Here is a 61,501-nt window from a genome sequence, read left to right as displayed (position 1 = left end):
CATTTCTTCTATCACCCAGTGGGTTCATTTGGTAACTTTAAAAAATGTGTTATGTATTATTTTGTAGGGAAAATTCAATGTTATTTATCAAACCATTAGCTCATTTATGAAAGCATTAGCCCTCCTCACCATTTGCAGAAGTGGTAAGAGTTTATGTAATTATTTCTGTGGAAGTATCAGTAATCTCCACAGCAGCGGGGGAGAGTCATATATATATATAATAATATATATTATATATATTTAGTTGTAGATGGACACGATATCTTAATTTTATTTATTTATCTTTATGTGGTGCTGAGAATTAAAACCACTGCCTCACATATGCTAGGCAAGCGCTCTGCCACTGAGCCACAACCCTAGCTCTGCAGTGTCATTTCTTGATGCATAGCCACTGCATCTGTTTAAGTGGGTTAGTAGTTGGAATAGGTGGAAAGGAAGCTCACTGCTATTTTTTTCTAAGTTCTATTTATTTTTTAAATATGTTAATGTGTAATAGGTAATGCACATAATTGAGAAATTAAAAACTCACAAAAAGACATTGTCCTGATCCCACCCATGCCTTAAGAACCCCCCCCCCCCCGGCCTGGCTTTTACAGGTAACACTTATATCAGTTTCTTATTTATTTTTCTAGGAATTCCTTTTATACAAAATGCAAAAATCAAATAGAAATTTGGATCCTTTAAAAATCTTTTTATTCATTTAATGTACATAGAGGGTAGTGTACTGATTTGGACATGGCTTTTTCTATTTACTTAATACATAATAAATTCCTCATTCTTGTGCTGGGGATGTGGCTCAGTGGCAGAGTGCTTGCCTAGCATGTGTGAGGCACTGGGTTCGATTCTCAGCACCACATAAAAATAAATAAAGGTACTGTGTCCATCTACAACTAAAAAAAAAAAAAAAGGTTTCTCTTTTGCAGCGCCATGGTTGGCATTTAATTGTGTGGTTTTCTTTTCTTTTTTCTTTTGGTACCAGGGATTGAAATCAGAGGCACTCAACCACTGAGCCACACCCCCAGCCCTATTTTGTATTTTGTTTAGAGACAGGGTCTCACTGAGTTGCTTAGTGCCTTGCTGTTGATGAAGCTGGCTTTGAACTCGTGATCCTCCTGCCTCAGCCTCCTGAGTGCTGGAGTGAAAAACCAGCCCCTACCACAGAGCAAAGCCTGTCCCAGAAAGGGACATGACCTTTGTCCTTGGAAAGACCCACAGAGCACTCCTAGGCAAATTCCCACCTTTCTAAGTTGTTTTTCTACAAATAACAGGAGAGATCTGCGCCAGGTGTCCCTAACTCAGTCAGGCTAGGTGGGGATCCATAGCAACCCCCTAGCAGCCACCAATCAGCATGAGACAGGGAAATATCTGGGATGCCAGATGATCCTCCCAGTAGTTTATGGTGGTTTGTAGTTCAGCACGTACACCCCTGTACACCCCTCTTGGCTTAAACCAATCAGTTCAAATGAATCCCCCTCTTTAGTAACCAATTACCCCTACCCAACTTGTTCCTGCCAGTGAATGTGCTAATCATGTTTTAGAGTTGTTATTTGATTTTCCAGCGGTGTCTGATGATTTGCTAAGAGATGCTATGATGTATGTGGGGGTCCCTGCCTTTTCCAAAGAATGTATAAAACTGCTGCAAACCCTGGGCTCTGGGCCTCTCAGCGTCACCAGTTGCTATGTGTGCGCGTGGAGGACCAAGCTAGCTCGCAATAAACCTCTTTGCTGTTTACATCGATCTTGTTCTCTGGTGGTCTTTTGGGGATCCTGAATTCGAGCATAACAGGAGCACCCCATTAATTATGTGGTTTTCATTGTGTGAGGACTCCACAGCTTATCTAACTGGTCTCCTGTTGATTGATAGACATTTGGGTTCATAACATTTGGCTTTTCTAAAAACTAGTGTAGTGAATCATTTTGTATATGTGTAGAAACTCAGACATATCTGGGTCAACTGGTAAATGTGTTTATATATGCTAAGAATTGCCCTTTCAGAGGGGATGTACTAGTTTTCATTTCTGCTAGTTTGTCCCCTGTGTCTTGCTAACAGTACATTTGCAAGCTAACATTTCTGTCCACCAAAGAAGTGGGAACTATAATTATATACTATTTAATTTTAAAAATTGTGAAATTTAGTTCTTCTTACAGGACTTTGAAAATAAAGTCAACTTTATTCTGGAGTGGATCTCCTGAATTACAGATAATCCTCTCTTTTTTTGCTTGATTTTTCCTTCTATACAGCATTATATATTGCTTCAGCATGAAACATCAATCAGTTTAAAGTTTTCATCGTATCACCTGATTGTTTTAACATTATTGTTTTGGATAAGAAGTCATTTATTTTTATCCCCTTAGAGAAGAAAATTTTTCTTTTTGATTTTTTTCCTACTTTTGATTATAAATGGCAGAATATCCTTATTTTATTTATTTATATTTATGTGGTGCCAAGGATCAAATCCAGTGCCTCACACATGGTAGGCAACTGCTCTATCACTGAGTTACAACCCCAGCCCTCCTTTTGATATTTTAACCTTGGAATTTAATATAGGAAGCTCTGGGACTATTATTTGAGGTCATTTATAGAGTCCTTTTTTGGCTTTGCAGTTTTAGGAACCTAGTGCATTGATTCATGCACTCAGGACTCACAAGGCTGACTCTAAGAAATAGAATGTCAGCCTATTTATAATGGTATGAAATATGTTAGCCAGATCACTTCCTTCCAGCTATAGAAGGAGATTGAACTTTGTTTCAGTCAGCTTTTTCACTGCTGTGACCCAAAGATCTGAGAAGAACTATTTTAGAGGAGGAAAAGTTTATGTGGCGCTCAGATTTTCAGAGGTCTCAGTTCACAGAGCTGACTCCATCCATAGCTATGGACCAGAGGTTAAGCAGAACACAATGGTGGAAGTGTATAGCAGAAGAAAGTGACTGAGACAAGGCCACCTGGAAGTAGAGAAAGAGCTCCCCTCAACAAGGACAAAAAGGTCATTAAGAGCGTGTGTGCGTGTCCTGACTAAAGGACAGGCATACTCTTAATGACCTACCTCCTTTAGTCACACCCTACCCGTGAATAGTCAGCACCAGGTTAATCCATTCAAGTGCAGCATCTCACTGATTAGGTTAAGACACACATTACCTGATTTTTTTCACCTCTTAACTTTCTTGCATTGTCTCACGCATGAGCTTTTATGGGGACTTTTTCACCTCTTAATTTTCTTGCACTGTCTCACGCATGAGCTTTGGCAGGGACACCGTGTATCTAAGCTATAACAAATTGGATCACCTTGTGGGATGTAATCCCAAATCACAGCGATTGAGGATAGTCCTGTGTAGAAGCTGCCACTGGCTGACTTACTAGGACTCCAATTAACTTGAGGAGCCAAGGCTTTTTCAGCTGTTCTTTGGTGTTGTAGCCCTTGTGATATTTGATTTCCTTAGCTATATTTTCTCCAAAGTTAAGTACTAAAATAGTACTTTGCATATAAGAGGGGCTTAGTTTTTCAATCCACTCAACAGATCTCTGATGTGTATGTACCAGATATTTTTTTCTTTGTTTCAGCTGGCCTTGAACTGTCCACCCTCCCACCTAAGCTTGGTATTATAGGTGTGTGCCACTGTGCCTGGCTGGTACCAGATATTTTTACTAGCTACTGGTCTAAAAAGGTTCACAGAGTATTAATAATAGGGCCAGACATATGTGTAGCAAATTGTAGGTATGCTTCATATGTGTAATAATTGAATCTTGCTGCATGGTAAGTACTGTTTTCATCACTTCCCCATCTTGTAGATAAGGCAACAGGACCAGAAAAGCAACTTCCCAAGGTCACTCAGAGAGCAGATCTATGACTTGAACACCTGCCAATCCCTGGCAGACTTCTGAGTCTGGCTTCTTAGCTGTCATCTTTTTGGTGTTTCCCACATTTTCAAAACAAAAGTGCCTACTTTTTTGAGATTACATACCCCAAAATCATTCATGAATCAAGTTTTATTTCCTAGTGTTGTTTTGTTTGTTTGTTTGGTAGTGGGGAGCAAACTCAGGGGAACTCTACCACTGAGCCATATCCCCAGCTGTTTTTATGTTTTGAGACAAGGTTTCACTTAATTGCTCAGGCTGAACTTGTACTTTGATCCTCCTCCCCCAGACTCCCCAAGTTGTTGGAATTACAGGCAGATGCAGAGAGTTGATTTTTAAGGATGAAGTTTTCTGATTAGACACGGGTATTTTCTCAATTTTACCAGCTACATTTACTTTGAGGCATGTCCTAGTTTAAAGGGCTTTGTCACAAGGTAATCGGTTCATTTCAATTTAATTTGAAAAGGAAACATTTTTTGTACCTGGCCCCTAAATTGATCCTGTGCCTTGCAGGGCAGTAATGTCATATTATCCATGGAGTGGCCTCAGAAAAGTCTTTCTTGGCCTGAAGGCCAGTAGTTTGTAATGTAAACTGACCTGGGCAGTAGCTCTTTTTCTGCCTAGAGCCAATGAGCTCTGCGAATTGAGCTTGCTACCTGATTTCTTTTGTTATGGCCTGTGGAATCAACTTTATGTCGTTTTCTGTGACAATTAAATGGGGACACATGGTGTTCAAAAGTGTTCTGAAAACATAAGACCTATACTATTGGCAGCTATAGTTTTATCATGAGAAACATCTTTCAGAAATCGGATGGTTTTCTATGGTTATTTTTGAGATTTATTTTTATTACAGGTTTTCTTCAGTGTGAGGACAGGAGCTGTTGCTAACGTGGTCTACAGTTGACTGTAGTATGAGACAGATTTAAGTTAAGATTTTCAAGAAAGTAGCTTAAGGAGGAGACAGAAGGTACAACTTTGCAAGTTCTAGGGAGGTAGAACTTGAAGATAGTGGATCCAAGCAAGGGGTTGGGCTTTCAGCAGGGTCCCTAGGCAGCCTTCATAGAGGGGAACATGCAAAATATGCAGCCAAAATACCCTGGCTTGAGGGTTTTTTTTTTTTTTTTTTTTGGTGTGTGTGTGTATGTGTGTGTTCTCTATATTGCTTGGGCCTACCTACCTCAACTCTGGAAGAGGAAAAAGATTCAGTCAACAAAACTGACCTTATTATGAGCCAGCTACCATGTGATGTAATCAAATGTTTCTTCTTAAGTCCCCATCACAACTCCTTGGTGAGAGTGTCATATGACAACTCACTATCCTCTTAATCACTCCCTTGGTCACTTGGCCAAGTCTGTGATTTGGATGTCCAGTCAAGTCTTGCTTCCCAAATTTTAGGATCCCTGGTTTAAAGGTCACATGGTTTGAAACTTAGATTTAAAATAAGCATTTAGAATCCCTAAAGTGTTGAATCTTTACCTGAAAATCATATTGTTAAGAGCTGAAATTTGCATGCATTTTCTTGTTCTCTTTCCCTCTTCCTTTTTCTTTTCTTTTGCAGTACTGGGGATTAAACCTAAGTCCTTGCATATGCTAGGTAAGCACTCTCACAGAGCCACATCTTCAGCACGCTTTTATGTTTTTATTTTGAGACTGGGTTTCCGTTGTCCAGGCTAGCCTGAACTTGAGATCCTCCTGCCTCAGACCACCCCCTACCCCCCAACCCCGCCCCTCAGTAGCTGGGCTACATAAGACTCCAGCTGCAACCTTCTTAACTATACGAAGTAGACAGAGGAGTATAGTGATTTAACCAGGAATCAATCCCGCCCCTCAAAGGTTTAAGTCATTTGCCGCCTTGCCCAGGACATATGGTGGGAGTTTAAGGGCAGGAGAGGACATTTAAATAGGTGTGGTAACAATAATTGGGTGGCGGTCCCATATCCCTCTCCTCCCTCTCCTTTTAAAAAAAAAAAAAAAATCATACTTCTGAGACAAGGGCAATATTACATAACTCATTATTTCCTGAAATTGCCAGGTCCTAAGAATTGCCAAAGAGGGCTGGGGCTGTAGCTCAGTGGCAGGGCACTTGTCTAGAATGTGTGAGGCACTTGGTTCCATCCTTAGCATCACATAAAAATAAACAAAGGCACTGGGGAAAAAAAAAAAAAGAATTGCCAAATAACACTTTTCGTGGTGCTGGGCATCGAACCCATGGCCTTGCACAAGAAGTCTACCACTGAGCCACATGCCCAACTTCAAAGAACACTTTTTAAACACATTTCCTGGTCCCTCCGTAAGAACAGGCTTAAAATGGGGTCATGGTATATGTTTTAGAAGCACCACCAGATTATAAGTTAGGGTGTTGCACTAAAGAGTAGAATTTGAGATATGGTTTTTGGCAGGTTGAAATAAAGTGTAGCATCCCACCCCCCACCATCAACTGACACTCAAGTTACAAGTCCTGCCTTTGATATGCGAAGTATTCCTTTAATACTGAAATGTAAGCAGATATCAGTAATCCCAGCTACTCCAGAGGCTGAGGCAGGAGGATTCCAAGTTCCAGGATAGCCTGGGCAATTTAGCAAGACCCTCTCTCAGGCAAAAGAAAAAAATTACAAAAGGCTGGGGAGGTGGCTCAATGATAGAGAACCCTTGGGTTCAATCTTTTGGACTGCAAGGATATGGGGAATACCCCCCAAAAACCCCCGAAGTCTTCCACTCCTTCCTCTTTTGCTTCACCACTTGTAACACAGACCTGGAGTGGCTTTCTCCATTTCCAGCTTGGACAAACGTACAGTCACTGAGTCTAGCTCTACCCTGGACCGAGCGGGTCACACGGCTACGTCTCCGTCCGGCATCCTACGGGCGCTCCCGTGCCGCGCTCCCATTGGCTAGAAGTTCCCTCGCCTGGAGCCCGAGCGACCCCGGCTCGCCACGCCAGCCAGCCGGACTGTGGACCGCCCAGGGGGCGGGGCTTGAGGATGGGGCGGGGCCGGATCTCGGGGCGGGGCTTACTAGTGGGGCGGGGCCTCACGACTGCGGACGACCTGGCGGCCTATGGCGCAGGAAGGAGCCCCGGGCCGCGCCCCGCGAGGCCGGGCCCGGGCCGGGCCAATCCCGGGCTACCGGGCGGGCGAACGCGAGGCCTGGTCGGCCAGGCCAGAGAAACTGAGGGTGGGGGACAATGGGCCAGTTCCTGGTGCGTCACGAGGGAGTTCCTTAAAGGGGAAGTGAGCGGGACTACAGGGCGGACGCAGGTTGCGGTGGTTGGCTGGGGAGGTCCCCAGCGCTTTAAAATAATGCCCGCGGCGGCCGCGCGACCATGCAATGGCGAGCGCTCGTCCTGGGGCTGGTGCTTCTCCGGCTCGGCCTCCATGGAGTGTTGTGGCTTGTCTTCGGGCTGGGGCCCAGCATGGGCTTCTACCAGCGCTTTCCGCTCAGCTTCGGCTTCCAGCGCTTGAGGGGCCCCGACGGCCTCTTGTCGCCCGCCTCTGGATCCGTGGGCCGGCCCGGGGTCCCCGGGGGTCCGCCGGGGCCGTCGTGGCTGCAGCCGCCTGCGGTCGGGGTGGCGGCCGGCCGGCCGGGGACCCCACGGCGGCCCGCGCGGGGCGTGTGCGACCCGGCTCACTGGGGCTACATGCTGGGCGGCCGGGGCTGCGGCCCGGACGAGTACGAGAAGCGCTACAGTGGCGCCTTCCCGCCGCAGCTGCGTGCCCAGATGCGCGACCTGGCGCGGGGCATGTTCGTCTTCGGCTACGACAATTACATGGCGCACGCCTTTCCTCAGGACGAGCTCAACCCCATCCACTGCCGCGGCCGGGGGCCCGACCGCGGGGACCCGTGAGTAGCCTGCGCCTGCCGGACGCCCGGGGCCGCGCGCTCCGCGGGCTTCCTTCGTCCTCGCGGCTGGGTGCAGCCCTCCGCGCTCCAGGCCCCCAGGGCTGCTATGGCCTTTAGGGTCCTGGGGGGACCCCTTCCAGGTTCCTGGGCTTGAGGGTGCGTGGGTGGACTGGCGGCTCTTCTCTTTCTTGGTTCTACGCGACTCTGCGAACTTAGGGACAGAGGTCCAACACTTTTACTGATGGTGATACTTAGGACCAGAGACCGGAAGGGACTGTGGCAGTGCCAAAAGCTGGTTTTGGGGGTGGGGGGGAGCTTTGGATCTTCCTTCTCAGATGGATACGTTGTCTAATGAAATCTGTATACTGCCCTTGTAAATGCAGCTTCAGAAGACCCTCCTCCCCACTTTTAATTAGATTGCCAGACTCAGGTCTTCTTTATATAAAAATGAAGCGTTGATTCCTGGAAAGGACTTCTTGAAAACCATCCGGTGAGCTGGAGGCAGTGGGATTCCAATGTTTCTCCCTCCAGGGGGACTTCTTAGTCTGAGTTAGGTGGGAGGAGAGAAATTCTGGCCAGATATGGGGTCTGGACACTCAAGACACTCAGACTCTGAATTGGCTGTCAACCCCACTGCCTTGTACCGCTCCACAGATGCCTATCTGGTGGCTGTCGTGGCTGCAGCTGCCAGTGGCCTTCAGGGAAGGTCGCCCAGCCCTCCCCATTCACTAGCCTTGTTTGCTAAGGCAGACCTTAAGAGTCCAAGAGGGCAGCACACCCAACTCCTCCTCCCTGGAGCGGAGAGGTGTGCAGTTCCTGGGGACCCTGTTAGGCAGGATAGGTGACTGCCTTCCTGTTTCCCTGGTCTTAGGTTGGAGCTGAGGAGTTGAATTGCCCAATGCCTGGACACCACATATGGGTTCCTTGGAACACGTGAGGCCTGTGTTTTCCTTGGAAAGCAGTGGAATCCAATTTTTAGGTTCTAAGAAGGAAGCCTATACACTGAAGAGTTTTACAGATGGTTTTTATCTACACATCCACGTCTGAATTTGCAGTTTGATAGCATGATATTTAGTGTGGCAAGGAGGGCACATCCTGGGCCTTTCAAAAACTGTAGAAAACTGATGAGTAATTTTTCTCACTTAATCATATCAGTCTTTTTTACATATGATTGTATTTACTATATCAGTTTGAGAAAAAACTATTAAATTTTGAAAAAATACTGGTAGAAGTTAATACTTGTAGGAATTAATGAGTTATTTGTCTTAACCAGAGGGGACTTTATTATTATAAATGTATTTTCTTTCAAGCTCAACTTTTTTTTCTTCATTTATTTTTGAGAGAATAGCTTCATTAAACTTTTGCAAAAAATAAAATAAAATAATAATGCCTAAAGTCCCTCCAGACAGTTATATTTAATTTATCTTTTCTGCCAGTTGCTGCCCATATGCCTACACATTTTTTATATGGTTGCAGTTAAAATGTGTGTACATATTTTGGATCTTAATGGCATTTTCTCACCAGTGCTCATGGTATGGCAAGAAGAGGAGAGCATTTTCAGGAAGTGCCTTATTCTCTCTCTCAGACTGTTTCTCAGTCCTTTTTTTTTTTTTTTTTTTAGAGAGAGAGAGAGGGAATTTTATTATTTATTTTTTAGTTTTCGGCGGACACAACATCTTTGTATGTGGTGCTGAGGCTCGAACCTGGGCCGTACGCATGCCAGGCAAGCACGCTACCACTTGAGCCACATCCCCAGCCCCTCTCAGTCCATTTTTAACACTTTATTTGGGAAACAGTTTAAAGGGGAATTGTGACAATATGTTCCACTGGGAATATGATGGTCTGGATAGTGAGTTGATGTCATTTTAATATTTTTCTTAATGAACCTTCAGAACCTTCTGGAGCATTGGGAGCCCCTCTTCAGCATAGCATGGTGGTGGTTGATTTGATGCTCTGGTCCCTGTGGCATGATGTGTGATGTAGGCTTTAATTTCAGGCAAAAGTCTTGGATGAGTCTTTGGTTGGACCATTCAGTGGTGACTTGTGTGAGTTGAGGTCAGGTTGCTTTTAGACAGGTATGTTGTTGGAAAGATGTGTTGGCTGATGGTATTTGACCTTTTGATTGGTACACATTTGAGGAGGTGGAAGAATTCTGGGGTCATGTGGCCTCGAGTAGAGCCTCACACCACTGCAGTAGAATGAAAAGGCTTATTTTCTATGTTCCCCTTACTTTTAGCTCCTCTTGGGCATTGGTGCTTTGCAGGAAAGTTTAGAACCCCAGCTTTATCATTCTGGCTTGAAACAATAGGGCACATTCACATCCTCCACACAAATCTATCATAAATCTTTCAGGTTTTTTATTTATAATTTATTTATCTGCTTTTGGTGATACTTAGGACACTACCACTGAGCAACATCCCCAGCACTTTTTATTTTTTCTTTTGAAACAGGGTATCACTATAGTTGCTGAGGCTGGCCTGGAACTTGTGATGCTCCTCCTCAGCCTCCTGAGATGCTGGGATTTACAGGTGTACGCCAACATGCCCAGCTTGCACACCTTTTTTTTTTTTTTTTTTAAATCAAATGTATTTTCATGATTTTTTCAAAAAAGTAGGATGAACTCGCCATTAGGATATTTTATAAAAAATACAGAAACAAAATGTGGATGCCTAACGTGTATCTTTTTTGTCATTCTTCCAGGCTTGTCTTGCCTGTCTTGCTTGACAGGGCAGGGTCCCATGGGGATTTAACACAATGTAAATAAAACCTCAGTGCCTTACAGAGCAAATTTTTCTATTCAGTTATAGATCACTATGCAGAATTAGTTCTCACAGTCCTGATTTGTATTAGAGGGTCCAAATTCAAGAGTTTCTTTGAATATGTTGGATGTTATTCTTGTAATCCTGTGAATGCTCACTGTAAATTCAGGCCTTGAGCACATGACTTTTCTTTCTCCTCGGTTATATTGCTATGAAAACAAAAAGCAAATAGCAAATGAACAAACCAAATTTTGGCCCCCAAATGACTAATTATTAGGTATCCCTAATTTAAGATGTTCTCTTCCTCTCTTTAAAAATCTATTCTCTTTCACAGGCAGTCTAGTCTTCTTTGTGTATTGCCATTGAGCTGTGTGAAGGTGACAGATTAACGCAGTTCTCAGAGGCTACAGTTTTCTCCATCTTTTCTGTTTCAAGAGGATGTGTTTCAAAAGTTTCCATGTGGGGTGAATGCTGTGGCCATTCACTCATGGAGAGTCTGGTTGTGGTTCAGCCAGCTGTACTGGGAAGATGTATGCTTTCACCTTGTGCTTTGAGTCCTTGGTTTGAGGCCCTTAAGAGCTGTCAGGTGAGACTAGACTTTAACAAGAGTGTCTAAAGAACAAGTCCACAGTGTAAGCTGCTGGCAGATGGAATGATGAGAATTTCATGTTCTCACACTTTTTAAAGAGAATGTATATAGAAATTATTTGTTGGAAAAGAATTTTATTTTTATTTTTATTTTTTTTATTGGTTGTTCAAAACATTACAAAGCTCATGATATATCATCTTTCATACATTTGACTCAGTTGGGTTATGAACTCCCATTTTTACCCCAAATACATATTGCAGAATTACATCGGTTACACACTCACCTTTTTTACATAATGGCATATTAGTGACTGTTGTATTCTGCTACCTTTCCTATCCCCTACCATCCCCCCTCTCTGGAAAAGAATTTTAAAAGTATTCTATTGAACATGGCAGATCTTTTTTTGTTTAGTTTAGTATTGGGGATTGAACCCAGGGTTGCTTTACCACTGTGCTACCTCCTCACCTCTTTTAATTTTTTATTTTGAGACAGTATCGCTGAGTTGCTGAGGCTGGGCTTGAACTTGTGATCCTCTTGTTTCAGCCTCCTGAGTTGCTGGGATTATGAGTGTGCTCCACCACATTTGGCCTAACATGCCAGATCTTTAAGTAGATTTGTCTAACTAGAGTGGAGAGAAGGAACCACTAGGGTTATTGCAAATACATTTTTCCCCACTGTGGCTACTCTTTTATTCCTCTCAGTACTGGAGTTGGAATCCAGCCAGCCTGGCATATATGCTGGGAAAGTGCTCTACTGCTGAGATACACCCTCAGCCCCTTTTTTAATCTTGAGACTCTTAAGTTCCCTATGCTATCCTTAAACTTGCAATCATCGTGCCTCAGCCTCCCAAGTAGCTGGGATTACAGGTGTACACCCTCTTATCAATTATTAGTGGCTGGCATTATAGCAAGAAGCTTTTATTTTATTTTTTAGATGTTGGGGTTTGAATTTGAACACAGGGCCTGGTGCATAGTAGGTAAATGCTGTACCACTGAGTTATACCCACAGCCCTGTAGTTGGTTTCTTATTGTTGCAGAATGGAAAATTTGTATTGATTATGAAGGTGGGAAGTTTAGCAGAAACCCCATCATATGACCTACTTATGATACTTAATTCAGAAATTACACATTCCAGTCCATTACAAACAAAAAGAATAAAATACCTTCAGCTACAGTATCAGTATTACTCGTCTATCCTTTGGTCATGTGAAAAAACTGACTTCTTCATACTCTTTTTACCACTAACATCTCATCTACAGACTCCCCATTATTTCTGTTAATTTCGAGGGGATATCTTTTAGCATGAACCAAAGCAGGGTTTGGGGCTCTTCTCTGTTTTATTAATTCCTGATGATTGTGAATTTAGAGGATTTTGAAGTTGGACAGGATCAAAGAAATTTTGTGTGGTGAGCAAATTAACTCAGAGAGGGCAAAGGACCCTTGTTCAGTTTCCTTACTTCCTGTTGAGTTCTCTCTGCCCGAGGACTGTCCAAGAGAGTCTTCTAGTTCTGTGATTCCACTCTACTTACAGGCATTATAGAAACTCTTGCTCTTGAGATAGAAAATCTTTGTCCTACCAATCTATTCACAACTAGTGTCTGAATAAATAAGAATTGCTTGCAATTTTCATTTCTGATGGGTGTTTAGTTTTATGGTCTTTTTTCAAATACCTTTGCTTAATTTTAATTTTACTTACTTTTCAGTTCAAATCTGAACATCAATGATGTCCTGGGGAACTATTCTTTGACTCTTGTCGATGCGTTGGATACACTTGCAGTAAGTATTCAGCCTCTTTTTTACTTGAGATAATTAAGATGTTTTGGAGTTAACCCCATGTTCCCCCTAGGATTGAGAATTTCAGGGAACTTGATACTTAAAAGCTTTGATGGCTTTTATTTATTTTAGTGACCTGTATGGAAATAGCAAAGGGTTGAAGGGTTGAAGGTTAAATGACCGGGGAAGCATTGCTCATCTTAAACAATGAAGAACTATATGATTGTTTTATAGAGAACCGGTTTCCCCCATTTCCCTGCTTTTTCTCTAAAGGAATTCATAGACAATGTCATTGATATATATACAGTTTCTGGAATCAGTAATTCAGGAGTAAAAGATCTCAGGGTGGACATGTTCCTGAAGTGTGTTTGTGCCCTGCTGCCAGCCCACATGTGAGGCCCTGTCTGTCCTCACTCCTCTTGTTGGCTGGAGATTACCCATTCCAGTCCTGGACTGCTCTCGGGTGTTTGTTTCACCCTTTCCGTTGGTTTCCCTCATTGACTCTGGAACTGGAAACCTGAACAGTTTTGTGACACAGGCGGCAGGCCACAAGCACTATGGGCATGTTGTCAGGTTATCTGTGTGCCTCAGCTGCCTCATGAGTACAGTTTCCCAGGGACTAGTGCAGCCTAGCATTGTTATAAAATCTCCTTAGTGATGTTTTTAAAACATCTTTTTTCAGCCCAGTGTGGTGACTCATTCCTGTAATCCCAGAGGCTCTGGAGGCTGAGGCAGGAGGATTGTAAGTTCAAGGCCAGCCTCAGCAATTTAGTGAGGTCCTAAGCAACTTAGCGAGACCCTGTCTCAAAACAAAAAATATAAAAAGGGCTGGGGTTGTGGCTTAGAGGTTAAGTGTTCCTGGGTTCAATCCCTGGTACCAAAAACAAACAAACAAAAAGCCCAACTCTTTTCTGTCATCCATCAAAACTTTACCATTAAAAAATTCTCATTACAATGTAGCTCAAATTCTATATTTAATAATTTATTTCTGGTTTCTTTTAACATACTTTAGAAAAGTTTAAAGCTTTCTATTAGGAGTTAGAATTGGGTAATGCTACCTATGTTTGCATTACAACTCTTCTGTATTTTGCTAGTAATAGAATTTCTAGAATTTGGAAAGAACTGAGAGATCACTCTACATTTTCATTTTATTAGTGGCAGAAATAGGATTAGATCCTTGGTCTAATAGGAAGTCTGGGCTCCTGGATTTCCTTCTGCTAGGCTGTAGTTGCAAAGCAGTTTAGTTTCCCAGTATCTCCTGAAGTCATTGCTGCTCCCTTTGAGTCATCCACCTTCACTGATCAAAATGTGCCCAAACAAGTAAGTGTGGCCTAATTAGAGCAAATTGTTGAAGATACTGGAGGCTAACTCAGCCTAAGAGTGTTGGTTTAAAAATGAATGCTCACTAAAAACTTTTTTTTTAATCCCTAATGAATCTTTTATCCCCATGATCAATACATACCTTATCTCTATCATTTGCAGAATTCTCCCTGACACTTGATAGTATCTGGTACACTGTAGAAGTGCAAAGTTTTGTTCAAAAATGAATTTCAACTAACCCAATATTTCCCAGCAAACATTCCAAGGATATATTCCCCAAAAGAAGAATTTTGTTCCTAAATGAACCAAAGAAATTCCGCGTCTGATTATTGAAGACCCATGTTGCACATCAGTATTTCAAAAGGCTCTGAGAAGTCTTGCAGTAAAGAAACCTATTTAACTCTCATCCAGTCCACCTTTCCTAAGTCATGAGTGAATGATTTTGTACACTGGTAGCTATCTGACTAAAGTGGCAAACTACAATATGGAATTCAGAGGCACTGGATTTCTTCACCATCCTCTGCTTGGGCTGAGATCATATCAGTACCACAGCTGCTCAAACATTGTTGCTGGGGAAAATCTGTAAGGAAACAGACCCATTTCTGTGGTTTTCATTCTAGAACATCCGGCCTTTAATGTGTTAGTGTTGTAGGCTGATTTTTTCAGGTGTTATAGGTTGAGGTTTTTTTTCTTTTGCTAGCATTTTAAATAGGCTGTAACCGATGTATTTCGGCCATACTCAGGTTTGCAGGGGGTAGGGGGAAGCAGTCCCTGACTGTTGAATGCAACTCACCACATTGATTGCATAATCTTTTAAAACGAAAGAACTGAAAGCCAGAAAAGAAACCTCTGTACTTGCTTTGACATTACAGCAAATACAATGAGGAGAAAAAAATGTGTAACAAATCATTAGGGCTAAAAAGAAGACATACTCAAAGGCAGTCGTATCTGAAAGAATTATTTTTTTTTTCTTGATTTTTCATTGTGATATATGTGTGTGCCCTTATGATGTCATTATAGTCTTAATATTGTCATAAAATTTTCAGCAGAATTCAGTTCAATTTTATTTCCATTTAGGTTAATGTATGAAGTTTTATGCCCAATTTGCACTAAATATAGGAGAGCGTAGCTGGGTCTGACATAACTATACACCCCAAATAGGAGTCATACTTGTAGATAACTTTGTAAAATGGATATAGAAGGCTTTGGGTTTAGCTCAGTGGTTGAGTGCTTACCTAGCATGGATTCTGTCCTGGGTTCTGTCTCCAACACCCCTCCCCCTAAACAACAACAACAACAACAACAACAAACCCAACAACCAAAAACCAAAATCATGAACATACAGCTGATTATTTGTATGTTTTGTTTATTTCAAATGTCATTTGTTTTATGCTGTGCTTCAAAAAATATTCCCACTGGTTCTTAAAAGTGTTCAGACATCTGGACAGAAGCAACAGGTTCAATCAGTTTTCCAGATGCTTGGTCTCCTGGAAACCAAGCACCCAAGCTGTGGATTTATTTGAGGAGCAAAGAGAAAGTCATATTTTTGTTTCTTTAATTTTCTGATTTATTTTTACTAATCCCGGAAGCTTTAGAAACGACATCTCTTGCATGTTAAATAGAATCAGACTGAAGCTGGAGAGAGAGAGGAGTGGGAAGAGGAGGAGTGCCAGAGATCCCAGGAGGAAGTGTTTTCACAGTTTTGCCATTTGGAGCTAGGACTTTTGAGTTGCAGGAAACGGGCTTGCCATCTGTCCCAGAAGATTTGTGAAAATAACGTGCTTTTCTCCCTTTTGTGTTTCCACTCCCACAGTGGCAAAACCACATACAGTACAGACATTTAGATGAAGTGGCCCAGATGCTGCCTCCGTTTCATTTCAAGCTGCTATAATGGTTTGTGTTCCTCTTTTTAAAGATAATGGGAAATTCATCCGAGTTCCAGAAAGCAGTCAAGTTAGTGATCAACACAGTTTCTTTTGACAAAGATTCCACCGTCCAAGTCTTTGAGGCCACAATAAGGTAATAAAATGCATTAAAGGCTTCTTTCTCTGTGTGTGTAAGGAGATAAATTCCCTTGAGAGTTTTCCAGCCCCAGGATCCAAGTAGAGAGTCCATATAGATGTTAGGGTGCAGTCTGTGTTTCTCGTGTTCATTTTAGTGTTTATCAAAATCGGAACAGTTGATTTTAAAGTAATCACATTGTAGACTGAACGGAAAAACAAACATGTTTTCATTGTTGTGTAAGATGGGTGTCCCTCTAGTGCAGACTCTCGTGGTTTCCCTCTTGTCTGGTCTCATTTCCTTCCTTCACTTTGTCCTAGGAAAATACACTCATATTTCTAAAGGAAGCGAGAGCTTTTCATCTCCCCCACCCGCAGAAAACTACTGTTTGTTTGCATTTTGGTTTATTTCCTTCTTGTGTGTTTCTTACTAATGTCTCTCTTTCTCTCTCTTAAATGTATTGGAATCCTGCTCTGTAGCCAGTTTTCTCTTGCTTTCTTTAGTTTGAAATATCTTGACTTTTTTCTATTTTCCTATTTAACTTAGACTTTTTGAAAATCGTATTACTATGTGACATTTCTGGTTTCTAGATGTAATGTTTATTTAAGATTAAAGTTACAAAATCATTTGTTCTAAAAAAAGTCACAATCCATTGGAATGAGACACTTGAGGGTCTATAGGGACATAGATCTAGGGTGGTGCCTCCTGTGTCTCAGTAGGTCATTTTCCTCTATGAAGTTCATCAGAGGTCAAACTATACAAGTTACCTGGTATTTGTTGTCTTACCTTTTTCTGTTTCTTATATGGCTAAATTTTCCCCCAAGTGAGTTAAATCAAGAATAATTTAATAGTACTGATAGATAATATGTACTTTGAGAACAGTTAGCATACACCCAATTAGTACAGACTTTTTCTTTCTTTTTAAAAATATTTACACCTTTATTTTATTTATTTATTTATTTATTTTTATGTGGTGCTGAGGATCAAACCCAGTGCCTCACATTTGCTAGGCCAAGTGCCCTACCACTGAGCTACAGCCACAGTCAGACCTTTTCTTAATGTGCTGTGGTATAGGTGACCAAATCTGATGAGTGACTCCCCTTTCTCCCTGTCAGTAATGCTGTGAACTTTGATTTTTAGGGCTGGGAAGGACTTCAGGAGGCCATTGAGTCAAGTCAGCTCAGTGTCCATAAGGAAATAGAGAATTCTTCTGTCATTTTGAATTGGATTGTTTGCACATATAAGAAACAGTATTTTATTTTATGTTTTGTTCTTCCTGCAATTAGGGTTCTGGGAAGCCTCCTTTCTGCCCATAGAATAATAACTGACTCCAAGCAGCCCTTTGGTGACATGGCAATCAAGGATTATGATAATGAATTGTTGCACATGGCCCATGACCTGGCTGTGCGGCTCCTTCCTGCCTTTGAAAACACCAAGACAGGGATCCCCTATCCTCGGGTAGGTAGACTGGTTTGGCCTTTTGTGGTTGACAACTGACCATTTTCCTGAATTAAAACTCTCTGATAGAAATTGAGGTAGGAGAGGTAAGTGGTGTCCTTGGGGAGAATTTGGTTCTAAATACAATGTAAATGGGTTTTAATTCATTTAGTTTTACTGAGTACCTACCGTGAGATGGGCACACAGTGACATGGTGACTTAATCCATCCCCTTAAGAAATTTATGTTCCCATGTTCAGTATTCTCAAGTCCTTTTATACCTGTGACTTATATCCCCTGCTACCAAATTGTATGGGAAATTTGTCTTCATTTCTGACTTGGATCTCTTTCTCCAAAGGTCCTCGTATATATTGTAGGAGCTTACTGAATGTTCTTACACGGATCTTTCAAGTAAAGATTAGACAAAAAAGCAAGTTAGCTGCTGATTTCAATGCAGAATGTAGAATGAGATTGTATCTTTGTCTCATTTGCCAAGCCAGAGCTCCTCTGGGAATTGAGTCAGCCTTTTGGGTAACCCTGGAGAACTGCCAGACCACAGAGCTTCCATGATGACACTGACTGTCATACTTTGGCTGAACCTCCCTTCTCTCCCAGTCTAGATTTGTTTGTTTGCTGAGCATTAGTGAGTTCATAGTCGCTCACTTAAAAGTTAGAAATGATTCTATAACTTGCCTTTTTCTCTATCCCCAGAGCCTGGTGCATTTGTACCTATGAAGAAAACCTGCCTGAAAGAGATGGTTTAGTGAATAGTGTTGTAATCATCCCCTGAAGATTTGCTCTTATTAATGAGACAAGACTCCAGTGTTCTTACTGTCTTGATTGTATCTGTCAATCTGAACTCACATATTTATCTTGGGTATAACAGGCAGATGGTGGGCTGACTCTCACCATTCAGGGTTTTATCAGCTGAGTGTTGGGTCTGTGACTTGGCCTGTCAGCCCATGGGTTCTTGGATTTTGTTGTGAGACCTTTCACTCTTCCTGTCTCCAGGTGAATCTGAAGACAGGTGTTCCTCCTGACAGCAATAATGAGACATGTACGGCCGGAGCTGGCTCCCTCCTGGTGGAGTTTGGGATTCTGAGCAGACTATTAGGGGATTCCACATTTGAGTGGGTGGCCAGGCGAGCAGTGAAAGCCCTGTGGAACCTCCGGAGCAATGACACGGGATTATTAGGTGTGGTACCCCTTCTTCTGCCATTGGGTCTCCTTTTACCTTCTCTGGCTGGGGCTCTCCTTCACTGTTGCTTCCTTGTACTAGTGAATTTGAAAACTGACAACTCAGTAAGAGTGGCCCTCATTGTCTCCATACCCAAATTCTTTATGTGACCTTTGGCTTAGAGTGAGGCTGTAGGGTTTGATGGAAAAGAGTAATGCTTATGCTATTGGAGAGCTCACTTCCATTTTGGATCCCTGGGCATATTCCATTTGAAAATTGTTAATGGAAATGCTATAAAAAGAACAGCCATGAGGCAGATTTTATTACTTTAATATAAGGTTCTAAAAATAGGAATTTTAGAATTACTATGGGATAAATTCCTCTTAAAATATTGAGAAGTGTGATGGTAGACTGAAAGCCCAGATTAGACCCATTTTTAGGTGGGCTTTTCCCCTTGAGAATGTTTGTTTAATGTATTAATTAAAAATTACTATGGAGGGCTAGGGTTGGCTCAGGGGTAGAGCACTCACCTAGCACATGCGAGGCCCTTGGTTCAATCCTCAGCATCACATAAAAATAAATAAAATAAAGATATTGTGTCCAGCTACAACTAAAAAATAAATATTTAAGAAAAATTACTATGGAATATTTCAAACATTAATAGTAGAAAGAAAATATAATGAACAAATAACACCTACATATTTATCATTCATCTTTAATAATTATCTATTTTGCAAACTCACAGTGGGTTTTTTTCCCTCATATAGTTGTTTGGGACATGTTTTCTTTTGGTGTTGGGAAGTAATTTTGTGGATTGCTCTAGAACCATAGAATCATAGTTGGTTCAAGTTTTGATTTTTAAAAATGATTATGGGGGTTGGGTGCGGTGGCACACGCCTATAATCCCAGTGGCTCAGGAGGCTGAGACAGGAGGATCACGGATTCAAAGCCAGCCTTAGCACTAAGGAGGCACTAAGCAACTCAGTGAGACCCAGTCTCTAAATAAAATACAAAATAGGTCTGGGGATGTGGCTCAGTAGTCAAGTGCCCCTGAGTTCAATCCCCAATACCAAAAAAGAAAAAAAAAGAGATTATGGGGGCTGGGCACGTGGCTCAGTGGTGGAGCATCTGCCTGGTGTGTACCAGGCCCGGGTTCAGTCTCCAGTGCCACATGCACACACACAAGTGATTGCATATTTTTTTTCTTATATTCTAAAATTTATATACAAATTTCTTATATTTAACAGCAATATTAGAAGGAAAGTCACTTAAATTCTCAATCCATCACCAAATGATTTACATGTATCACCATGAATTTTTAATTTTTCTTTGCATTAAGTGTTTATCCTCCTTTTTTATTGTATGCATGTACACATGTAATAACAAATGTATAACCACAGTGCACCAATAAAAAATGTGGAAAAGGGGGAAAAAGTGAAAAACAAAATGTTTATCATCTCCTTTTTATGTCAGTGGTTCAGTACTATATATTCAGAAAGATCTTTAGGCTGTTCAAGATACTGATAGGACTGATAAAAATTTTAGGGCTAAGTATTCACTTTTTTGTTAGTGAGGATGAGGGCTCCATAAAGCAGTGAGGTTAAAGTAGGAGGACTGTCCTCCCCACAAGATGACTGGGACTGAAGTCCTTGTTTGTCTCTGCAGGCAATGTTGTGAACATCCAGACAGGTGACTGGGTTGGAAAGCAGAGTGGCTTGGGTGCTGGGCTGGACTCCTTCTATGAATACCTCTTGAAGTCCTACATTCTCTTTGGAGAAAAAGAAGACCTAGAAATGTTTAATGCTGCATATCAGAGCATTCAAAACTACTTAAGAAGAGGGTATGTTTCCTTTTTGTCACTTGAAGAGTTTACATTTTGAAATATTCCCATTTTTATTAACATAAACTCCTATTCTATGTCTGCGCTCACCTTACCATCTCTCCTACTTGTTTATCAGTCATTTGGGGGTGAAGATCTGTATTAGTTATCTGTCACATGGCATAGTACTCCAAAATCTAGTGGTTTAACATTGCAAACATCAGCTTGTGTAGTCTCTGAAGGACAGGGATCTGAAGCAGCTGAGCCCATGGATCTGGCCCAGGGTCTTCCTGGTTGCTCTTAAGCTGTTGGCCAGGGTCATGGCCATTCAAAACGTGAATGGGGCTGGAGGATCTCCTTTGAGGTTCACTAGTGGGGGTGGGGGTGGGGGTGGCAGGCTTTAGTTTCTTACTGCCTATGGGTTAGAAGTCTCTGTTCTTTGCCAGAGGCCTTTCTGTAGGGAGTTCATGTCAGCAGGCTTCCCCAGAATGAGTGATCTGAGAGAGGGAGAGAGGACAGAGAGAGAGGAAAAAAAAGCTGGGGTGAGGGGGTGGGGGAGGGGGGAGTGTGGGGAGGGGGAAGGAGAGGGGAAGGAATAGTGCTTTCATGACTTCAAATGGGAATGATGTGCCAGCCCTTCTGCCAGACTGTTGGTTACCCAGACCAACCCCTGATGCATAAGTGTGTCCACCAGAAAGTAGAGGTCATTAGGAGTCATTGTGAACACTGGCTATTAGAAGGGATGACACATCCCTGTGTCTAACAGTGGCTGTAATTGTAGAGAGCTGTAATTCAAGGCAATCATTATTTTCATCCCTTTTCTTTCAGAAGAATTGCTAGGATTGGTCTTTATACCTGATGAAAGAAATGACAGTTACCACATTTTTACTCCCTCTGGGCTTGTTAAAACAGCATTTTTTGCTGTTCTTGGTTGTACATTCCAAATAGCAGGAGAGAGAGAATGTGAAGGGAGAGCCATTCAGAGCTACAGTGGCTTTTACTCTGCTGTCACTCTGCTCCAGGTTTATTTTTGTATGCATTTATATGTTCAATGGCCAATGTGGGTTATGGCTACTGAGCTTCCTGCTTCGTAAGATTTTCTTGGACTCATTTCTACATTAAGTATTGTGGGAAGCACTCTTGTGAGTGCTGTGTTTAAGGAAGAGGGTTTCTGGCTAGAATTAAGTCGTTTTTGCTTTTCAAAATCCCAATCTAAACTGAGCAGTAATCTCCAAGGGTCCTGCCCTGATGTATTATTCCTTCAGGTCCATGAGAAGAAAGTCTTTGTACAGAAAGAACCAAGTTTCCCCATTCAAGTCAAATCCCACATAGAACCATGCATTGTATCAATTCTGTTACACAGCAGTATTCTTATATCTGATGCCAAAGTGATTTTTGCAAAATACGTTTTATTCTGTAGTAGATGTTATCTTCTGCTACATTCTAGTATATTCAGCTAGTGGCAATCTTATCTCCAAACGAGTTAAGAAAAATTAATGTTGATTCTGATTAAATAAAACTACCAGGGACTGCTAGAGCAACAGACCTAGAGCTCTCAGCGAACTTTCTTTTTCTTTTCACCTTTGCATGTGCTGCTTGAATTTGCAGACGGGAAGCCTGTAATGAAGGAGAAGGAGACCCCCCTCTCTACGTCAATGTGAACATGTTCAGCGGGCAACTCATGAACACCTGGATTGACTCTCTGCAGGCCTTCTTCCCTGGACTGCAGGTATTTGCTAAGAATAATGAATCAATGGAAAGGGATTCCATACCTTGTTTCCCCCCTATCTCAATCTCTTGAGTGTTCTTTAGCTCCTCTGGATTTGCATAACATGTCATGATTATTCTTTGTGAAATCAGACTCTAGAATATTAAACAGAGCCAACCTATGTAAGTACAGAACCAGACTTGCAAAGTAATTGCATGGGATGTTTGGATGATCCATTTCTGCTGTTTGTTTTTTGTTCATGAGTCATTTAAACTCTGCCATGCCGTTCACATCAGTGTGGCATATGATGGCCAGATACAGAGCGCATCTATCTGGTCCACTGCTTTTGGGTTGGTTTTATCTCCAGCTATGTGAGGACAGATTAGAACCAGGGGTCAGACAAAAGCCTCTGTGTCACTTCTTCTTGCTCTTGAGAAAGCATCTCAGCCTGGTGACCTGTGTCATCTTCTTCTTAGGTTTTGATAGGAGACGTGGAAGATGCCATCTGCCTCCATGCCTTTTACTATGCCATATGGAAACGATATGGGGCCCTCCCTGAAAGGTATAACTGGCAGCTGCAGGCCCCTGATGTTCTCTTCTACCCACTTAGACCAGAGTTGGTGGAATCCACATATCTCCTCTACCAGGTACTGGCATTCGTTGAACAGTTTGTTGTTTCACAGAGACTTGGCAGAGTTACTACCTATTTTTAATATTGTCAGGATTCCACCGGATGGAGAGAAAGTGAGCATCTGCAGCTGAATTTTTTTTCCTGGTCTTTGGGATTGAACCCAGGGTGCTTACCATTGAGCTACCTACCCAGCCTTTTTAATTTTTTTGAGACAGGGTCTAAGTTACTCAGACTGGCCTCAAACTTGTGATCCTTCTGACTTAGCTTTCCAAGTCATCGGGATTATAGGCATGTGCCACTGTAATATATGCAGCCTAAATATGATTTTTTTGTGTGTGGGGGGGGAGTATACCAGAGGTTGAACTCAGGGGCACTCAACCACTGAGCTACATCCCCAGTCCTATTTTGTATTTTATTTAGAGACAAAGTCTGAGTTGCTTAGTGCCTCGCTGTTTCTGAGGCTGCCTTTAAACTCACAATCTTCCTGCCTTGGCCTCCCAACTAAATATGTTGTTAACCTCACATTTTGCTAAGAATCATGTTTTTACTATAGGACTTATTTCACACCTCTTTTAATATTTGTGAGGAAAATTTTGTCCTTAATGTGTTTCAACTCTGACCAAAGTACCCTTTTCTGGGTTGCAATTCAGTTCCAGTATGCTGTGGAATCCTGGTCTTTATACTAATTATTCTGAAAAATAGACAGTCTGTTACTTGTTTGTAGAGGAAGTCATCTGGGATTCTTCTGAATGCTGATTTTTGTCTAATACTAAAAAAAAAAAAAAAAAATGGGCTGAGAATATAGCTCAGTTGGTAGAATGCCTTGCATGCATAAGGCCCTGGATTCAATTTCCAGTAACATTAAAACAAAACATAACAACAACAACAAAAAATAAACGCCCATGATGTTCACCTTTCAGCCAGTTGCTTAAGTGCCAAAGGGAATGTCATTCTAACTGTAGAAAGTCTCTTCCCTGATATGTATGCTTCTGTGCACATCACACATGCATACTCATGGAGAGTCTGTTCCAGTTCACATACACAGTAGAGTAACTGAACTTTCCAAGAAGCTGTCCCTCCCATGCAGCTCAGGAGGCCTCTGACAGATGCCTGTGTGGGCCAAGTAGAACCTGATTTGTTTTACACTCTAGTGGTAGTACTATGGTACTGCAGTTTGGATTTATTTAGTAATTTTGGGGCAGGGACACGGAGGCGGTTGCTGGCGTTATGGAACTCAGGCCTCGCTCATGTTGGGGAAGTGCTCTCTACTACAGAGTTGACAACCTCAGCCCCTCAAAAATTTTCTTATACTGAATCATTGCCATTTGCTTTTAGATGAAAAAAGGAGAAATCCTATGAAACTGGTAATAATCCTCATGCCTAAAGTGAGACCTCAAGAGTTTTTCAGAACCTCTCAAAAACGGGAAGAGGTGATATCATACATGGCCTTTCTCACCCTGGCTGGAGTGTGACCTCTCTGACCCTTGCTGGAGTGTGGCAGTGCATGCTCTGAGCACGGCATGCGTGCTTGAGTTCTCTTAAGCTTAGTTCTGTTGCCTGTAGGCTTATACCTCTTTGTTTCTGTTGCTACCTCCTCTTTCCTATTTTTCTTTTTTTGAGGTACTAGAACCCAGGGGTGCTCTACTCTGAGTATATCTCAAGTCATTTTCACTTTATTTATTTATTTTGGTACTGAGGATTGAACTCAGGGGCACTTGACCACTGAGCCACATTCTCAGCCTATTTTGTATTTTATTTAGAGACAGGGTCTCACTGAATGGCTTAGCACCTCATCATTGCTGAGGCTGGCTTCAAACTTGGGATCCTCCTTTCTCAGTCTACCGAGACATTGGGATTACAGGCGTGCACCACCACGCCCAGCTGTCTTGTCTTTATTTTTGAGACAGGGCTCATTAAGTTGCTAAGGCTAGCCTCAAACTTGTGATCCTCCTACTATAGCCTCCCAAGTTGCTGATATTATAGGTGTGCACCAACCACCACACTCAGCTCCTCTCCTCCCCCCAAATCATTTAAGAGCATATGATAGAAGAGGCATTATGGAACTCAGGGCCTTCCTCATGCTGGGGAAGTGCTCTACTACTAAGTTGACAACCTCAGCCCCTCAATTTTTTTTTTTTTTTTTTTTTAATACTGAATCAACCTGAGAACTGATTGTAGAGGCCTTCCATAGGTACTTTAAGGGGCTTATTCCCATTAGCCTCACTTTATGTTGCTATAATTGGGATGGGACCAATGTCCTGTTTCCTGTGCATGTGTCTAAGGTTTCTAGGGAGTTTTGAGGCAAGGTAGAAACTGGGTTTGTTCTCAGATGTGGTACTGTCAGGGTGGGCATTGTTTCATTTCTGACCATGATGAGGATCAGGAGAGCCAAAGTGTAGAGTATTGTTCTACCCAAGACCAGATTTTCTGACCCTTGTTAAAGGTGTGCTGTGATGTGGACTGATAGGACATCTTGTCCTTTACATTCATGACCTTAAAGATGAAGTGAGCTGAACCCTGCTCAGCTGGTGACACGTCTCCTTGGGGAACCCTACACTCATGACGGTTGTTGATAGCAGGTCTTCCCAGCCCTTATAAAAGTCTCTTGTGTTCTCTGTAGGCAACCAAGAATCCCTTCTACCTCCATGTAGGAATGGACATTCTACAGAGTCTGGAAAAGTACACAAAAGTCAAGTCAGTTTTCTAAGTTCCTTCTTTTCTCTGTGATTTGAGTTATTGTGGGAAAATATCCTACTTTGTATTTTAATTTGTAGAACTAAGATCATTAGAGTTAATTTTGTGGGGAAATGGTTTACCTTTTGATGTAGTAGCATCTCAGTATAGTGGGAATTGATTTTTATGTTTCCTCTTTTTTTTTTAAACTATAAGATTTCAGCAGACTGTTTTTGTTTTAAGTTTACTTAGTTATGCAAAAAAAACATTTAGGGAGTAAAGGAAATACCAAGATTTAGAATATTCTCATTGTGATCTCTACAGATAACTATAGTCAGCATTTAAGTATATAGTCTTTTAAAATATATTTGTATATATGATGTGTACATATATGTATGTATGCATAAAACCATATTCTATATTTCAATTTTGTGACCTGCTGACTATGTTTTTCCTCCCTCCCTCCCTTCTTTCCTTCCATCTAGGACCACATACATGCTAGGCAAGTGCTCTATCATTGAGATATATGCCCAGCCCTTTTATTTTTATCGATTGATTATTGGTATCAGGGATTGAATCCCAGGGGTGCTTAACCACTGAGCAACATCCTCAGCCCTTTTTGTATTTTATTTAGAGACAGGGTCTCACTAACTTGTTTAGAGCCTCACTAAGTTGCTGTGGCAGGCTTTGAACTTGTGATCCTCCTGCTTCAGCCTTTTTATTTATTTTGAGACAGGGTCTCATTAAGTTACCCAGGTCATCCTCAAACTTGTGATCCTCCTGCCTTAGCCTCCCAAGTAACTGGGAGTATAGGCATGTGTTTCTGCACCCAGGTCAGCTTTTGTTTTTTATACATCAGTGTATCATAAGTATTTTGTTAGAAAATACTATTTTAGAATACCTACATTATAAGTTCTCCAGGTACTGGTGTTAAAAATTTAAACCAATCTTTCTAAATTTGATGCCAATCACTTTCTTGATCTCATATTGTATCTTTGGCAAACATCTTGCACTGTCCTCCCTTCCCCAGTCTGGGGACTAACCTGGTAGTTTAGCAGCTGACACTTTTAAAATAAATTTACAAACTATCCAGGCTAAAAAAAAGGAATAGCATCCCAAAATAACATAGGTTTGCAGTGGTTTCCCTCCCCCTTGGAACTGGGGATCAGACCCAGGGCCTTGCCAATCACCTCACCCCTGATCTATAACCCTAGCCCTATAGTTAATTCATCATATGGTATTATGTAACTTGGTTGGTTATCAGATTAATAAAATACTTCTCTTCTGATATCCATCAGCAGGGGGAGCAGAGGCTGGACTGACCAGACATCTGTTTTGCAGGTGTGGGTACGCCACATTGCACCACGTTATAGACAAGTCTAAAGAGGACCGGATGGAGAGCTTCTTTCTCAGTGAGACCTGTAAATACTTATACCTGGTATGTGTGCTGAAAGATCAACCAAGGCTATTTAGCATGGCTCATAGCAGGCATTTTTGCAGCATTCTTGGCACTGTTGTGTGCTGGACACTGTGCATACTCTGGAATGCCAGCTGTTTCAGTACTATGGCTAGTACTTCATGGTTGCAAACCTTGGGGAGGAGTTGTCAGAGAAACATAAATAAACTTTTGATTAGGAGCTGTGTGCATAGTGGTTGGGAAGGCTTCTCTGAGAAGAAAAGCAGTGGTTTTTGTTAGCTTTTTTTTGTTTTTCCTTTCTTTTTGTTTCTCTGCAATGTAGGCATGCACTCCAGCCCAGCCTGAGAGTGGCATTTATGACTCCTTTTCCCTGCTCTCTCTGTACATGGTCTTGCCCAAGACCTGCAGCCCAGCTGTCTCTGTCCATAAAACACCCTCAGGCACACACTTGTGTATGTGTGGACAGGGAGAATTTCTGGACCTGGAAGGAACCTGTGGCATCACTTAGTCCATGTTTCTTCTTCCTTTGGAAAGCACAGCCTACATTGAGTTCAGATGGCTTTCCTGAGGTCTTGGGGTGACTACATGCAGAGCTGAGGCTGGAATGGTGCTCCTCATTCCTGTCCTGAGCTCTCTCCACTTCTCTGCTCTGCCACATGGAGGGGTGGTGCATTTGTGTATGTAACTGCTCTCCTTCCTTCTCTGCTACTTGACTTGGTATGGCCACGTACAGAGAATTTTCTGGAGATGCAGAGCGTCAGGAACTCCTGCTTGGAGGATTTGGAGGTAGCAACAGTACTGATCCATTGTGTCATCCATTTCAGTGGTTCCGAGGTCTGGAGCTGGCTGGGTCAGAATCACTGTGGGGCCCTTATTAAGTCAGAATTTTTTCAAGTTGACTTGGCAGTTTAATTTTGACAAGTGTTTCCAGTGATTCTGTACAAAGCCATGTTTTGGAGCTACTGGTCTGATGGTTCCAGATCACTCTCTTGACTGGTTGCTTTCCACAGAAGCCCAGAGAGGAGGTGGTGTGTCCACTACAGACCATGTAGTCTAGCCTGTGGGAGGACAGTAGCCAGTAGCCTGTGGCTGTACCCTGGGTGTGCAGAGGTCTTGTTCTCAGTGCAGCCTGGCTAAGCCTCTCCAGCCAGCAGCCATTGGTGTCAGAAGGATGTTAACAGGACCAGTTCTGGAGTAAAGGAAGGAGACCCCATAGCATGTGCAAGGGCAAAGAACCCAGTCTAGGAGGAAAAAAACCTAGGCTGTACCCCATTCTTTTCCAGTGAGCTATGTCAAGACTCACTTTTCATCTGTAAACTAGTTTAGGTCACCCATAACCTTTCTGTGTAATAGTTTCCCCTTATCTGTGGTTTTGCTGTCCATGGTTTTAGTTACCTGAGTTTAATTGTAGTCTGTAATTATTAAATGGAAAATTCTAGAAATAAACAATTCACAAGTTTAAATTTTTTAATTACAGTATATTGTTATGCAATTATTCTACTTTATTATTAGTTATTATTGCTAGTTTCCTACTACATCTAATTGTAAATAAAATTGTATCATAGAATTTTCGGTAGGAATAAACAGTATATGTAGAGTTTAGTACTGTCTATGATTCTGGGCATCTGTGGAATGTCTTGAAACTGTCCCTCATGGATAAGGTGAGACTGCTGCTTTCCTTCATTCAGCATTTGTTGAACACCTGCCTTCTCCCCGACTCACCCATAGTGGGTTAGTTTTTTCCTGATGCCCCGTTGCACCTTCTCTTATTCCCTTCACATCTGCTGTTGCTGGAAAGGACTGCCTGTGAGCCACTGTGGCTGCAGAGCCCTACTCAAGACTGAGCTAAATGTATGAGTCTCTGGGCTGGGCCCTGGGGATATGGTTATGGGTAAAACATGCTCCTTGACTCTAGCATCTCCAATTTTAGGGTCTAGGTGTGTATGAGGTGGGGTTAGTTCTAGAATTTGAGCATGAGGACTCTTGGTGGGTATATGAGAATCATCCAGGGAACCTTTATAGACCATGTGTGCTTGGGTCCTAACCCGGGGGGTTTCTCAGTCTCTGGGTGTGGGTGGGATATGGAGGTTGGGACAGGTCTAGGCATTTGAGTTTAAATAGGTGGATCCTGCCTTGAAACCAGTGTCCAATTGATGCCTTTTCTTGCAAGTCTGGTCTGAGTAGCTGGGACACTCTCCTATGAATTAGTCAGAAGTACACAGTTGCAAGTTTTTTTTTTTTTTTTTTTTAATATTTATCTTTCAGTTGTAGTTGGACACAATACCTTTATTTTGTTAATTTATTTTTTTTATATGGTGCTGAGGATCAAACCCAGGGCCTCACATGTATGTGCTAGGCAAACGCTCTACCGCTGAGCCACAACCCCAGCCTCACAGTTGTCAATTATATCTTTTATTTATTTATTTTTTTGGTGTGGGGGGATGCTGGGGATTGAATCCATGTCCTAATGCATGCTAGCTGAGCAAATACTGTACCACTGAGCCATCTTTTCTCTTTCTGTCCCTCAAGCTATTTGATGAGGAGAATCCAGTACACAAATCTGGATCCAAATACATGTTTACAACAGAGGGCCACATTGTATCCGTGGACAAACATCTTCGAGAATCACCTTGGAAGGAATTCTTCTCTGAAGATAGAGGACAGGACCAAGAGGAAAAGTTTGTGCACCGGCCAAAACCTCACGAGTTAAAAGTCCTCAACTCCAGCTCTAATGTGAGTTGCATTTCCAGGGGTGGTATGCATGTGGAGGAAGAGGAAAAAATCTAATTCCTTTAGCACTGAGAGTCCCTAACAGAGTGAATGGCACACTCAGTTTGCTGTTTCATAAAGGGACCATTGACTTAGATGTGTCATCAGGGTGTAAGGAAACCAGGAGCAGCAGCAGTTACCTGACTGCAAGGGCAGTGGAGACAGTGGCCACAGCATCTTGGAAGGAGAGCGTCATGTATGAGGTGTGGCCATGGAACGGGCCACTGCTTGGATGTGGCTTTGTTGATGGTGTAGGCAATACCTGATTCTTCCTCCTCCTTCTGATCTCTTGCTGGAACTTCTCTTTGGTTATGTCCATGAGAAGCCAGAAGGCAAAGGAGCCTGCTGATGCAATCCATTAGGTTGTCCTCCTGGGTGCCAGAGTAGGTGGAGAGTGGATCCGCAGGGGCAATGAAAGAGGTCCAGCAAAGTCACCTGCCAGCAGGAGAGGGAAGAGCAGTCAGAGTTGTTATAGCTTATGATGCTTTTTTTTTTTTTTTTTAATGTTTATTTTTTAGTTGTAGTTGGACACAATACCTTTATTCCATTCACTTATTTTTATGTGGTGCTGAGGATCGAACCCAGGGCCCCTGTACATGCTAGGCGAGCGCTGTACCGCTGAGCCACAATCCCAGTCCCTGATGATGCTTTTCAAAGTACACTGGGTTTCCAGTTTCATTTACAGTAGTGCCGGACTCAGCACACCCAGGTTCTCCTGGTGGACAGTGGGAAGATGTGGAAATGCAAGTTCCTGAGGCCTTCATGGAAGGCCCATAGGGTTGTGTTGGTTTGAATCATAAGAATGGTTTGAAAGTAAGGATCAGGAAATGGACCCTGGACCAGTTGAAATCTCAGATCTTGTCCCACAGTGCACTGGATGCCACCTGTCTTCTCAGAAAAAGCCTCATTGTCAGGTCTGCCCCTTTCCCACACTGGTTGCCTGGTTGGGGGCACCCTTTCAGCACCTTTCCTTTTGTGAAAGTTTTCCCATCATTCTGTGAACTAAATCAACAGGTCAGAGCACAGGTAGACCACCTCAGTTTCCACAGGGCCATGTAGTATGATGAAGTGAACAAAGCAAAGTTGTGAAGGAAAGGAAGGGGGTGTTAATGATCGGCAGCACATCGTGCTCTACATGGCTTCTTATATTTCTTACAACAACCCGCTTTTAGTAGATGAGTAAAGACACGGTGGCATCTGGGTCATTCATTCAGTGGAGCTGGGTTTAGACTCAGGCAGTGCCTTTTCTTTTAGAGAGAAGAGACCTCTGACCTGTCATACTCACTGATCCTATTGTGTCAAGTGCCAGGATACAGGCCCATCAGAGAGGCCCAGATCCTGGGCATGTGCATGGCCTGGTGGGGAGGCCAACTCCTCCCTAGGTGTATGTTAGTAGTGCTGGGGATACTGAGGGGCTGGGAGCAACCTGTAAGAAAATCAGGGAGGATTCACTGAGCTGGCGCTTGAAGGATGAGGAGGAGCTTCCCAGAAGGGATATTCAGGCAGAAGAATTTGTGTCTACAAAAATGTGAGGGAATGTGAGACCAACAGAAGGGCTGAGGTCCTGATCTTTTGGGGATGTGCACTACTCTGTGAGTTTTAGTGCAGAGCCCTGGGTAAATGCTTTGGGGAAGAACTGTATAAGGAATGCATGTGGACAGCTGTTTCCAGAGATAATACATTTGGTTGAGTTGCACAAGTTGAGAACCACATCATCCTTGAGTGTATGAGGGGAGTGCCTGTAATAAAAAGAAAATTGTACTCTTAAGCTTTTAGATTGTATATGGACAAGAAGAACGTAACTCAGAAAAACACACCATTTTCAAAAAGCTGAAGTATTTTCTTAAATTCTGGATAGATTAAAGGACCCAAGGGATGCAGCTTTTATTCCTGGCTGCTAAGCACTTACTGTGAATGCCTTGGTCTCCTTGGATCTCCATTTCTTTACCCATAAAGTAAGGGTATTACATTTCATCAGTGATCCTCAATCAGAGAGTGATTTTGCTCCTCCAGGGCACTGAGCAATGACTGGACATAGTTTGGGTTGTCACAACTGAGGGCTGGGAATTGTCACTGGTCTCTGGCAGGAAGCCAGGAATGCTGCTGACTGTCCTACAATACCCAGGACAGCTCCCCACAACAGAGTTATCTGTCCCCAAATGTCAGTAGTACTCCGGTTGAGGAACCCTGGGTTTATTCAGTGGAGCTGGGTTTAGACTCAGGCAGTGCCTTTTCTTTTAGAGAGAAGAGACCTCTGACCTGCCATACTCACTGATCCCATTGTGTCAAGTGCCAGGATACAGGCCCATCAGAGGGGTCCAGATTCTGGGCATGTGCATGGCCTGGTGGGGAGGCCAACTCCCAAGAGGTCATGCAACCACATCTCCCAAGAAGTCAACTTATGGGTTTTAATTTGGTATTCATTTTTGTCTTCCTAGTGCAATCGTGTTCCTGATGAGAGGAGGTACTCCCTGCCCCTAAAGAGCATCTACATGCGACAGATTGACCAAATGGTTGGCTTGATTTGATCTGCTCTCCTCTGTGTGACCTCATCTTAAACCAAATTTAAACACCTGAACCAGGCCACGCCAGCATCCAGTCTGCAGGGGAAGGGGTGGAATCTGGCTGTCTGTGACAGTGTGGGAGTTCCTGACTAACTCCTTACACACCTTGGGTTAATCCTTACACACTTCAGTGTTTCCCTTCTGTTCAATAAAATGCCCTGCTTTTTCTTAAAGTTATAATTTGAAATGAGAAGGTACACGGAAATTGGCTTCTGTTGATATGCTGATATTAGTGAGCACAATAGGTGGGGCATCTTTGGATGGATCTTCCCAGCTTCATATTTGGGGCCCAAGTCTCCTGGCTTTGCCAGCACTTGCCAGTATTGCCACCTCTTGGTTGAGGATTGGGAATGGAATTTCTATGCAAAAGGGCCTGAAGTTCCCTTGGCATCCTTATATATTGCATTGAAAGTGTCATGCTTTCTCTCTCCTTTTGGATCACTGGGGCTTTCCCCCATATATGAACTATGATTTTGGATCACGTAGGGGGAAACCATCCAGTTGTTCAATTATGCCCCCAGGTAATCTTCAGTGTTATAAAGTTCTTTGCTTAAGAATAATGGTCTAACTGGAATCCTAACAGTCTTTTGGTTGTTCTATTATGGTGTAAGGATTAGCTAACAGTGATATTTTGCATTTGTTTTGAACCTGGACCTATGTGAGGAACTCCCTTGGTTCCAGAACCGGGGGTGCCTTTTAGGGGAAAAAAAAAGAAAACAACAAAATCCCTAAGATTGTCTGAGCTTCATTCTTTCTCATATTTCCTGACCAAGGATTCAGAATTCTGATTAACTTTGGATTAAGAATTTTATTTCATTTTTGTGACCTGTGTCTAGTGCCAATTAGCTATTCAGGGAGAAAGAAGTGATCAGGTGACTTTCTGATGACCTTGAGCCATTTCTCTGTGTAGTACAGGCTTTAGATTAGTGCCTTATGGACTTTAGTTTGGGCTACGGGCTGTCACACCTACTGCTATGGTGTGGCAGGCTTGTTTCGTATTGCAGATTGATGGGGCCAGTAGTGAAGAGGAATAGGGTGTATGTTTGGAAGATTCTGGAAGTTCTTAATTCAGTGGACCTGTCAATCTATGATTTTAGCAAAGCATATGGGAGGAACTTATGCTAAAACACCTTCTTTTCCTTTTTGTTATTTTCTTAGCCAGACAGAAGGTTCTCTCCTTGAACTTAAACTGACTGTTCATACAAAGCAGAGCTGGACCCAACCACTAGCCTGGCTTCTGTGCAGCATCACAGGTTGAAAGGGCAGGAAGTCTCTTAAAAATCACTAGCCTCCTGTATCATGTTTCTCACCCGTGAATGTTCATATACTTCACACAATTTTAGCCTTTTCAAAACTAGAAATAAGGGTGGGAGATGTAGCTCAGTGGTATATATAGACTGCTTACCTAGCTTGTACCTGGTTCAGTCTGCAACACCACAAACAAAACAAACCTAGAAAGAAGAGCCATCTAAGCCATTGCATTTTTAGTCAAAAGGGAGAGAAAATTTATTTCTTAAAAATTTAAGTGTACTTGTTTTGAAAACATGTATCACTTCTGTGGGATTTTTAAAGAGGTGATTTTCAGCAGTAAATGTAACATTTCTCATGTATTTGTTTTAAAGTGAGAAAATGTCAAATACTTTTTTTTTAAATTTTAGAAGTATTGTTCTATTAAGTGTCTCATCTACTGAACAGAATACTTTGAAAATACTACTTTAAATATTTTCATTAACTCAGTAAAATGTTAACTCACACATGAACACACTGTGTGTTCGCACCTCTACTTTTTCTCCAAGCAAGTTGAGGTGGGACCACGAATGACACACCTGGGAGAACAGGCCGGAAGACCAGGTATGTCAGGGAAGGAAGTGAGTGCTTTGGCATGGTATATTCTCTATGGCCACTCTCCCAGCCCTCTTTGTGGCTTCTGTGGCAATGGTGGTGTGCAAGCTCTCCAGTGTTCCCCTTCTCACCTGGGCCCATTACCTGTCACTCTAGAGCAAGCTCAGGCATTTCTTCCTCCTTCTGCCCTTGAAATAGGCAACACCCTGGTGCCTGAGTACAGCAAGCGGGTCTTGGGTACAGGCCAAGGCGAACCCCGTATTTACTCTTAAACTCTCCTGGCTTCTGCCTACTCGACTCACACCAGTTGGTGAGACTCTGGGTGAATCAGTTACTGCCACTTAATCCTGGTTATTGAGCTTCCAGACTGTCCAGGTTAAAGTGTGATGTGACAATGTCAATTATTTGTGTGGCTAGGTGCCAGAACACTGTTTGGTTTCATTTATGAAAGAAGGTTCTCTGAGCCAAGTTCAAAGCTTGCTTGTTTTCTTTTCAAAAATCAGGATGTCAGCAGCAGTAACATATCTTGCAGGCCTTTTGTGTTCTCTTCCATATTCTGAAATACTGGGTAGGGAAGGGCCAAGGAGGAGAATGTCAGAGAAATCCCCTTGCTCTGAATTTGTCCCAGGAACCCCTCGAATCTGAAGACTTCATCCTTTGGAACAGCTCTGAGGCTGGGCCATCCCATGGTGCCACGAGTACCTAGTTCTAGTGTCAGGCTTGGTCAGCAGGTCGAAGTCAAGTTTTGCAAAGAACTGTTCTAGAAAACTACCATATGGTTTGAACTGATGGGATACAGTTATCCCATGCCAGAGTTTCAAATTGTTACAAAGCTGGCCTAGCTCCTTTAGACAATGTTAACTGAAAGAGTATGTCACAAAGGAATGTTTGCTAGCTCTCTTGATTGTGCTGCCATTGTGAAGAACTGGCTTCTGTTTTCTAATCCTCCTTTCATTTTCTTCCTAGCTTCTTTTTCAGAGCTTGCTCTTTGTTACTGAACTCCCACTTTTGATAAAAAGTTCTGGGCTTTGCTTGCCTTGGATTGTGGGCTATGCACAACACTTAATTTTTTATGTACTTAAATAAAATGTGTCAGGATGGTGTCTGTGCAGGTAAATACCAGCCAAGAGTCCAGTTATCTGGTTTGGTAAACGCAGTTTTATAATCTGAGGGTCTCAGTGCCCTCCACACCTACCCACCTCTCCCCTGATCCCCCCACCCAAAAGAAAAATATCCCTGAGTGTTTCTCAGCTCAGTTTACTGAATAATTTCCAATTTTAATTCTTCGCTTTGTAGTTTGTAGACTCAATGTCAGACATTCCTTTCTTCTGGAGGGCTCCAGAACTCTCTTTCTTTTGATAGTCTCAAATTTAGTGCTGGTAATAAGGTAGGGTCCAGTGGTAATGTTGGCCACGGAGTAGCTGAGCAGAGACCTTAGAAAAAAATTCTAATCTTTGCTTTTCCATTCCCAAGCCTCCAGCTCCTACTCTAGTGCCTCTTCCCTGCAGGACAGGGACCCCGTGTGAAAGCCAGGAGGTGCGGCGGCCTGGGCCATGGTTTCCCAGGGCCACAGGGCTCAGGGTTGTGCTGCACTTGAATTTGGATGTGAATCTGATTAAAACAAAACAAAACAAACAAACAAAAATACAGTCCTGTGGAACTCCCTGATTCACAACTCCCTTCCCTCTTTCTGAGAGGCAGAGGAATAATATTTTTAAAAAGGTATTTTGTTTTAATTTTAAATAGCAAAACACAAGCTGCATTTTTATTTATTATACATGAGAAAGGTAAATCTGTTTTACAAAAAAATCTAGAGTTGGAAACTCTGGGAAAACTCACTGAAATACACAAATGCTTCTCTGTAATGTGCAATATGTTTTGCAACTATAGATATTTTATGTTTAATCTGTAAATAAGAAATGTATTTAAATTAAAAGGGAGCTTTTTGTAAAAGGACCAAATGTTCTTTTATAAATGTACTAAGGAATATCTTGCTCTTTGAAATTTATTAGGATTTTTATGAATAATTTTTATTAAAGACTTTTTTTGAGTTGTCATCGTGTTTCTCCTTTGTACACTATATACACATTACATGTGGGACAGGGGAAAATCATGAAGGGAAAATGAATAAAATCTTTTAAAATTTATTTACAGCCAGGCTTCCTTGTAGAATTCTACTGCATTTTTGTCACACCCTTGCATGTAAATATTCTTAGCACAGTAGGTAAGGCCCTTTCATGTGGCAGATCTCATCACCAACCTCCCCTTTCCATTCACCTCCTTTTTCCTGGGCTCTGACTTGTTCCTAAATCTGTTGCCAGTTGCTTGAGTCTATTCTAGAATCAATTCTAGCTGAATGCAGGGAGCACTGGCCTCCCTTCTGGCACTCCACCCAAGTCCCTGATGGGATCTTGAGGGAGAGAGCTGATCCCATCTCGTGGTGTCTGATGTCTCTGTCCCAGTTTTGGGCCACAGGCAATTCTGATGGGTTTGTTTAGAGACTGTAAAGCACAATAGGTTGGAGGAGAGTCCTGAGATCGGAAGCATCTTGCTAATAAGAACCGAATCTACCATTGCCAGGTAGGTGGCAGCTGTGTTTGTGAAGTGCCACGGATTTGCAGCCATTTGACAAAGGTAGGCTGGCCCAGGTATACCGAGTGGACCCGTAAGAGCCAGGGATGCCACCTTGGCACCTACTTGCCTTCTCCAAGATGCCTTGCCTCCGTAGTATGGATGTGTGCGGCCTCAGCCAGCCGTTGGTGAGTGGAATGGAGCAGCCTGTGAAGATGCAGTTAAGTGCCAGGGCTGAGAGCAGGAACAGCCCACGCCACGTGGGTACAGTCTTAGCTCTACACTGACTACCTGTGTGCCTTGGGCAAGTGACAGTTTTTATGGCCTCAGCTCTCCCATTCATCATGGGATGATTATAGCCCACACTCAGGGTGGTGTGAGGACTGGAGTAGATTAATATGTGATGTAAGTAAAATAGCACCAGGTACAGAGTAGATTCTGTTTCCTAGGATGATGACCAAGGTGGGTTTGTTTCCCAGGGTAAGTCTTAGTGGAGCTAGGGTTGTAGCTCAGTAGTACAGCGCTTCCCTTGTATGAGTGAGGCCCTGGGTTTGATCCTCAGCACCACATAAAAACAAATAAAATACAAAGGTTAAATTCTTAAAAAAAAAAAAAGTTTTAGTGTCTTTCAGTAGGGACCCTGAAGAAGGAATAAGAATGGGAAGTTGCCATAGATAGGCCTGGCTTTGTCCTTGTGCATGTGTGGCTTGGGTCAAGAGTCATACCTGCTTGAAGTTTCCTCATTTGTAAAGCCAGAGATAACAGTACCTTAACTCCAGGGGTTCATGTGAGGGCAAAGTGAAGCAGCAGCTATATTTTGTTAGAGCATATCGGGTGGCAGCAGCTAAAAGCTTTACCTATGTTACTTATGAAATTTTAGTCAGGGAAGAATGCAATTGTTCTCCCTATCTCAGACGCCCAGACTGTAAGGTCAGGGTGCTAGGTGTGATACCTGTGCCCCAGCACTACTGGTGGTTATAGTTGGGTGCCTGGCATGGTCTGCTCATCTCTGGCACATGGAATGAACAGCCTCTGCCACCGTGTGTGTGTGTGTGTGTGTGTGTATGAAGTTTCACAGTCAAACCTCACTGAAGTCCTGGGAGGTCAGTTCTATTTCTGCAGCTGACAGTACTAGAAGGCACACATCCTTGTCCCACTCACACTTGAACCAATGGCCTCGAACTCTTTTAGGTAATTAGTTGTACCTAAGAACAACTAAGAGGAGGAAAGATTTATTTTGGCTCACAGTTTCAGTAGATTCTGTCCGTGGTCTGCTGGCTCCAAGGCTGAAATGTGGTGGAAGGGTATGGCAGAGGAAAGCTGCTCAGTTCATGGCAGCTGGGAAGAAGTGCGAGAGAGAGGGTTCAGGGACAGATCTAGTCCCCTAGACCATGCCTCGCAGTGCCCTACTTCCTCCAACTAGGTCCCAATAGTCCATTCAGCTATCAATGGATTAACCCTTAAAAAGTGGATTAATCCACTGATGAGATCAGAGCCCTCATGATCCAGTCATTGCTTAAAAGCCCCACCTCTGAATCTTGCTGCATTGGGGGCTATTCTTTCAACACATGAGTTTTTGGGTCTGGGCATTCCAGATCCAAGCCATAACAGGTACCATGGTGAATAATTTGTCTGCAGTCCCATATGGAGAGAAGGGATGTAAATCTATATTGCCTAAGGAATGTAGCTCAACCCTTGATCTGAAGTGGTGCCTTCCCAGAGGGTTGGAAAGGGGTTGAGACTGGGCAGCATGCCTGCTTCTTTGTTTGGGACATAAGCTCCCAGGTGCTGAGGCCCTGGAGCTTCAGAAAATGAAGACCCCAGAAGCCACAGTGAATGCCCCTTTCCTTACAAATTGGAATATTCTCTGTGCCTAAGTGAGGGTGTGTGAAGGAGGCTATTGCTATTCTGGGAGTTTGCATTACCTCCAGACAACAGAAAACCTCTTCTTAAACAATATGGCCCTCCTAGGTCAACCTAGGTGCCCTTCAACAGATGAATGGATAAAGAGAATTTGGTACATATACACAGTGGAATACTAATGCCATCAAAAGAATGACTATGATTTTTCCAGTAAATGGATGGATCTGAAAACCATCATGCTAAGTAAAATAAGCCCATTCCAAAAAACCAAAGGCTGAATGTTCTCTCTGATATGTGGATATTAACACACAACTAGTGTGGGGGGAGGGAAAGAATAGAAGTTCAGGGGATTACATAAAGGAGAAAGAAGGGAAGTGGGGGGATGGGAATAGGAAAGACAGTGGCATGAATCGGACGTAACTTTTCTATGTTCATATATGAATTCACCATCCATGAAACTCCACATCACATACAACCACAAGAATGGGTTACTAATTGGAGTAAGCTATACTCCATGTATGCATAATATGTCAAAATATACTCTACTGTCATGTATATCTAAAAAGAACGAATTAAAAAAAAAAAAAGTTTCCAAGGTAGAGTTTCTCTCCTCATGAGGTAAGCTCTGCTCTTAAGGACAAGGGCTCAGTGATCTTCAATAGTGAGCTAATCAGATTTTGAGAAAATAGCCTTATTATTTGGAAAGCTTAATGTTTGCTTAGTCAGAAAGCCCGAAAAAGGAATGAAGAGCCAGTTTCCATTATTTGAAAACCCATCTGGACCATCTTAAGCTGATTTTTATGATAAAATACTAACATTTTAGCATAACACTGTAAAGGGCTATAGCTCAGTGATAAGAATGCTTGCCTATCATGTGCAATGCCCTGGGTTCAATCCCAAGCACCACCAAAAATAAATACATAAAAATAAATGAATAACACTGCAAGTTAATCTGTGATTATTTTTAGTTTCCGTGCTAAGGATTTGACCCAGAGCCTTGGGCATGTAAGCACATGCTCTACCACTGAACCACATCCCCAGCTTCTTGGTGAAAATGTATATATTGATAACTTAAAACCATTGCAACTTTTTAGCCACCATCATCTGTTAAAGAGTATATATTTCAGTAAGTTCTTTGTTAGTTGGTAATTTTTTTTTCTACTTGAATTGGTATTTCCATTACTCTTTTGCCACAAAATGTTAACATGTGACAACTTTTAATATATTAATACATAACAATCTCAATGTCTATCTATCCATCTCTCTCTCTCTCTCTCTCTCTCTCTCACACACACACACACACACACACACACACACCATCCATGAAACTCCACGTCACATACAACCACAAGAATGGGTTACTAATTGGGGATTGAACCCAGGAGCATTCTACCTCTGAGCTACATCTCCAGCTCTTTTTGAGACAGAGTCTCACTAAGTTACCCAGACTGGCCTCCAAGTTGCAATCCTTCTGCTTTAGCTTCCTGAGTAGCTGGGATTACAGGCAGTACACTGTGCCCAGCTCTGACAATCCTTTGAAGTCTTATTGTCTATACAATCATGCAGTGCCATGAAAATGTACATAGTTTCACGAATCCATATACGGTTTAACAATTTTTCCGTAATCATAAGGCTGTGAATAAATGCTTCTATAGTGCAAACTCAAACCATTTTGGGAGTTTGGCCTCACCCTGCAGTGTTGGTGTGTATGTGCTCCATGGCCCAGCAGCCAGGTTGTGCACTGTACCGCTCTGAGTTGTCCTGGTGGTTCCCCTCCTAAGGAAATTATCTAGAGCACGAGCCAGCAGACTACAGCTGGTGACCTAAATCAGGCCACTGCTTGTATTTGTTTTGTTGAATACAGTTTTAATGGAGCACAGTCTTGCTCATTTGTTTACATATTGTCTATGGTTGGTTGCTTGTGTTAAAATGGTAGAGACTGTCTCGTTTCCAAAGCCCTAGATATTTACTAAGTGGTGTTCTACAGAAAAAAAAAAAAAAAAAAAAAAAAAAAAAAATTGCTGACCTTTGGTCTAGAGGATTCCTTGCATGTGGGAACCAGGTGACACAAGGCTCTTCATAACGGCTTTTCTTGCCCAAACTCATTACCACCTTGTCTGACCTGGTGCCGTTGCCCATGGAAGCTTCCTGCACGTGGTTTCCTTGACGCCTCGTCTGACCTGCTGCTGGTGCCCATGCGTGCTGCCTGCTTTGGGCTTTTTGGACCCCTGGCCCAACTCGCCGCTGGTGCGCATGCGTACCTTTCTGAGGGGGCGCCTCCTTGCTGCCTCGCCTGCGTCTGTGCGCTCGCTCTCGGCGCGAGGCCTCATGCCCTCCTCACCTCAGAACCTTCTCGCCTCTTACACCCTCCTTGCCCAGAACCTGAGGTAAAGCTCTTCTAGCTTTTTTTCCTGTGTGGTAAATTTGTGCCCTCCTAACGCCATGAAGAAATAGGAGCTGCCCCAGTTGGGGCTCCCAGGAGGTCTGACCGGAGTCCCAGAGTGAAAATAAGGATCCCAGGTGAGGGACCCCTGGTCCTAGGCACGAGACATGGCCAGGTGGAAGTGTCCCGGGAATGGCTCCCTGTGAGCACCCACCCGCAGCGCCCCTTCAGTTTCCCTCAGGGCGGGCTTGCTAGCACCCTGGTCCCAGAACCCCATTTTGGCCCTGGGCTCTCAATACAAGGGGTCTTCCCTGAGGTAGATGTGACTGGGGTTTTGAAAGGAAGGGACTAGTGACATTTTTTGCTTAGCCTGGGTGGCAGTTGCGTGGGTAGTCATTCGGTTTTTATTCCTATAGGGTGCCTATGTTTTAATTTGTGTGTCCCCCTCACCCTTCTCTGCGCATGCGCCAGAATTCACGTGGCGCAGTCTGACACCCCACCCCCCCACACCCCCATATCCTGATAACCAGGAGCAGGGCCTTTGGGAGAAGATTAGGCTGGGAGGGAAGAGTCCTCAGGAGTTGGAATTAGTGCCCTTCCAGGGAAGGGACTCTAGAGCTAGCTCACCTCTTCTTCCACGTGAGGAATAAAAGATAAATTGTGGGGCTGGGGATGTGGCTCAAGTGGTAGCGCGCTCGCCTGGCATGCGTGCAGCCCGGTTGGATTCTCAGCTCTCAGCACCACGTACAAACAAAGATGTTGTGTCCGCCGATAACTAAGAAATAAATATTAAAAAATTCTCTCTCTCTCTCTCTCTCTCTCTCTCTCTCTCTCTCTCTTTAAAAAAAAAAAAAAAAAAAAAAAAAAAAAAAAAAAAAGAGAGAAATTGTCAGCATGCAATGGGGAAAAAGGGCCCCGCTGGCACCATGATCTCGGACTCCTGCTTCTAGGATTGTGAGAAACGAAGCTTGTTATGTAAGCCACACAGTGTCTAATAATCTCTAGTACAGCCTGAATTAAGTTATAGGCTGAATTTTAACGTTGTTTGTGACATCAGTTTTCCAAGTCGTGAAGCTCGCTGTGAAGTACTCTCAGAACCAGATGATCTGAGGGTAACACAGGAAGAAAGGGAAGGAAGGAATTTGGAGAAATTCACCAAATAGTTTGAGTCCCCTCCAACCTTCTTAGTCCTGTTATTCCCAAGCTAGCCTTACTCTTTACTTTCCATGGACCCAGATAGATGAGCAGCTGTCAGTAGGTTTCCAGGCCATTTTTAAATTAATTAATTAATTAATTAATTTCTCATTCAAATAATTGATTTATTGATTGGTTTTTTTACCAGCCCGTTTTTTTTTTTTTTTTTTTTTAGAGAGATTTTTCAATATTTATTTTTTAGTTTTTGGCAGACACAACATCTTTGTTTGTATGTGGTGCTGAGGATCGAACCCGGGCCGCATGCATGCCAGGCGAGCACGCTACCGCTTGAGCCACATCCCCAGCCCTACCAGCCCGTTTTTAAATGGGTGTCTGAGTGGAAAGTTTTTGAATATTGTGGCCCCTATTGAAAATAGTATTTAATGAAAACACAGTGTTGTGTAGCACACCACACCAGTGAGACTCCTTGGACTACTATATCTAAAAGAGTCTTTCCTGAACACCTGCCTCAGGCTTACCTGGGTAATTAGAGGAACTTAGAGCAAGAGGGTTAGGGGGCCAAGAGAAAAATAAAAAACTTTTTATGGTTCCAAGGAAAGGCTCCTAAATATGGCCTTATGTTTTAGGCACTGAACTTTGAAAGTCACTCTAAAAATGGGTCGTTTTCCACCAATGGGTATGGAAAATATCCTGTGTTTCAGTATTAGACTATAAAAACTGGGAAATACTGTTCACTTCCACAAGAGATCACTATTGCTTCACTGTTTCTAGTGGTATCTTTAAAATATACAGTTTGACCAACCCAGTGGTACAGAAACAAAGAAACAAAAAACAGTGTTGCATGTTTTAAACAGTAGGCAAAATTGTAATACCATGGTCCTTTGGAATTGTGTATCAAACTGTTGGCATGTACTACCAGTGGAAACATGAGTAGCTGGGTGCACTTTACAGCAGCTTGGGAGGCTGACGCAGGAGGATTGCAAGTTCAAGGCCAGCCTCTGCAACTTAGCAAGACCCTGCTCATAAATAAATAAATAAATAAAATGCAAAGCACTGGTGGTGTGGCCCAGTGGTAAAGCACCCTGGGTTCAACTCCCAGTATCCAAGTGGCAGAGGGGGAAGAAACATGAGTGATGATGATGACAGTAATGACATAGTGTGCCTCTGTAGGGTCTTAGTCTCAAGATCATAGCTCTTTATGTGTGCTTCAGTTCTTACTCACAATACCACTGTGTCTTAATATTCTCATTTTCCAGAGAATAAAACTGAACTTCAGAGAATTGTCACAAATTGCCTAATTAGGTGGTGATATTTCAGTACCAGGGACATAAAAATGGGCTGGAGGGGGCGGGGGATGTAGACCTGCTCTTTGAAAAGTGCGCCAGGCCTTCCTGTGTATTGGGGTGAGTGGTGGCTTCTTTTCATCCTGTGAAGTTGCTTTCAGCTTGGTATGAAATAGAGGTAGAAATATGGTTCCAGGTAAAGTCAGGAAGGGTGTCACTGTGGCAGAACCTTGCACAGATGGGGGTATCCCAAGACCACAACTCCTGGAACTCTCCTCCCTGCTGTCTTTTTTCCACTGGAAGCTTCTCTCACCTCCTGGGGCTTCCTGCTGGTCCTGCGTTGTATTCAGTTCTGTGATACAATTTGGCAGACAGAAGGCAGAATTTGGAATCAGCATTGTGGATTCGAATCTGGACTCTTCTTATTAGCTGTGTAAGGGGACAGATAGAAGGGGATGGCAGGAATATGAGGTTAAGAGAATAATTCCATAAAATGAGCCCACTGTGCTGAACCCCCCACCCTCCATACTTTCTTTGCCAAAAAGCAATCTGCTTGCAGACCTGCCTAGCCTGAGTGGACAGGATATGTCACATTCCTCAGCAAAAAAGAAGAGGCAAAGGTCAGGTAGTCAGTGTGGGATATGAATGTTGGGGGTCAAGAGAGGATGATGACTGGTTATCAAACAGAGAACAATGGGTTGTTAACCTCTGTGATTGTGCTTCTAGGCACTCTGGGTTGTTAACAATGAACCTCGCTTGCTTCACTGCCCTTGGTCACATATGAGGGGGGGTAGAAACAGAAAGCAATAATTAAGAGAGGGATTCTGAGGTCTATAAAAGAACAAGTTGCACCCCCTCTCACAGACACTCAGCTCTGGGGTCTCTTCTCTTGAGAGAAGTCTATCTCTGTCCTTTTCTTAAATAAAACTTATTTTTTATACTTGCCTTTGCATTTCTTGGGTGTTTAGTCTTCAACACTGGAACCATAAACCTCTCTGAGTCTTAGTTCCTCATCTGTGAAATGGGGCTAAACAGGGTTTCCCGGGGGGAGTCAGACAATGGTATCTACCAGAGGCCTGGCACACAGTGCATGAATCTGCTCAGCAAACCTTCTTTCCCTATCTTCCTCTGTTACCCTCAGATTTGCTGCCTGTATTCCGCTATAGGTTCTGGTTCTGAGAGTACCTCACAAAATGTTGTCACTGACCTCCTTAAGGTTCTGGTACACTCCAGTGGTTATCTAATTTCAATAAGAATCCATAATAGGATTGCCAAAAAATTCCTGGATGGCACAGATCAGAATCTGCCTTTCCCTAGTTTTTCCAGGGGACTTTGCAGCAGGGTCAGAGGATCATGGTTTGAGAACCATATTGATGCACCACATCCCACAGCTCTAGGCTTACTTTTAGGGACTGGTTTAATAATATTTGCAAATGTGGCTCCTCTAGGCAGTTCCCTGCTGTACCTTTTGATGGACTCTGCCTCTCAGCTGGCTGCTTCGTCTTTGGAATAACTATTAGAATTTGCTATCTTTGACAGCAGGAAAGTTGTTCTGAAAATGTTCCTGAAGTAAGAGCAGCAATACCTAGGAATCTGTTAGCAGTGCAAATTCATGAGTCCTCTCTAAGGCTTACTGATCGGGAAACTCTGGAGGTGGGTCCCAGCAACCTGTGCTCTAAGGAGCCTGCCAGGTGATTCTGCAGTGGAGAGATGGCTGCCCTCCTGTGAGGACCCGTGGGTCTTTCTCCTCACCATGTGGGACCATCCTGGAATCTGTTTACCATAGTCCCCTCATCCATGGGGACCTTATCCATGATTCCCTTTTCCTGGGTTCAGTGACCCTGTCTGTCACAGCCTGAAAATATTCAATGGAAATTCCAGAAATGAACAATTCATAAATCTTATATAACTTTCAAGTATAGTATATTGTTATCATTATCATATTTTACTATTGTTAAGCTCTTACTGTGCCAAATGTATAAATTAAACTCTAGGAATGTATATAAAGGAAAAATATAGCCTGGGTTCAGTATTATCCAGTTTTTGGCATCCCCTGGAGGTTTTGGAGCATAGCCACTATACAAAATGGGAGACTACTGCCAGTTGCAGTGTGCATACCTGTAATCTCAGTGACTTGGGAGGCTGAGACAGGAGGATGGCAAGTTCAAGGCCAGCCTTGACAATGTAGCCAGACCTGTCTCAAAGAAACAAATATATATGTATATGGGGCAGGGGATTTAGCTCAGTGGTAAAGCACCCTTGGGTTAAATCCCTAGTATGCCTTCCTCCAAAATAAGGGAGTCTCTTTCAATCTTTTTTTAAATTATTTTTTTAGTTGTTGATAGACCTTTATTTTATTTATTTATACATGATGCTGAGAATCAAACTAAGAGCCTCATACATGCCAGGCAAGTGCGGTACAACTGAGCCCCAGCCCCCCAATCTTAAGTGGATAGGTTGTGGGGGGCATTCTCCACTCTCCTGTGTTTGTGGGCAGTGAGCATTTGTTAAGCACCTACTAGGTGCACTGATCAAAGATTATTTATTCTCTAACATGCCCTGTTATCTATGTCATATATTACTAACAGTTGAGAGACAAGTTGGACTCTGTGATTCATTTATTCTTTTTCAGTGTCTAGTAAGCACAAGTATGTGCCAGGTGCCCTTCTGGTTATTGGAGACATAGTGATGAGATTACACCTTTGCATAAACAGATATGTGCTCTGAGAGCTGAGGGCCCAGTAGGTTCAAGGACGGATGGTGGAATGGAGGAAGCAGCTGCTGTATTTGCTTTTTCTGGGATAATGGAGATGATGCGTCTGTGTGTCTATATTTGCCCTTTAATGCTTATTCTGGAAAGAATGTCTTGATTTTCACCCCACCCTTCCCAGTTCAAAATGTTCCACCTTCCTTATGCACAGTTTTGAAGTTAGTCACATGGTCCAGTTCTGGCCAATCAAAGCATTCATCTCTCTTCCCCCCAAAGTGAAGACTTCAGGGATGGGCACAAGCTGCCCAAAGGAGATCAGACCTGGGCTTTTCTAGACTCTATGGGAAAGAGAAAGAAATGAAACAACAAAAACCCTCTCTGAATATCTGCTGGAGTATTGGACTGTGAAGAATTAGACTTGGGGTTTCTGGGGACCACTGAGAGGGAAGAGACTTCTTGCACTAAGCCCACTCAGAGAAAGCACAGCTCAGAGGAGAGAATCCTGATTATTTTGTTCATTGGCTAGTTACAGCCATATCTGAAGCAAGCAGTTACTCCTTGACATTTTAGTTTGGCCAGCCCATAAGTTGCATTTTCCAAAATGCTGGAACTTATTTTTGACTCTTAAAATTCATAGGGTCCTAGTATTAAACCCAGGGAACATGTATTCTATACTTGGCTCTGCCACTTGTGAGTCTGCTTGCTTCTCTGTAAGAAGAGCTGGTGAGGAGATTCAGCCAGAAGAGAGAACCCGTGAGGCAGTTATCATAGCCCTTATGTTCAGTAAGGGGTGATGGGATCCCAGAAAATAATAAGCCCTCAAGCTGATTTCTCTTACTTGAGTCTAATGATATTCATGTTTTATGTTTAAGAGACGTGTGACTATGTTCCCAGTGATAGAATGAGTGACTGTTCTATTTTTTATTTGTGTTCTCATAGTCCAGATGGTACGGTGCACGAGTATGCTGGGGAGAGGCATTTTTCCTTTTCTCAATGAAATACGATTACACTGAATTCATGGCATTGATGATATTCATTGTCGCAAATTACTGTGTTTCCTGGCACTGGCTTGAGAGATCTATAATGAGATACTGATAAGGATTTTCTCTTTCTGACTCAAATTCTGTGCAGCTAGATGACACCTTCTTAGGGCAGCCCTGTCTCTCTTCTGGGCATTGCGGAAAAATCAGTTATTCCGAGGCTAATTTACATTGCATTTTTTTTAACACATCCATCAATTTCAAAACAGATTTCAGTGAGGAAAGAAGTAAAATTCTCTCAGCCCAGACATCCACATGATTTTATTTTAACAATATGCAAAACGAGGGCAGAGGTGAGGGAGCAGGGCTGGCAGTCTTGGCTGTTCATAAATGAGATTTAGGCTGGGGAGAGGCAGGAAATGTTGTTTCCTCCATCTGAGAATAGTCCCAACCAGATTTGGATCCTGACAGCTTGGGAAGAGGGTGAGAATGGTGAGGACTGGATTCTGGAGGAGCAATACTGACCAGGACTTAGACTGGGAATCTGCCCAAGTGACAGAAATAGCTCATTTTTGTATTTCAACTATTTATCACCACCATGGCCAGAGTTAGCATCCAGCTTGGGTGATGTTTCTTGATCTTTTTTTCATTCCCCACCTTCAAGGAATTTGGGGGGTGGTACCGGGGATTGAACTTAAGGCACTCTGAGTGTGTGTGCGCGCACGCGCGCACACACACACACACACACACACACACACACATTTTTGCCTCTAAGCACCATGCCCAGCCCTATTTTGTATTTTGTTTAGACACAGGGTCTCACTGAGTTGCCTAGCACCTCGCTGTAGCTGAGGCTGGCTTTGAACCGGTGATCATCCTGCCTCAGCCTCCCAAGCCACTGGAATGACAGGCGTAAGCCATCTCACCTGGCTCCAAGGAACTTTTTAATATATTTTTTCTAATCCCTCCCATGCTACATGCCTGTTTACATGCTGTATGCACATCACTGCTTTATGGTCGGGTGCGCGTGCGCGCGCGCACACACACACACACACACACACACACACATTTTTGCCTCCAAGCACCATGTTTGCCCCACTGCATTCTCTATTAAGTATTCATTGTCTGGTGCTTCCTCTGAATGCACAGGCTTCTTTTCTTCCTTTCTTTTTTTTGTGGGGGAGTGGTACCAGAGAGTAAACCCAGGGACATTTAACCACTCAGCCACGTGCCAGCCCTTTTTAGTTTTTTATTTTGAGACAGGTCTCGCTAAGTTGCTTAGTGTCTTGCTATATTGCTGAGTCTGACTTTGAACTCATGATGCTCCTGCCTCAGCCTCCTGAGCCTCCAGGATTACAGGAGTGCACCAACATGCCCGGCTGCATAGGCACTCTTCTAAATATGTATGTTAACTTAAGTAATCCTCACAACCAACATTTCAAGTGTTCCCACTTTAAAGCTGGCACAGGAAGGTACAGAGAAGTGACTTGTCCAGGGTCAGGAAGCTTATTAAATGGTTGCCTATAGTCAGCCAACTGCAAAGGCTGAGGGTTTCCACATAAAATAGTTTCTATAAAACACTTTACCCACATTCGGCAGGGAATACAAGAAGTTTGAGCCAATCACAAAGTTGGAGCAATACCTTCCCCAAACCATCCTTGGGTTTGATTGTATCTGTGAAGGACTCATAGAGATCAATGAAAGCCAGTATAGTTGTGCTACAGTTTACTCCAGGTCAAGGATTAAAATTAATTTGTTAAAAGAAGAGCTGCATGGGGCTGAGTCTGGAAGAGTCTGAAATGTGAAACTTCTATTGTTTTATCATCTTCCCCTCCTGGAACTGATGTGTGGCAGTCTGTATGCAGTATTACTAACCACAGGGATGCTCTCCTAAGCTTTGGTATCCAGAGTTTTCATGGGAGCATAATTACGTAGTCAAAATTAACTGATTTATTGATTGTCTTCAGGTCAACTGATACACCTTGATCTCAATCACATAGTGATCTTTCTGGTGTGGTCAGTCCCTGCCCCATAACTTTCAGGTATGGTTTGTCTCATCTTAAACAAAGACACTATTATCAGATATGACAGACTACCTCCCCAAAGCCAAAGACAAAGGCCAGGGTTCTCTTCCAGGGAGACCAGAGTCTGTACTGCTCAGCGGTGGAGCTAGGATTTGAAGACAGGCAGTGTGTCCCTGCAGGGGAAGGGAGGGGCCTGGCATTTGAGTGTTTTAATCATTACAACACCTGAGAGGAGACAGGCACATAGAAATAAACTGCATGTGGTAGGATGAATAATGGCCCCAAAGATATCTGGATTCCTGGGGCATTTAAATGTTACTGTGTAGAGTAAAATGGACTTTGGAGGTAGGATTGAATTAAGGATTTGGGGATGAGGAAGTAATCTGGATCCTCTGGGTAGTTCCTAAATGTCATCACAAGTGCTCTTGTAAGAGGGAGGCAGAGGCAGAGGCGGACTCAACACAGAAGAGGAGAAGGTAATGTGAACCAAGTCCCGGGAGGAACTATCCCTGATAACAAGATGGACTTGGTCCAGTCTAATTGACTCTGGACTGCTGGCCTCCAAACCAAAGAATAACGTATGCTCTAAAGCCGACAGGTTTGTGGTCATTTGTTACCGCAGCCATAGGAAATGAATACACAGAGACATAGGGGAGTTGAATATTTGCCCAAGGCTCCAAGTGCTGGGAACAAGCTGTTCTAGAATTTTAACATGGACCTCATTGCCTCCACATCTCACATCTTCAGTCTGAGTCTGGTTGGTTCAAGGCATTCAGGCTTGGTGCTTCACCCTGGCATAGAGGTCAGCTGTTGCTAATTGATCCTGCTTCTTACTGATCTGAAAATAAGAATCAGAGTTCTAATCAATGTGATGCTTCTGACAGCCACTTGTAACCAGCCTAGGATGGCCTGGGATTAATATCTTTACCTACCAGCTGGAGATTCATAAGAACAGCTGTACCATTTTTGAGCAACTGTCTTCCATTTAAAAAAAAAAAATCCCTGAGTTTTTAATGCTAGTTCCCTTGAAAAACAATAAATATTCTTATAGGACCTTTCCCTCAACTTCTCCTACATCAACCCCAGTGGTTGGATAGTTGGCCTTTTCTGACTGTAATCAATCAACTATTATAGCACTGGGTGTACACACACCTATAGGACCTGCTCTTCCAACTGTGCCTGACATCTGTCTTAGGTCAGTTCCCCATAAGCAGAGCTTGAGAGACAGGAATTTGGATGCATGTGATTCTTTGTTTTGCAGTGCTGGGGATTGAACTCAGGGTCTCCTGTATGCTAGGAAAGCACTCTGAGCTATATCCCCAGCCTGGATGTATGTGATTTCTTAAGGGTGGGAGAGAGGAGAAGGCTGTAAGAGAGTAGGGAAAGCAGGATATTTATGGGGAAGGAGTTGAGCAGGGAAGGATGGAGATTCAGGCGATCTAGCTTTGTATTAGTAGACTATATTTGTGTTGAACTGTTCATACAACTTTCTGAAACAGGTGGCTCCGGCCATCTGAGAGCAATTCTCTGGAGAAGGGGCCACTGTAATTCCTTTAGTGACTGACACTCTCAATGCACATTGTAAGGATTCGGTGGGAAGGGTGGCCCTCCTAGGAAAGCCAGTGAATTGGGTACTGCAGAGACTCCTACTGTCATCTTGCCAAATGTCTGTTTTTCTTCTTTTTCAGAATTCTGTGCAAAAATCCCTCTGGTCCTGACAGACGCTTTGGTTCTGGGGACTTTTAACCTCAAGTGAGGGATCTGAAATTTCCTCTGGGTGTTTAATTTGTGCTTCTCTAATGATTGTGATCTTCAGTCTTTGTGTTTACATGAGAGGATTTTCTAAATGTTTAATTCCTTTTTTTCTCTGTTTACATCTGCTGCTTCTGTATGCTCAGTGCTCATCGGCCTCTGGCTCAGTGAAAGCTGTCAGGTGCTTAAAATGTGCTTTGTTCATGGGAAAGTCATGGGAAAGGCCAGGTGAGATCTGGGCAGGTGCCCTCTGGCTGACTATGGAAGGTGAAGTAGGCTGTTTCTCCCTGGCGTGTAATGATCCATCTACTGATATTCACAGGCTTTAGAATCCTCTTGTGTGGGCTTGATCTAGGGGTCTCTCTGGATCTAAGTAAAGTATATATAATCTGCTAGCATGGTTCCTGAGGCCAGCAGGCTAACCTGCAAGCGCAGGAAAGAACTGTGACTTTGCCTTACAAGGACTTTGACCAGGTGAACATATGTACAGTTGCTTTTATTGAATAAAACATGACGAAAGTGATGGGTTGTTCCTTTCAAGTTTGGACTATAAAAGCTTGTGACTTCTGTCCTGCTGACACTCTTTCTTGCCTCTTGCTTGCTCTGATGTGCAAGCTGCATGCTGTATGGTATGAACTGCCCTGTGGAGGGGTCCATGTGAGGAGTGGTGGAAGGAGACCGCTGGCCAACAGGCTGCGAGGAGATGTGCCCTCCAACAGCCATGAGAATGAGCTTGGAAGGTGACCCTCCCATAATTTAAGAATAAAGATGACATAACCAGCCAGGCATGGTGGTATGTGCCTGTAATCCCAGGGTTTGGGAGGCTGAGGCAGGAGGAATATGAAATCAAAGCCAGCCTCAGCAACTTAGTGAGCCACCAATTGAATTGGTGAGACCCTGTCTCCAAAACATAAAAAAGACTGGAGATATGGCTCAGTGGTTAAGTGCTGGGTTCAATTGCTGGCACCTAACCCCCTATACCCCCCCCACAAAAAAAGATAACTGTAGCCTATGAAAGAACATGAGCCAGGAGGCAGGAGACTCAGCTAAGCCACTCCTATATTGCATACACACACACACCTGTAATACAGTTACTGGTATTGTGCTGAGCCTCTAAAATTGTGGGTCATTTGTTACCTTGTAAACAATAACTAATACATTGTTATGGGGATTGGAAACTGAGGCAGAGCCTATATTATGCTTCTATAAAGTTTAATAGTATGTGGTAACCATTTCCTCAGATCATTAAAAACTAGTCACAAGCATGATTTTTTATGAATGATTCATAATTAATTTAGCTATTCTATTATTGGCTATTGTGACTTCCTTCATTATTTCCTGTGATGATTAATGCTACTGAGATTTATGTATAAACTTTGATCCACATCACTGTTCACTTCCTAGGAAATTTTGTCTAGAAGTAGACTTATTAGGGCATTAATATTTTTAGGATCCTTGGTACATATTGCTTGATTGCCCTCTAGAAGCCTTGGGTCATTATTTTTGTGTATAATTCTATTCTCATGAATAGGATTTGACAATGCATTTATTATTTTTTAAACATTTTTATTCATTGTTGATGAATTTTAAGTTTTTAAAAATTTATTTATTGGTATGTGGTGCTGAGAATTGAACCCAGTGCCTCACACATGCTAGGCAACTGCTCTACCACTGAGCCACAACTTCAGCCCTGACAATGCTATAAAGTGCATTCTAGACTGAAAATCGTTGGTTGTAAATTCGGGATCCCAGAATCTAGCACAGGTCCTAACACACAGAGTAGGGCCCACTTATTGATGACTAGATGATAGAACAGCCTTTCTGAATGCTGGTTGGTCCATGTTTCAAGGCCCCTGATTTTCAGGAGTGGATTATTGGACAACTAAGACTCTTAAATTTGAAACTGGGTGGAAAAGTTTGTTTAAGCTGCAGCATGCATTGGAATAACCTTGAAACACAGATTATGGACTCCAGTCTCAAGGATTCTGAGTCAGCACATCAGGTGCAGAGCCCGAAAGTCTGCATTTCTAAGGAGCTCCTAAGTGACATGATGCTTCTGGTTCATGGACCACACTTGGAGAAGTGCTAAAGCAGTGGACACCTGCCACTCTTTGGTGTGTGCCCTGTCACTGTGAGTACCACCCTGTCTCCACCCTTTCTGCCAATCAAGGTGCCCAGTCACCTCTGCATAGGGGTGGCATATGGTTTCAGATTGGTCAGAGAACCCGTGTGTGTGGCAAAGGTTGGTGTACAACCGGGGCAGGGCTCTCTCTTTTTTTGTTGTTCTTCTTTTTATTTGGATATGGGGAGGAACTCACAGTGGCATGGGATTTAGTGGGCTGTAAATGTAGTTATCTAAATAAAAGATCATTTTTGTAAAGACTATCAATAAAAATTTAATGATTAAAAACAGAAGTGTCAAGCTTGTTCCAAGTCCCCTGGCTTCTATTGAATTAGAGTAGATTTTTTTAATGTTCTATTTTTTTCCCAATGTACTTTCTTTTTTCTTTAATTTTTAAATTTGTTCCAATTGGTTATACATGACAGTAGAATGCATTTTGACACATGGGACACAAATGGAGCAAAAATTCTCTTTCCTTTCGCTGTACGTGGTGCAGAGTCACACTGGTAGTGTAATCATACATGTATATAGGGTAATAATGACCATCTCATTTCCCCATCCTTCCCACCCCCTCCCCCCTCCCCTCCCCTACCTCCCCTATGCCCAATCCAAAGTTCCTTCATTTTCCCTACCCTCCAGTTATGGATCAGCATCTGCTTGTCAGAGGAAATATTTGGCATTGGGGTTTTTGGGTTTGGCTTATTTCATTTTCCATGATATTCCCCAGCTCCATCCATTTACCTGCACATGCCATAATTTCATTCTTCTTTAAGGCTGAATAATATTCCATTGTGTATGTATACCACATTTTCTTTATCCATTCATCTATTGAAGGGTATCTGGGTTGGTTTCATAGTTGGGCTATTGTGAATTGTGCTGCTATCAACATTGATGTGGCTGCATCACTGTAATATGTTGATGTTAAGTCCTTTGGGTATAAACCGAGGAGTGGGATAGCTGGGTCAAATGGTGGTTCCATTTCAAGTTTTCTGAGCCTGGGAAGGGCTCTTCAAAATGTTTTTTGGAGGGATTGAGTTGGCTATGAAATAACAGGGAATTTTCCTTCTGAGTCTGAAAATAGAAAGGATTTCGTGAGCCGGGAGATTGCCTGAGAATGAAGTCAACAAAGCTAAGGAGATGGAACAAAGCATTCTCCTTAGGATGAAGTTTTAGTTGTGTGTCTTGTCCTGGTGTGGACATCCTAGAAATGGTACCAACACATTGATCTTTGCTTCAGCTTGTTTGAGTGGGGTTTCCGTCTTTTACAATAGGAAGATGCCTCATTGGGGATTCCTATGACCTGAATGTGGAGGATGCCACAATGCCCTACTTCTGGAAGTGTTTCTGTAAATTCATAGGAAAATCTGCCAGAGCCAGTCCTTGGAATGTATCTCTGCACGTGTCAGCAGAGATCTCTATAGATTCCTGGAAGCATTGTCAACCCAGTTCTCTGCTTCAGACTTGATCAAGAGGTACCTGTGCCCACAGAAGACATTCAGTGTAGGTTTATGGAATCATTCTCAGCTTACCTGAAGCTGGGGAGAGAAGCATCCAGAGTTCTCTTTGTTAGTGGAGTAGCCTTTGCTTCATAACAAGAAACAAAGCCAGAGATGGAGACCTTGGTTTGCAGGGATGGATGAAATATAATTGATCTAAGGTTTTAATGGAGGAATGGGTGAGGTGAGAAGAGGGTGGTAGGGGAGCCCAGGTACCTTAGAAGAAATTGTAAGGATCAGAGATACACAACTGTGGATCTTGAAGACAGAAGGCAGAGCACCTCTGGGTCCTAAATGTATCTCTGTACCAGAAACACCTGCTGATTAGTCAAGTAGTGTGGTCTCTAATCTGCTTCCCTTGAATAACTAATTCTTCCTCCTCCCAGAATTTTTCTCATGATTAACTTGTTCACTGATGCAAAATCTTGCTGCTCTCCTCCTTCTTTGTGTTTGTTTTTTTATTTGTTAATCAAACATTTGTTGCCAAACATAATGCTAAATTAAGTGTTGGGATACTATGGTAATTTAAGGAGCAGATAAGAGTCCTTTTCTCGTGGAGTTTGTAGCCTAGAAGGAGAGGGAGTGTTATGGTTTAGATATTCTGGGTCCCCCAAAAGCTCATGTGTGAGACAATGCAAGAAAGTTTAAAGATGAAATGATTGGGTTATGAAAGCCTTAACCCAATCAGTGTATTAATCCATTGACATTGATTAACTAGGTGGTAACTGTAGGCAGGTATGATGTGGCTGGAGGAGAGGGATCATTGAGGGGGTGCCTTTGGGGTTTATATTTTGTCTGTGGTGAGGACTGCTCTCTTTCTATCCTTCTTGATTGTTGTGCCCTAATTTGCTTTCCTTCTTCTCTCCCTTCTGCCACAATGTCTTGCCTCACTTTGGGCCAGACCAATGGAATTAGCTGTCTGTGGACTGAGACCTCTGAAACTCTGAGCCCCAAATAACCCTTTCTTCCTCTAAAATTATTTTTGTCAGGTCTTTTGGTCACAGAAGCCAAACAGCTGATTAAAACAGGAAGATGTTAATGAAATAATTGCCTAAATGTATAAATTACAAATTCTCAGTTCTAGATGCTGAGAACTAGAGCCATCCACAAGCACTTAGGTTCTCTTGTCATTAGGCAGTAGTAAAGCTTTACTATTGAATGGCTGCATTACCATGGCTTATCATTCCAGAAAACTCTAAGCCTGGAGCCTGAGAATGCAAAGAACTGCATGGTTTGGGAAGACCCATTTATCATATTGGAGACTTCCCTACTAGCTCTCATTAGGATGAATATCCCTCTCTCAGGGCAATGGGTCACTTATATAGGATCATCAAATGACTTCCAAAACTGCTTCTAGACCCCTGACTCACAGTCCTAAATGATTATGTTATGAACTTTGCCCCGGCCCCACTATATTAAAAGACCTGCCATGAACCAGTTTCCTCAAATCTCCCAAATATTACAATTTTATCTTTCCTCTCTCAGATGCTGCTAATATTCCAATAAGGTTGTGTTCTCCCTTATTGTGATAAACAATAAGCTGGATGTTGGTAGATGACAGTGCTCTGAAGAGTGAACTGCAAACCCAAGAGACCTTGCAACACAGGATGGAGACCCAATATGGAGGTTTCTTTGGAGAAGTAATGTTTGAGCTGTGTTTCAGTAAATGTACAAGAGGAAATATGGCAAAGGGAGAGGGGGGGATGAAGGAGATCAAAGAATCAGAAAGGAAGACCATGGGGCAGGAGCCAGAGAAAGGCCAGAGTGGCTGGAGCCTAGAGGTTGAGGGCATCGTGGGGAGAGTTCAGACCAGGAGGGCCCGAATGCCCACACAGGGCTCCATGAGCTGGCCATATTAATTATATGGCTTCCTGGGAGACCTTTGGGAAGTCAGTAACAGAGTATTGTAATTGCTCACCATTTACAGTCAGCAAGGAGAATTAATTAGGATGCCATTGTGGTTACCCAGGGTAGAGATAACCTGAGTTGCTTATATTAGGGGATTAGGGAGCTGGCGGAGAGATGGAAAGGAGTGCATGCTGGAGGTATTTTCATCACCTTTATCATTGTCATTGTGACCAAAAGCCCTGACAAGAACATTTAGAGGAGGAAAGTTTATTTGGAGTTCATGGTTGGCTGACTCCATTGCTCTGAGCCCAAGATGAGACGGAAGATCATGGAAGAAGGATATGGAGGAGGAAAGAAGCTCAGGACACGGCCACCAGGAAGCAGAGATAGAGCAAGTAGCTAACTCTCATCAGGACAAACTATAAACTCTAAGGACATTTTTGTTCCTGGGAACCCACCTCCTCCAGCTACGCCTTATCTGTCTGCGGTTTCCACCCAGATAATCCATACCAGGAGATTAATGGACTGATTAGGCTACAACTCTCACAACCTAATCATTTCACCTCTGAACTTCCTTGAATTGTCTCACACATGAGCTCTTGGGGGACACCTCATACCTGAACTATAACAGGAGGTCTGTAGAAAGAAAAACTGAGGGCTGGGAAAAAATAAGCGACTTTACCAAAGTCAAAGTGGCTATTTAAATTTTTATTAATTAAAATGAGATAACATGCAAAGTGTCCAGAACACTGCCTGTTGCCCAGGAGGCACCCAACCCAGTAAGTGCTAACCACCATCATCATCATTAACATGTGAGGTTCTTTAGTACAGATGTCCATATGTCTACTCTTGCCTGAATTGTTTCTTACGTTGAATAAATTGGATCACTCTGAACTAAAAATTTTAAAAATTAGATAAGATTTTCATTTTCTCAGTGGCATGAGCCACTTTATGAGTGCTCAGTAGACACATGACCACCGTAGAGGACAGTTCCATTTATAGGATATTTCCATTGCCATAGAAAGTGCAGTTGGATGAGGCTGGTCTAGAACCCAGGTCTCCTGAAACTGCTTGCCTTATGTATGGCTGGATTTTCTGGTTGTGTTACCCTGTTTGGAGACTTTGAGCATTGGATGGCAGAAGTCATCAAGTTAGACTGTGCTGGACCTGGGAGTGCTCTTCAACTCCAGGACAGACAGCAGGGCCCAGAGCAGCTCCATTTCTGCCCTCTTCACTATAAGATAGTGACTGACTGAGCAGCTGGAAGCAGCCGCCACTAACATGCTCATGTGAATTTGATCATGGTGCCACCCAAGGTATATTTCACCCAGAGGAGCCAAGCATGGACACTAGCATTCAGGATTTGCAAAGCTTCTGAAAACGCTGGCATGCAGCACACACATTTCATGGATGGAATGTCCATTTCTGAATTAGATAAAATATGTCAGAATAAACTTCCTTTTGGTGAGCACATATTATCTGTAACAAAATAAAATGGGGATTGCAGCAGATACAACTCAATCTTCCATCTCAGAGGTTTATTAACTCTAATCCCACTAGAATCAGTAGCAGGATCTGGGAGTGTAATAAAATGGACTCATTTTTCACAATTTTTTTTTTCTCAAGGGCTGGTGGTATACAAAGAACAATATTAAAAACAAAAACAAAACACAAAAATCCACTTTAAAATTCCCAGGCTAATTTATGACTGATTTTTGTAATAGTCCTAGACTATGGTGGCTCCTATCTTAAACCTTAGTTGAGAGCCAGGAGTGCAAATCCATGGCACATGTCTATGCTCCCTGATCCCTTGCAGATATCATTAATCAATCATGGAAATCATGACTGTGGATGTGGCCTTAGACTCCTTCCCTCCATCATCCAAGAAGGGGAAAGAATAGGTCTATTGCTATCTTTGGATTTATAACAGACTTTTTATCTGAGATAAATATTCATTTCTTGGGCTGGGATTGTGGCTTAGTGGTAGAGTGCTTGCCTAGCATGTGTGAGGCACTGGGTTTGATTCTCAGCACCACATATAAATAAGTAAATAAAGGTCCATCAACAACTAATAAAAACATTTCAAAAAACTTTTTCATTTCTCAGAGAATTGCAATAGAAAGATTGCTCAGAGTTGTTTACTTCTGGTAAGGAAGAGGGTGTTCTTATTTTTGGGGGGACTATGAAGGAGGAATGATTTACTCTGGTGAACAGGACCAAGGCTCAATGGTGCTGGGAGATTTGCAGAGAATAACAGAAACCATGGGTATGATGATGGAGTTATTTCTAGTGCTTCCATTAGGATCTCCTTGCTACCCTCCCCAAAATTCATTTATTAATTTTTTTCATGACCAGAGGCTTAATGATGAGAACTGGGGCTGACCCTCACCCAAATCCAGCAGAAAGAGTATCTCGTCTCAGATCTGGTTCTGATTCCATTCCTTTCAATCCACGTGGTGGGTGTCCTGCTCAAACAAGAAAACCTACTGAGGCGGAATGAAAGGATTCTGGAATTTGGGGTGAGTGAGGGAACAAGTGTTCGTGAATGAGTAGATAACTGAATGAACATGATCCAGCATTTCAAAAAGTAGGTTCCAGGAAACCATTCTGCAAGTGCTAATGGGAGTTACTGGATTAGTTTGTGGTCAACCATGTTTTGGTACTTTAAAATTTTTTTTTTGGTCAGCCATGTTTTGGAAATGCTGAGCTAAGCAAGGTGAACCAGCATCTTCACTACAAGACTTCTCAGAACTCGGCTTTGTTAGTGCATCTTGTAGACCTTCTAAAGGGTGATTCAGTGTGTAGCATGTTCCCAATAATTTATTTGATCACATTTTTTTCTCTTCTTTTTTAATTTATGAAAGGTCTTAGAAATAGTATTCTAAGAAACACATTTTACACTGATCCAGATGCCTCATTTACAGGTTTTGATATTGAGATTCCAAAGATGTTAACATGACTTTGTCAAGGTCTTGTAGGATACTGTACAGTCTGAGATTCAAATTTGCCTGAGACTAGTTCCTGGGCCACCATGTCATTTCACTTATTGGATTGGAGAGTTGTGAGTGCTTTGGACATTGTCCATTTTTTTTTTCTTTGTGATACTGGGGATGGAGCTCAGGGCTTTGCATGTTAAGTACATGCTCTACTACTGAGCTGTATCCCCAGTCTGCATCATTCATTTGTCTGGGTTAATGCCATCCTTTTTAGATTGATTATTAGTTCTAGTTTGGATCTTTAATATCCCCCTGAAGCCAACATGTTGAAGGCTTGGTCACTAGACTATATCACTATTGGGAGATGGTGGAGACTTTGGTGGGTGGTAGGGCTGGTGGAAGAAAGTTAGTCATTGTGGGAGCGTGCCCTTGAAGGGGTTATATTGGGATCCCCTTCTTCTCTCTTTTTTTGCCTCCTGGCTGCCATGAGGTGGTAGCTTTGCTCCACACATGTTTCCTACCTTGGTGTTCTGTCCTGACAGAGGTCCAAAGTAGCAGGGCGCTGAAGCCATGACTGAAACCTCTGAAGCCAGGAGACAAAATAAGCCTTTTGTCCTTATAGGTTGATTTTCTCAGGTATTTTGTCACAGTGATAGAAAGCTGACTTACATGTTAGTATGATTTATAAGTAGGTCTGGCTAAATTGAAGCTTCAGAAACTTGTTACCAGGCCCACCAAGTTCATAGTTTGTTGCTATGAACAGGGCCTCCAAGTGGGAGTGTTTTGTTGGGCTTGCTGATTGTTAGTCAACTCCCTATCACTCTAACAAAATGCCTGAGATAATTAAGTTATAAGTAGAAAAGGTTTATTTTTGATCATGGTTTTTGAGGTCCAGTTCATGATTGGGCAGATCCATCACTTTTAGGCCTGTGGCAAGATAGCACATTATAGTGAGAGCACGTGATAAAACAAAACTGCTCACCTCATGGCCAGGAAGTGAAAAGAACATGAGAAGGAGCCTGGGGAGCCACAGTTAGCTGCAGAGAGATTCTTCCAGTAACCTAAAACCCCTTACTAGGCCCCGCCTCTTAAAGGTCCCACCACCTCCTAGTAGCACCACCTTGGGGACCAAGACTTTAACACATGAACCCTAGGGGGACATTGGCATCCCAAGCACAACACTGATGTTGCTATGAAGAATGAGTTGTTGGTGTCGTTTCTGGAGAGCAGTACATGACCTCTTCAGTCGATCCAGAACTTTTTCATTGATCCTGGCTAGTCTGCTTCTTGGGGACAATTGAGTGTCTTAAACTGTGAGTCCCATGAAGGTATAGAGGTGATCTGGGCCGTGCTCCTGGACCTTACTAGAACCCATCAAGTGCTTATTTAACATCCATACAAATGTTGAGAGAGCCCCATAGGAAAGCCCCCTTGTCTGGATCTTGAGACCCCCTGACAACATTATGAAACGACTTCTTCATTCCCTGAACAATTGATGGAATCAATGCGCTGTGGCCATTTTCCAACTGTCTTTTTTTTTTTTTTCATTAAATTACATCTTTTTTTTATTAATTGTTCAAAACATTACAAAGCTCATGACATATCATCTTTCATACATTTGACTCAAGTGGGTTATGAACTCCCATTTTTACCCCAAATACAAATTGCAGAATCACATCGGTTACACATTCACATTTTTACATAATGGCATATTAGTGACTGTTGTATTCTGCTACCTTTCCTATCCCCTACCATTCCCCCTCCCCTGCCCTCCCATCTTCCCTCTCTACCTCACTTGCTGTTGTTCAATTCTCTCCCTTGTTTCCCCCCACCTTTCCCCTCACAACCTCTTATATGTAATTTTGTGTAACATTGAGGGTCTCCTACCATTTCCATATGATTTCCCTTCTCTCTCCCCCCACTCATCTCTGTTTAATGTTAATCTTTTCCTCATGCTCTTCCTCCCTGTTCTGTTCTTAGTTGCTCTCTTTATATCAAAGAAGACATTTGGCATTTGTTTTTTAAGGATTGGCTAGTTTTGCTTAGCATAATCTGCTCTAATGCCATCCATTTCCCTGCAAATTCCATGATTTTGTCATTTTTTAGTGCTGCGTAATACTCCATTGTGTATAAATGCCATTTAAACACAATGGAGTATTATTTTTTTTATCCATTCATCTATTGAAGGGCATCTAGGTTGGTTCCACAGTC

General features: G+C 42.7%; 1 protein-coding gene across 1 annotated transcript; it reads left to right on the top strand.

Moving 5' to 3' along the window:
• The first annotated feature begins 6,905 nt into the window (after positions 1 to 6,905).
• Positions 6,906 to 36,220, top strand: Edem1 (ER degradation enhancing alpha-mannosidase like protein 1). Its single transcript, XM_076841050.1, has 12 exons — positions 6,906 to 7,690; positions 12,741 to 12,813; positions 16,046 to 16,149; positions 17,418 to 17,589; positions 18,579 to 18,762; positions 20,410 to 20,584; positions 22,172 to 22,292; positions 22,748 to 22,918; positions 25,523 to 25,596; positions 26,917 to 27,013; positions 29,522 to 29,725; positions 32,200 to 36,220. The coding sequence occupies exons 1-12, from the start codon at positions 7,173 to 7,175 to the stop codon at positions 32,287 to 32,289; spliced, it is 1,983 nt and encodes a 660-aa protein (XP_076697165.1). The 5' UTR covers positions 6,906 to 7,172; the 3' UTR covers positions 32,290 to 36,220.
• Positions 36,221 to 61,501: the final 25,281 nt, after the last annotated feature.

The sequence above is a fragment of the Callospermophilus lateralis genome, chromosome 20 (assembly GCF_048772815.1).
Source record: "Callospermophilus lateralis isolate mCalLat2 chromosome 20, mCalLat2.hap1, whole genome shotgun sequence".
Classification (NCBI taxonomy): domain Eukaryota; kingdom Metazoa; phylum Chordata; class Mammalia; order Rodentia; family Sciuridae; genus Callospermophilus; species Callospermophilus lateralis.
This window is presented reverse-complemented; position numbering and strand designations above follow the sequence as displayed.

Coding starts and splice junctions, on each gene's coding strand:
- Edem1 (XM_076841050.1), top strand. CDS start 7,173: ATGCAATGGCGAGCGCTCGTCCTGGGGCTGGTGCTTCTCCGGCTCGGC. Junction 7,691..12,740: donor GGGCCCGACCGCGGGGACCC/GTGAGTAGCCTG, acceptor CTTACTTTTCAG/TTCAAATCTGAACATCAATG. Junction 18,763..20,409: donor CAATGACACGGGATTATTAG/GTGTGGTACCCC, acceptor TTGTCTCTGCAG/GCAATGTTGTGAACATCCAG.